A 72,089-nucleotide genomic window follows, 5' to 3' on the forward strand; every position below is an offset into this window, starting at 1 on the left:
GTCAGAGGATGGTAAGGAGGAGGCAAAGCGTTTGGCAGCAGATGAGGAAGCAACTCTCTCAGGGGGATATTTGTCCAATGTAGGATTCAGTACAGTATTTGAGTCTCCCGCCAGGAGAAGGGTGCCCTTGGCATGGGACATGAGAAGGGAGCAGACATGGGACAGGAAGGGGCCTGGATTAGAATTAGGAGCATAATAGCTCATAATGGTCACTTCAGTGTCCTGAAGGAGGCCCTGAAGCAAGAGGTATCTACCGCCAGGGTCCGCTATTTGCTTATCACAACGAAAAGGAACAGCTTTGCGAAACGCGATCAGTATCTCCCGCTGCTTAGTTGGGCCGTTAGCTAGAAACACTTGCTGATATTGAGCATCAAAATATTTGGGGTGCGAGGAGGAAGAAAAATGGGTTTCCTGGAGACATGCTATATCTATATGCTTTTGACGTAAAAACCGAAAGACTTTAACTCTCTTTTGGGCAGAGTTCAGACCTTGTACATTCAAGGACAACCAATAAGCGTCATTTAAAAAGGAAATACAAGAAAGAGTAACTTACCCCGAGACACCAGCCCCACAGGACCTGGGAAAAAAAGGAGACAAGGCAAAGAGAAAAGGAGGAGGGCCAAGAAAAAGGAGACAGAGACAAAAAAGGAAACAGAAAGACATAAAAAACATAGCAAAATCACAGAAATGGTAACGCATAAATGCATCTAGGTGTGGGCCCGAAGGACCACAAATGCATCGGGGATTGGCCAGGACCATGATCCTGGACAAAAACCGACGCAACAGGGGGGCGGTGGTCCACCAGACCCTTCCGACCAATATAGAAAAATAAAAGCAGGCACCGGGGTGAGCACAAAAGCACCCAACCCCCAAGTGCCGCAAAAACTGTAGAAAAAATAGCACTGCAGCGACGACTGCACGGTGGGATCAAAAAAGAGGAAATAGCATGCAAACAGTATAAGACACAGGAAAAGTGCAAAAATAACCGTAAAAATGGTTTCACAGCATCACAGTATAGCAATAAGGTAATCGAGACACAACAACAAGAACAAATGGGAGTCCCAACCAGTTAGTGCAAAATGACAGCATCATAAAAATAGAAGTGAAACAGTAAAAAAAAACAAATGTGCAACTGGAGGCAGGACGTCAGCCCTCATCCCCTCACAACCAGGAGGGTGTTACAGAGGGTGCATCCGACCCAATGGTATATCACAGGGTCCCCTGCAAAGTCATCCAACTGTGGGGTGCACCTGGAAGACAAAAGAAAAAGGGCAAAAAGGAACCCAAAAATGGAGTCCGGCGGAGATCACTTGACAGGGACATCATGGAAATGTTGAGCCTGGAGAGAACTGAGGGCCTGGGAACCATGGTGGGATCCTTGGGATTGTGGCTTGGAGGGGGAGGATGATGTAGATGGTCTTGCCCTGGAAGCTGAAGATGACGATGAGGACGGGGGGGCCGTCTGAGAGGAGGGGAGATCCAAGTTCAATTCCTGGAAGTGGCTGTGCAGGTCTGCCAGGGAAGTAGCATGAAATTGGCGGCCCTGAACTGTGAATGAGATCTTGAAGGGGAAACCCCAGCGATATTTGATTTTGAGGGTCTGCAAGATTTTTAAATAGGATTTCAGAGATCTCCGTCGGGCTATGGTAGCCGGGGAAAAATCCGCAAACAGTTGAAGTGAATAGTTCTGAAAGGAGAGGTCAGAGTGCTCCCTGGCTGCTTGCATGAGTCTTTCCTTAGTGCGGTAGTAGTGAAATTTAACCACTTCCATACCGAGTCATGTAAAATGATGTCGGCAAAGTGGTTGTCTAGATCCGGGCCGCCGTCATATGACGTTGGCCCGTTCTAGCTGCTACTGCGCGCCCCCGGCGGCGCGCAGCGACGCGATCAGGGATGAGGCTCGTCCCTCGGACATAGCCCATCCCTGATCAAGGAAAACAGCCAATAGAAATTGGCTGTTTACCACGTGATCGGCTGTGTCAATCACAGCCGATCACATGAGCGGCTCCAGCACGAGCCGCTCGTTCTCTCTGCAATGCGCGCCCCCGGGGGCGCGCAGAGCAGCGATCGGGGACGAGGCTCGTCCCTCAGACAGAGTCGATCCCCGATCTAGGTGAAGAGCCAATGAAATTGGCTCTTTACCACGTGACCGGCTGTGTCCAATCACAGCCGGTCACAAATGTCAACAGAGAACACAGTAACTAGCTGTCACCATGTTCTCCTCCTCACACACTGATCCTGTGTGAGGAGGAGATTGTGGTAACAGCTAGTTACCAACTACAGTGCACCCTAAACACACTGATTGCCCCCCCCCCCAATAAAGAGCACCTGTCACTAGCCCATCAAAGTACCCGAGTACCTGTCACCAGCCCATCAGGTACTCAGATGACAGGTACTTGGGTACTCTGATGGGCTGGTGACAGGTATTCGGGTACTCTGATGACAGGTACTCGGGTACTCTGATGACAGGTACTCTGATGACAGGTACCCGGGTACTCTGATGACAGGTACTCGGGTACTCTGATGACAGGTACTCGGGTACTCTGATGACGGGTACTCAGGTACTCTGATGACGGGTACTCTGATGACGGGTACTCGGGTACTCTGATGACAGGTACTCGGGTACTCTGATGACGGGTACTCGGGTACTCTGATGACGGGTACTCGGGTACTCTGATGACGGGTACTCGAGTACTCTGATGACGGGTACTCGAGTACTCTGATGACGGGTACTCGGGTACTCTGATGACGGGTACTCGGGTACTCTGACAGGTACTCGGGTACTCTGATGACAGGTACTCGGGTACTCTGATGACGGGTAATCGGGTACTCTGATGACAGGTACTCGGGTACTTTGAGTACCTGTCAACGGAGTACCCGTCATCAGAGTACCTGAGTACCTGTCACCTACCCATCAGAGTACCCGAGTACCTTCCACCTGCTCATCAGAGTACCTGACGCCTGAAGTACCCAAGTACTTGCCGCCTGCTCATCAGTACCCATCACTACTCATCAGTACTCATCAGTACCTATCACGTATCAGTACTGATCATCAGTACCCATCAGTACAGTATCACCTATCAGTCAGTGAGTACTACTCATCAGTACCTATCACCTGCCTGTCACCTGCCCATCAGAGTACCCGAGTACCTGTCACCTGCCTATCGGAGTACCCGAGTACCTGCCACCTGCTCATCAGTACCAGAGTACCTGTCACCTGCCCAACAAAGTACCCGAGTACCTGTCACCCTTCATACAGCCACCATGTCCAAGTCCAAAAAGGTTTATATACGTCCTCCGTTTAAACCTAAATACCGGTGTTATGGCAGCAGATAGCTGCCATAACCCTGGTATTTTTTTAAACGGTGGACGGTTGGCTTTCCGATAAGGGTGGTCCCAGCGGCGGATTCGCCGTGGGATCACCCTTCCGGGATGGCGGAAGAGGCGCCCCCCCCCCTCCAGACGCGTTCCGGTCCTTTTCCCCGCTTACCGGACCCGCCGGCAGCGGGGAAAACGATCCGGTCCCGAATCCTCACAGACAGGATGTCGAGTGAGGGCAAGCTTGCCCTCACTTGACTCTATGGTCTTGGAGGACCGGAGCTACGGAAAATGTTGTTGCCTAGGTCCTTTTTTTTTTTTTTTTTCATTTTATATTATAATTATTTATTTTTTTTTTTTTTCTATCTTTTAGTGTACTTGTGAGATCTGAGGACTTTTTGACCCCAGATCTCACAAAAAAGAGGTCCTGTCGTGCCTATTTCTATTACGAGGAATATTTACATTTCTTTTCATAGAAATAAAAATGATCAATTTTTTTTTTTTTTAAACGGTGTAAAAATAAAAAATAATAAATAAAATAAATAGTAAAAAAAAAAAAAAAAAATTAAAGCGCCCTGTCCCCGTTAGCTCGCGCGCAGAAGCGAATGCATACAGAAACCCCGCCCACATATGTAAACGGTGTTCAAACCACACATGTGAGGTATCGCCGCGATCGTTAGAGCAAGGGGAATAATTTGAGCCCTAGACCTCCTCTGTAACTCAAAGATGGCAACCTGTAGAAATTTTTAAATTGTCGCCTATGGGGATTTTTAAGTACCAAAGTTTGTCACCATTCCGTGAGCGTGCGCAATTTTGAAACATGGCATGTTGGGTATCTATTTACTCGGCGTAACATTATCTTTCACATTATGGAAAAAAATTGGGCTAACTTTACTGGTTTCTTATTTTTTAATTTAAAAAAGTGAATTTTTTCCAAAAAAATTGCGTTTGGAAGACCGCTACGCAAATACGGTGTGATAAAAAATATTGCAATAATCTCCATTTTATTCTCTAGGGTCTCTGCTAAAAAAAAATATATAATGTTTGGGGGTTCTAAGCAGTTTTCTAGCAAAACAACTGATTTTAGCTTTTAAACACCAAATGTCAAAAATAGGCCTAGGCAAGTGGCTAGGATGCATGATGATGCTCCTTGGATGTTAGGCCCCTCTATATGGCTAGGCTGTGAAAAAGTCTCACACATGTGGTATTGCCATACTCAGGAGGAGTGGCAGAATGTATTTTGGGGTGTCATTTTTGTTGTGTACATGCTATGTGTTAGGAATATCCTATAAATTGACAACTTTGTGTAAAAAAAAAAAAGTTTTCATTTTTTTCCCACATTTTCCAAAAACCTGTGGAAAAAAATGATATGTTCAAACGACCCATAATGCCTCATAGAATATACGTTGGAGTGTTTGCTTTCCAAAATGGGGTCATTTTGTGGACTTTTCCATTGTATTGGTGCTCTAGGGCCTTGAAAAGTGTGATAGGTAGTAAGAAAGTTTTATGTGTATTTATGCTCCTAGAACGCCTGAATGTGCTTCTTGGACGTGGAGTCTCTTTTTGTGGCCAGGCTGTGTAAAAGTCTCACACATGTGGTATCGCCATACTCGGAAGGAGTAGCAGAATGTATTTTTGGGTGTAATTTTTGCTGTGTACATGCTATGTGTTAGAAATAGCTTATAAATTGACAACTTTGTGGGAAAAAAAAGAAAAAAAAATTTTTCTTCATTTTCCCAAGAATTGTGGGAAAAAATTACAACTTCAAAAAACTCACCATGCCTCCTACTAAATACCTTGGACTGTCTACTTTACAAAAAGGGGTAATTTGGTCGGTATTTGTACTGTCCTGACATTTCAGGGCCTCAAGAAAGGAGATAGGCAGTCAGTACATCTGGTGTGATCAATTTTCAGTAATTGGTACCATAGCTTCTAGACTCAATAACTTTCACACAGACTAAATAATATACACTAATTTGGGTTAATTTTACCAGAGACATGTAGCAGTATACATTTTGGCCCAAATGTATGAAGAAAAATTTATTTTTTGCAAAATTTCATAATTGAAACTAAAAAAAGTGTTTTTTTTTCAAAATTTTTGCTCTTTTTTTGCATATATCACGAAAAAAAAAAACCCCAGTTGTGATCAAATACCACCAAAAGAAAGCTCTATTTGTGTGAAAAAAATGATAAAAATTTTGTTTGGTTACAGTGTAGCATGACTGAGCAATTGTCATTCAAAGTGTGAGAGTGCTGAAAGCTGAAAATTGGTCTGGGCAGGAAGGGTGTCAAACTGCTCTGTATGGAAGCGGTTAATAATGACATCTTGAGGGGGGCCATCCATCGGTTTAGGAGCTAGGGATCTGTGAATCCTATCAAATTCCAGGCGTTCCAAGGGGATGTCAGGAGCCAGTTCTTGAAAAAAAGCAGTGGCTGTGCCCTGAAGATCAGTGACAGTCTTCGGGAATCCCCGTATACGGAGATTATCCCTGCGGGCCCTATTCCCAGCATCCTCCAGCTTATCACGGAGTATATTAAGTTTCCCAGTAAGCCTGCCCACCTCATCCTCATGTCCCTCCAAAACAGTGGTGGTCAAGTCCATTCTGTGTTCCAATTGGTTAGTGCAGCCCCCAAGCTCTTTGAGGCCCTGCATGAGGTCTGAGGAAAGCTTGCGGGAAGCTGTGGCTATCTCATTCCTGACAATAGCCCTGAATTTAGTTAGCATGGCATCAGAGTCCGGGGGAGCTGGGCTTACCAAGTCCACGGGGAATTGCTGTAGGCTGTCTGCCAGAGAGGAAGAGGAGAGCCGCGTGGAGTCATCAGGCTCCGGAGGTTCGGGCGCCATCTTGCCCCTCCCGGCCGGAGCTGTCTTCATCTGGGACTGCTTCCTCTGATTATATTTGGGCGCTCGGCGCATACCCCTGTGTGCCCGGTGGTGTCAGCAAGCCGAGGAGACTGAGGAGTCGTCGCTGGAACGGAGCAGTGCTTTATGCGTCGGAAGGTGAGTGTCCGGTGGCGCGGAGCACGGAAGCTAAGAGCCCATCTTCCGCGACCTCGCGCATGCGCCCTGGATCCCCATGATTTTTAATAGTGGCCCTGCCTGCATGTGCTGGCCTTTATTATGCTTAGTCTGGTATAGCTTTTTAATTGTTTTCAATATGTAAAGTTCTGTGTAAACTGCCAGGGCTATATAAGTATTTGTAATAAATAACATCAATAAAAACATTATTGCTAAGATTTGCTATCTCATTTACTTTCTGTAGCCCCTCCCACATCTAATTGTTCACACATACAGTTTCACACTTGCATGTGTGAACAATGTGATCATCATCTATGCTCTGGGATACAATACCTTGAGTTTTTTTTTTTTTCTCTGTCCATTTATCTGTTTGTGAAACTATGAACTAAAAACTTTGATAAAACAAAGTTAGTGGGCTTCATACACTAAATCCCACAGATAAAGAAAGTGAGCGCTGGTGAAACCAAATGTAGCAACAGCAGCTACCACACAAAGGTGAATATATAACCCTCAGAAAGACATGTAAAGAAAAAGTGCAGTGATAAAAAGTCAAAAATTATAATGAGTGTCCAAATCAGTGCTATAACGAAATATAAATATAATGAGACCAATAGCCACATATCAAACTATGATGAGGCTAATCTCCATCTGCTAAGGATCAAGTCAAAGAAATTGTAAGTCCTTGAAGAAGCCTGTCATTCAAACGCTATGGTGAATATGGGGAGAAGATCTTCTTGTTATATAGGTTAAATGAAAAGCCACTAGTGCACTTCTTATATATAAAGTCAACCCAAATAGTGCTCCCCTCTACCGTGCCTATACACTCACCAGATGTCTGGTGTATATACACCTTGAGTCCTATTTAACAGGAACTGTTATCGCACCCGGGATCGTTCCCGCAGTCAGAACCTGGTGTCCTTTACCCTCTCGCATCCACTGCTATTCAGGGTGAACAGGATAGCTGGCGGATCCACTCAAATCGTGCCCAGAGTTCAAAACAGGCTGCATGGAATGCTCACAAAATCAAAGCCAAAAAAGGTGCTAATATAGTGTAGTATTTATTGTAAAGGTTAAATGTACTTGTAAAATAATAAAAAAAACTCACATATGAAGACCGCCGTTCCTACAGCATAAGGACACGGCGGCCAAGACGCCAGTGTGTAGGCCGCTAATGCGTTTCATGTACATACACGTGTTCACAGGGAAATGCCATCATACACAGCCCGGCCAAAAAAAAATAGATTCGCCACCTGGAATTACTAAGCAATGAGGTCAGCTGAGTACCTGAATATACTGAATGACCAGGTTATTCCATCAATGTATTTTTTTCTTTGCTGATGGCACGGGCATATTCCAAAATGACAATGCCAGGATTCATCGGGCTCAAACTGTGAAAAAGTGGTTCAGGGAGCATGAGACATCATTTTCACACATGGATTGGCCACCATAGAGTCCAGAACTTAACTCCATTGAGAATCTTTGGGATGTGCTGGAGAAGGCTTTGCGCAGTGGTCCGACTCTCCCATCATCAATACAAGATCTTGGTGAAAAATGAATGCAACACTGGACGGAAATAAATCTCGTGACATTGCAGAAGCTTATCGAAACATTTTTTTCAGCGAATGCGTGCCAACAAAATACTAGAGTGTGTGACCTTTTTTTTTTGGTGACAACTTTTTTTTTTTGGTCAGGCAGTGTATAACCTTTCTGACCTTTTTCTTTTTCAGAAACATGTAACTTTGAGCTGTATCTGTATTTGCAGCATTGTTTAGGACTTTCACTGTAGCTGGGCCTATAACCTGTTAAAAAGCTGCTGCAGATATTATTCTTACTAGTCAAGCTAGAAACATGGCAGAGCCATTCTTTCTTTTTTAGAAAATGACAGAAACACAGAGGCAGGAAATTACTTTGTTTCTATTTTATTCTATCCTATTCTTTTTTTTTATTCTATTCTTTTCTATTGTAGTCGACATTTGAAGTTATTGTATTTGAAATTTGAATTTCAGAAGATGGTTATATTCTTTCTCTAGTATTTCGTTGGCACGCATTCACTGAAAAAATTGTTTCAGCGAATAAAATAGAACGAATATGACCTTATTCCGAAATTCACATTTTTAATAGAATAAATTCAAATTTAAATAGAAAACTAACGAATATACTAGAAAAAAAATAGAATAGAATTGGCAATAGAAAAGAATAGACTAGAAAGAATATAACAATATAACAGTTTTCCAAAAATTTGAATTTCGAATAGATTTGAATTCAAATAGAATAGAATAGAATATAATACAAAAGAATAGAATAGAAAAAAATAGAATAGAATGGAATAGAAAGAATATAACCATCTTCAAAAATTTGAATTTCATATAGAATAAATTTGATTTGGAATATAATTTAATTTCAAATTAAATTCAATTAGAATGTAATTCAAATAGAATTAGATTCAAATTCGAATGCAGTTTGAATAGAATTTGAATCGATTCAAATTCGAATAAATAAATGAATTCCGAAAACAAATTAAACAAATTTAACTAAACTAATTTATTTAAATACCGAATCCAAATGAAACAAATGTTTTCATCTTGCAATTGTCTACAGAGAACCCCATTGATACTAATGCACTTAATGGCAATTTATTACATGAGGCTTTCAGTATATGAATAGCAATAGTGACCCTGCAGTGTGCATTCCATTATCTCCTTTGGGAGTGTTCCAGAATCCCCAGATTATTGGCAAATGGTAAAGGATTGAAATCTTTAAAAGGAATTTTCAAGTTTTTTATAAACTAACACTGACGCTAGGCTAGACAATTTCTTTCAAAGGAAGGTTCACGTTTTTTATAAACTAATACTGACAGAGGGTTTAACTCTTTAATATTTACTTATCTACAAAAAAAAAAAAGTTTGACTTAACCAATAAAGTTCCAATATACTGCACGATGATAGCACCTTTCTTTTTTATGAGCAATACCTGGAAGTTGTGAGCTGCAGAGTATCTTATAAGTCGATCGATTGGCGGTCCCTCGAGGCTATCACCATCAAGCATTATACTTAGAGCAGTTTTAAATTTGGCTTCTGGTGAGTAGGGGAGCACCTACACGTGAATATTGAGCACCGGCACTTTATATGAGCACGCAGCACTTCGAATTTTTGTTTGGCACAAAGACTGTCACTTTAATATCACTTGGTTGATTGAAGATTATATGAACTTTTATCACAAGAATTTGTTGTGGAAGATTATTTATTTAATTGTGGAAGATTATTTATTTAATTATTTAAATATATTTATTGATTTATTCACTTATTTATTATACAGGTTGTCACATAAGCAAATTATTTATGCACAATTTGTAAAATTTGTGTATTATTGGTTTATTTGATATCGTTTAGGCACTAGCACTTTGAGCACAATATTAATGATTAATTTGGTTTTTACACATATAATAATTATTTAGTAGATAAGCAGCGCAGGTACTCTAATATTTTACATATCAGGAATATGAAGTGTTGGGGTAACAAACGCTTCAAGTAAATACCACAATTATTTATACACTTCTCTACATTAGACCTAAAAGAGAGACAAATGTAGAGTAAAGGGGGACATGGGGATATGGTTTCAATGTAGAGATTTACTTTCAAAAAAAGATGGACAAGATATGTAAGGGTCTATAAGGAAGAGATTAATAATTGCATTTTCAATAATATTAATTTTCTGTTTAACCTAAAATAACTATTCAAATACATAAACACCACCATATTTCCTTAAAATGTGCAAACAATACTGTGCTGCCACGCAGCTTTAACTGTCTAGCAGTTGTTATTACATGTTATGTTATGCTATGATATTGGTATCTTCCTAGCACCCCTGCTGTTTCTGGCTAGATGGTTTCTCCCATCTCCATTTTCCTGCTGTAACTGCCATTTTGTTTAGTTGTTATGAGGAGACTGCAGAGTGTGGAAGCTGTGTAACTTCATTGTAAATTTACCTATGGAAAAGCCTCTATGTTTATGCCTTTGCTAACTTGAAGCATAAAGAAGCATTGGAGAACACCTCTGGAGTCTTTATTCATTGAGTAAACTATCTGTTAAAGCCATCATTCAACCTGCTGCACACACTTACAGACTGGGTATCTACAAGAGGGTCACAGGTACAATCGATGCTGAGACAGAACAGTAAATTTACAGGAGTACACAGCTTCAGAGAGTAAATTTACATGAAGAATTCATCACAGGTATCTCTGCAGCTTAAGAAAAGTAAATTTACAGGAGTACACAGCTTCAAAAAGTAAATTTCCAGGAATACACAGCTTCAGAGAGTACAGTTCCAAAAAGTATTTGAAGTAAATGTCCATGGTAATATACAGCTTCAGAACTGTAAGTACCAAACTTGTCTGTGAGTCACCAGAAGCATTACTCTGCATATGAAACCAGCCACCTATTACTGCTTCATTACTGTTACAGCCTTCTGAGGTGATCCAGTTTGAACTAGTTCCAGCCCTAGCTAGCTATTGTAACAACAAATACCTCAGCCCAGCCTGCTTACTAACAGAAGTTACTACTTACAGAGCTGAGCTCTGGCAGATTTCTAACAAGACACCAGAAATACAGTACTTATTATGTCTGACAGAGATCTCACAGAGTTACCTGCATTTAGTCAAGATAAAGCAGACTCCTTACTTCATTCTGCTCGTCCTGTCAGAGCCCCTCATCCATCCTTGAAGGCAAGGGAGGTTTATGAAGCAAGTAAGGAAGAAACCTCTAGTAACCTGACTGCATTATGGGAAAAGACTTTAAGTTGTATAACAGCCACTAATGTAACTAGCAACAATTCTGAGCAATTGAACACTGCTCTCTCAAGGGTTAAGAAGGCATTTGAGAATTATAAAAGACTTTCTGAGAAGTACTATTCCCTATTGTCACATTCCAACATAGAGGAAGCTGCATTGGAATTAAAGGACTTTACTTCTAATGACCAGCAGAGGCATAGCACATATCTTGAAGCAAAGGCACAGATAGAAGGGAGATTGGCACAGCTATATGAGACTATATCCTGTAACTCTGCTTCTTCAAGACACTCAGGAAAATCTTCTAGGTCTGCCCGCTCATATCATAAATATTCTTCTAAGTCATTGCAGTCCTGCTCTATAAGGTCAATACTGAGCGACCAAATACTCAAAGCTCGCCAAAAGGTTGCAGTAGCCCAGGTTCAAGCCGCCTGCTCTGAAAAAGAAGCAGCCATCAAGGCAGAAGCTAAATGCAAGGAAGAAGAAGCTAAATGCAAGGAAGCAGAAGCTAAACGCATTCAGGCAAGAATACAAGCAGAAACAGAGGCTCAGCTAGAAATTCTTCAGAAGAATAGAGAAAAGGAAGTAGCTTTAGCAGAGTTATCTGTCTTGGAACAAGCCCTATTGGAAGAAGAAGGAGCAGCTTGTACCAGCTTGGCTGCTTTTCAAGACCCTGTTGAAAGGACCCTACAGTTTGTCTTAACTCAGAACCACGACAATACAGTCCCACCTACAGTTGGAGATTCTTCTCATAATCATCCAGCAAGTGGATCAGAAGGCAATGTGTCGCCAAAGCAAGCTGGTCAACTAGACACACATACTAACAGAGACCCTCCACAACTACCGCACGTCACAAAATCAAGTGAATCAACCTACGCAGCTCATGTGCCACCACAACCCTATGTGCATAGAGATTACAAGGGCACAGCAGAAGACTACAGAATGAACTCTATACCCCCTTTGATACAGCTCTCTTTGACTTCAAATGCTCAGAGACCTTCAGTCGACAGACCCTTACCTAAATTAAACCCATCTGCAACACCTTTCTCTCTACCTACCAGCCAACATCAGATACCAACCATGGTCCAAGACGGCGCACCATCAGTAGACCCTGTGGCTATAAAAACTGAAAGCACTGACATTGCAGAGTTCAGCAAGTATATGATTCGACGAGAGTTGATTACAACTGGACTGTCTGGATTTGATGACCGCCCAGAGAACTACAGGAGTTGGAGATCTACATTTAAGGCGGTAACCAAGAACTTGGACATTGATCCTCAAGCAGAACTTGACTTACTAATAAAGTGGTTGGGGCGTCAATCTTCAGAACAAGTAAAGAGACTTAAATCTGTCTACATTTATAACTTTAAAGCAGGCCTTGATGCTGCCTGGGAACGTCTAGAACAAGACTATGGGAGCCCCGAAGTCATTGAATCTGCCTTATTCCAGAGACTTAACGACTTTCCTAAAATCTCTGTTAAGGACAATCCTAAGCTTAGAGAGTTAGGTGACCTCCTTCAAGAACTTGAAATTGCTAAGTTAGATCCTAGTTTACCAGGTCTTAGCTATTTAGACACTGCTCAGGGCGTAAATCCTATTGTAGCAAAGTTGCCTAGTTATCTTCAGGGAAAGTGGACTAGTGTAGGATCAAAGTATAAGTATGAGCATCGTGTTTCCTTCCCTCCCTTTTCTTATTTTTCAGAGTTCGTGCGGAAGGTTGCAAGATCCAAGAATGACCCAAGCTTCTTCTATCCAGATACAACCACCATTCCTTTAAGTACTTCAAGGGGTATTGCCACCAACGGTAAATTCAAGGATTTAAGGCATCCTATTGCAGTGGGGAAGACCGCGATAGCATCCAACGTCTTAGCTACAGACATCAAAGCTAGCAATCTTAATCAACAGTGTCCTATTCATAATGCGCCACACTCTCTCTCCAAATGTCGTGCATTTAAGGACAAGCCTATTGAAGAACGCAAGTCATTTCTCAAAGAGCATAATATCTGTTTTAAGTGTTGTGCATCCTCCGATCATTTAGCTAGAGACTGTAAGATTGCCATCAGATGTTCTCTCTGCAACAGTGACAAACATGTGGACGCTCTTCATTCAGATCTGTTCAAAAGGAAACCTTCACTCGGCAGCAACCACAAGACTACATCAGATGATGGCGGGGAGAGAACTGAGCAATATGCCGACCCCGTAACCACAAGGTGTACAGAGGTATGTGGAGAAGGGCTTCATAGCAAGTCTTGTAGCAAGATATGTCTTGTAAGAGTTTTTCCTGAAGGATGTCCACAAAAATCCATAAAAATGTATGCCATACTCGATGATCAGAGCAATCGCTCATTGGCCAGTACAGAATTCTTTGAACTATTCAACATTCAAGGAGAGACCTGGTCTTATACCTTGCAGACATGTGCAGGAAAGGTCAATACTTCTGGAAGAAGAGCCCATGGCTTCGTAGTTGCATCAGAATATGAGGACACAGAGTTTCCTCTTCCAACTCTAATCGAATGTGATCAGCTACCGAACAACAGAGAAGAAATCCCCACACCAGAGGTTGCACGTCATCACCCTCATTTGAGTCACATTGCTAACTACATTCCACCACTTAACAAGGATGTTAAGATTTTGATTCTACTAGGGAGAGACATTCCTAGAGTTCATAAAATAAGAGAGTTATGTAACGGTCCAGATGATGCTCCTCAGGCCCAGAAACTTGATCTTGGATGGGTGATAATAGGAGAAGTCTGTTTAGACCAATCTCACAAGCTCTTGGATGTAGCTTCCTACAAAACTAATGTTACCTGTCAATTGATGAAATGTCCATCGCACTATTATGTGAAGGAAAGACTTGATTTTAAGAACGAAGTTCCAGATCAAGCACTCCAAAGCATTAACTGCAAGCTCACTTCTCAAAAGGACTTTGGTGATTCAGTGTACCAGACTACTTGTGATGACAACAAGATTGCCCCTTCAGTCGAAGACAAGGAGTTCATCAAGGTTTTGGATGAAGAGTTCTTCAAGGACAATTCCAACAGACCCAAGTTTTTAATGGACCAGTCTTCTACAAACTCAGAAGAAGACATCGATTTCCACCTGAAGGATCCAGATACTGATCCGGAAATCCGGCCTGAAGTTGTAGCATTGAGTTCCAACATCTGCTCAAGAAGTAATTTGGAGGATGAAGATGACTCCACAGATATGGGGGATGGAGCTGATAAATGGATGCAGGCCAAGACTCTGGTTAAGCCTCCGGACCAGCTGGAACTCAGCGAGGCTGAACTTAAGGAGGAATTCACTCGTATCCTGACTGCAAACAACCCTCATGCCCCCCAGAACATTGTGAGGTACAGTTTTAAGGAACTGGCCTACAAACCCATTAGCATCGTGGACCAGCTGGCCGTACACTTCTCCCTGGATGGAAACATGTTAAACGAAGACTCTGATAAAGCGCGGCGACAGATGGCGAAGTTGGGAGTCATTGAAGAGACTCAGACCAACGACTCCACAGAGCCGGGAGACAAAGATACAGATGGGAAGTCTGACGCTCAGGCTAGGGAAGAATGGACAGAAGGTGAGGAAATACAATCCAGGAACAAGAAGGAGAGAACTGACCAACCAGTTCAATTATAGCGAGAGAGCGTCCCAGAGCATTAACAAACCCCTGCGGGAGCGAGCTTCTCAGACAGAGCCACCTCCAAGGGCCACCTTCTCCGCCACTGCAAACCAGTGGAAATTCAACCCACCACACGCTTCACACATGGGCGGAGCATGGGAACGTATGATTGGGATGGCAAGGCGCATACTGGATTCTATGTTGCTTGATGTGAGTTCTTCACGTCTTACCCATGAAGTACTTACTACATTCCTTGCTGAGGTCGCAGCAATAATCAACTCAAGACCGCTGACAGCTGTATCCACAGACCCAGAATGTCCAACTGTTTTAACTCCAGCTGCATTATTGAGCCGGAAAATTGGACAGATCCCAGCGCCAAAGAGCATCTTTGATGAAAAGGACATATATAAACGTCAATGGAGATATGCTCAATACCTTGCAGATTGTTTCTGGGACAGATGGAGGAGGGAATACCTCACACTTCTTCAAGGACGTAAAAAGTGGCAAACCCAGAAGCCTAACTTAAAGGAAGGGGACCTGGTTCTTCTAAAAGAAAAGCAAACCAATCGGATCCAGTGGCCAGTTGGAGTTATTTTAAAGGCCATTGCTAGTGATGATGGAAAGGTCCGAAGTGTGGAAGTCAGGATTGTAAAGGACGGGAGCCCAAAAACCTTCCTGAGACCAGTCACTGAGACAGTCCTAATTATGCCTGCTTCCAAAAATTCTGATTCAGTGTTATGTGAAGGAGTCACTTAGATCTCTAGCATAGTTAGCTTAGAGGAGAGGGCTACATAGCATTCTACTGTATGCAATGTTAATTGTATGTTTATGGAAAATAATTGTGTAGTGGTATCTCACGATACCAGGCGGGGAGTGTGCTGCCACGCAGCTTTAACTGTCTAGCAGTTGTTATTACATGTTATGTTATGCTATGATATTGGTATCTTCCTAGCACCCCTGCTGTTTCTGGCTAGATGGTTTCTCCCATCTCCATTTTCCTGCTGTAACTGCCATTTTGTTTAGTTGTTATGAGGAGACTGCAGAGTGTGGAAGCTGTGTAACTTCATTGTAAATTTACCTATGGAAAAGCCTCTATGTTTATGCCTTTGCTAACTTGAAGCATAAAGAAGCATTGGAGAACACCTCTGGAGTCTTTATTCATTGAGTAAACTATCTGTTAAAGCCATCATTCAACCTGCTGCACACACTTACAGACTGGGTATCTACAAGAGGGTCACAGGTACAATCGATGCTGAGACAGAACAAATACATATATTTTCCACCACTCGATCCAGCTAGTCCATACAGAAGTATAATTATAAACTGTTTTTAAGATTTGATTGAAAGCAAAGGTTTTTGTTACATATACACTTTATTGTCAAAAGTATTGGAACACGCACATGAAATTTAATGGCATCCCAGTCTTGGTCTGTAGGGTTCAATATTGATTTGGACCACCCTTTGCAGCTATAACAGCTTCAATTTCTGGGAAGACTGACCACAAGGTTTAGGAGTGTGTCAGTTTGAGGTCAGGACCCTGTACAGGCCAGTCAAGTTCCTCCACCCCAAACTCGCTAATTCAAGTCTTTATGGACCTTGCGTTGTGCACTGATCCAAATCATTTGGTGGTGTTATGGTATAGGTTGTTTTTCAGACATTGGGCTTGGCCCCTTAGTTCCACTGAAGGGAACTATGTATACTAAGACATTTTGGACAATTTTATGCTCCCAACTTTGTTGGAACAGTTTAGGGATGGCCACTTCCCATTCCAACATGACTGCCCACCAGTGCACAAAGCAAGATCCATAAAGACATCGATGAGTGCGTTTGGGGTGGAGGAACTTGACTGGCCTCCACAGAGTCCTGACCTCAACCCGATAGAACACCTTTGGGATGAATTATAGCAGAAATTGCGAGCCAGGCCTTGTCATCCAACATCTGTGCCTGACCTCATAAATGCGCTTCTGGAAGAATGGTCAAACATTCCCATAGACACACTCCTAAACCTTGTGGACAGCCTTCCCAGAAGAGTTGAAGCTGTTATAGCTGCAAGGGTGAGCCAACTCAATATTGAACCCTAAAGACTAAGACTGGGAAGCCATTAAAGTTCATGTACGTATAAAGGCAGGCGCCCCAATACTTTTGGTAATATAGTATACAGTGGGTACGGAAAGTATTCAGACCCCGTTAAATTTTTCACTCTTTGTTATATTGCAGCCATTTGCTAAAATCATTTAAGTTCATTCTTCTTCCTCATGAATGTACACACAGCACCCCATACTGACAGAAAAACACAGAATTGTTGACATTGTTGCAGATTTATTAAAAAAGAAAAACTGAAATATCACATGGTCCTAAGTATTCAGACCCTTTGCTGTGACACTCATTTATTTAACTCAGGTGCTTTCCATTTCTTCTGATCATCCTTAAGATGGTTCTACACCTTCATTTGAGTCCAGCTGTGTTTGATTATACTGATTGGACTTGATTAGGAAAGCCACACACCTGTCTATATAAGACCTTCCAGATCACAATGCATGTCAGAGCAAATGAGAATCATGAGGTCAAAGGAACTGCCTGAAGAGCTCAGAGACAGAATTGTGGCAAGGCACAGATCTGGCCAAGGTTACAAAAAGATTTCTGCTGCACTTAAGGTTCCTAAGAGCACAGTGGCCTCCATAATCCTCAAATGGAAGACGTTTGGGACGACCAGAACCCTTCCTAGAGCTGGCCGTCCGGCCAAACTGAGCTATCGGGGGAGAAGAGCCTTGGTGAGAGAGGTAAAGAAGAACCCAAAGATCACTGTGGCTGAGCTCCAGAGATGCAGTCAGGAGATGGGAGAAAGTTGTAGAAAGTCAACCATCACTGCAGCCCTCCACCAGTCGGGGCTTTATGGCAGAGTGGCCCGACAGAAGCCTCTCCTCAGTGTAAGACACATGAAAGCCCGCATGGAGTTTGCTAAAAAACACCTGAAGGACTCCAAGATGGTGAGAAATAAGATTCTCTGGTCTGATGAGACCAAAATAGAACTTTTTGGCCTTAATTCTAAGCGGTATGTGTGGAGAAAACCAGGCACTGCTCATCACCTGTCCAATACAGTCCCAACAGTGAAGCATGGTGGTGGCAGCATCATGCTGTGGGGGTGTTTTTCAGCTGCAGGGACAGGATGACTGGTTGCAATCGAGGGAAAGATGAATGCGGCCAAGTACAGGGATATCCTGGACAAAAACCTTCTCCAGAGTGCTCTGGACCTCAGACTGGGCCGAAGGTTTACCTTCCAACAAGACAATGACCCTAAGCACACAGCTAAAATAACGAAGGAGTGGCTTCACAACAACTCCGTGACTGTTCTTGAATGGCCCAGCCAGAGCCCTGACTTAAACCCAATTGAGCATCTCTGGAGAGACCTAAAAATGGCTGTCCACCAATGTTTACCATCCAACCTGACAGAACTGGAGAGGATCTGCAAGGAGGAATGGCAGAGGATCCCCAAATCCAGGTGTGAAAGACTTGTTGCATCTTTCCCAAAAAGACTCCTGGCTGTATTAGATCAAAAGGGGGCTACTACTAAATACTGAGCAAAGGGTCTGAATACTTAGGACCATGTGATATTTCAGTTTTTCTTTTTTAATAAATCTGCAACAATGTCAACAATTCTGTGTTTTTCTGTCAGTATGGGGTGCTATGTGTACATTCATGAGGAAGAAGAATTAAATGATTTTAGCAAATGGCTGCAATATAACAAAGAGTGAAAAATTTAAGGGGGTCTGAATACTTTCCGTACCCACTGTATATGAACACCCAAACTGGAGAATATACTTTATATAGAAATAGTTACATTCAGAGTAGGCTTACCCTGGAGCCCCAACTCTCTTACAGGTAGAGCAATTTATCAGGCTTCTTAAAGGCAGCTGAAGACCCCCAGTTAGTGTTGGCACTAATAACAACAAACTAAGGGCTCGTTTACACTATCAATGCCCTCTAAAAAGCATTCTGCTGTAGATTGCTTTGAAGAGGGAATTGAACAGGCAGTAAGGAAGCATTATTTCACCTTCCAGTTTCCTGGTTTAACCTCCTAAAATTCTCACCACTGTGATTCCATTTAGTTGAATGGGTTGCATTTCACAGACAGCAAAGTTCAGTAGCATGTGTACACCCCTATCCGCTGCCTTTTGCAGTGTAAAGCTGAGTGGTTGTGGGGGCGGCACAAATGTGACTCAACCACGTGCTTTTATTGTTCCCCGACTGCAAGTTTAAACCTAACCTAAAAAGAATTAATCTGAAATCAATTTATATTTGGCTTGGAAGGAAGCATGTGGGTGGAACAAGACTCACAGCAACACAAAATATCCCCAAAACTTGATCCAGCTAGTCAGTACAGAAAACCTAATTATACGCTGTTTTATGCTTTTACATTTAAATTGTTTTTTTTTTTGCATACATTTGCAAACATATGTGTAAACATATGTATGAAGCCACACTGATGCACCAAAAAAGTACTTATAAGGTCCTCCTGGTTGAGCATTGTTGCAGCTATTCATTTTTCTCAAAGGTATTTCCCTGCTGCTTTCATCGTTATTTAAGTTTTATTTCTGTTTGCTTTGCAGCAGCTGCTACATGGGTGAGAAAGAAAGCAAAATGGGAGAGAGAACTTCCACCGTTCCAAAAGACACACAAGCCTACAGGTGCTTAGGCTGTGTTTCAGGTGAAAGCAGTCAGTTTTGTATACTCTCCTGTTTTAGTTTCAGGTTATCTTTACAAATTAATTTTGGACGGAATATGTTATAAACAAACATTAATCCTTGATTTCTTGTTCACTTTATTGCAAGTTTAATGCTATGTCATTTATGTTTTAAAGGCTGTAGTCTATTTTTGGACTAGGGTTACAGGCATAATATTTAACCAGTTCAATACCGGGCACTTTTACTGCCTTCCTGCCCATGCCAATGTTCAGCGCTGTCACGATTTGAAAGACAATTGCGCGGTCATGCAACACACGGTCATGCAACACTGTACCCATATGACATATTTTATTTTTCACACAAACAGAGCTTTCTTTAGGTGGTAATTTATCATCACTGGGTTTTTTTATTTTTTGATAAATGAATAAAAAAAAGACTGAACATTTTGGAAAAAAAATGTGTTTTTCTTTGTTTCTGTTATAAAGTTTTGCAAATAAATATTTTTTCTTTACAAATGTATTCTGCTACATTTTTTGGTAGAAATAGAAAATAAAAACAGCAGCGCTCAAAAAATTGCAACATAAACAGAGTCCTCCAATGAAATATGATGAACACTGTGGAAAAAACTTCAGAAGATCCACCATAAGAAAGGAGCCAAAAAGAGCAGCCTCTTACCAGATGAAAATAATAAACCAGCCGTCCAAATAAAGAGCTTGTTGATATGGATTAGCAGTTCTGGGATCCCACTGACTCCAACAATATGATGTATTTAGAAATAAAAAACAACGATCATTGCGCAAATATCTTGAACATGTCTTTGTAAAAGACAAGAGATGATGTATAAAGCATAGACACAATCCCTAAGTGAAAAAGGATTAAAACACTGTGAAGTGAGGATTAGTAGGTCCACCACCAAGGGGAAACAAACACACAGCCTCTTACCAGAAGTGTATTAAACAGACATCAAGGCTTGTGTGCTGCTGTTGTCCGGTCAATGAATCCAGCGATATTCATCATACTTATTCCAAATATTCCCAAAAAAATATAAGGAGGTGATTATTGCGCAAAGATCGTATACAAGTTTATTAAAAAATATAAAAGGCAAAGGGGGTACTCACATTTTACCCTTAAAACATAAGCATGTCACAATATGGCATAGGCTTGTTTCCAACTGACAAAATGGCCGACCTCCAGTAGTGTATGGCACTTGCATCAGGCAGCTAACTTCCTCCCAACATGTTTTGTTATAATTAACATTATCAGGGGCGTGGCTACATGACGCATGCCCACTTCATATATAGGCTGTGCACCGGAAGTGGGTGGAGGTCGAAGGTCAGAAACATTAGAGATAAAATAAAATAAAAGCAGGGCCACAAAGGTGGATAATGCGCCTCTCACAATTGGACACTAAATAGAGTATTCCTGTCATAGAAGTAAGGAAAGCAAAGCAGCGGAGACACCGCTCGCATAATGGTAGAAATAGCCTAAATCAGTTAGGTTATATTATTATTATCAGTTATATTATTCAGCCTGTAGGAAAGGTATAGAGTTCACAAATTATGATACAATATGTATCTGAAAATCAATCAATCCTGATGTACTGACATTTCTGGAGACCTGAAAACACCAGGACAGTACAAATACCCCCCAAATGACCCCTTTTTAAAAGTAAACAGTCCAAGGTATTTAGTAAGAGGCATTGCGAGTTTATTGAAGTTGTAATTTTTTTGTCACAACTTTTTGGAAAATTCCAAAAATTTAAAATATAAAACAAATATTTTTTTTTTTACATACTGCCACTAGTGCAGTACAACATTATCATATAACAGGTGTAGCAGTGAATAAGGACACTGACTGGTGACAGTATGTGAATACATAAATAAATAATTATTTCTTTTTTATTACTTTTTTTTCTTTTTTTATAATTGTAGCACAATTCCCAGCCATTTTGCTGGATATGGGTCCCTCTGGGTCACCGGGTGCAACAAAAGTACCTTTGTGCATGTTTCTCAAAGTGTGAGCACTGAGACAATGGCCAGTCCAGTATCTTGGGGTTTTTGTATTTATTTGTAACTTGTATAGGAGAAGGGATGAATGGGATACTTCTTTGTCTCAACTATGTACAACTTGGCAGAGACACTTGAAAAATGCTGATTGGCGCTGACTGGATGCTGGCAGGATGTCGGTCAGCGCTGTTTAACGCTGGTTAACGCTGGCCTGATGCCTGTTAACGCTGAATTGACTTGTGACTGCTTTTCTACATAAAGAAGTCCTCTCTAAGCTCCCTTAAGCACTCCTTGCTGAGGTAGCTATCTGTATACACTGCTGCACTGCTGAACCCTTCAGGGCCCACACTGGCGCCTTCTTTCTCTCACTTCTCTTCAAAGTTTAGACACAGGCACCCACTTTCTCTAAACCTCTCTACTGGTTAGCTGGCTCCCGGATTCCTTTGACCTTCTGGAGTGGTCCCCTATCCTAGGCAGACCCCTGGGCAGTTTCGAGTACTCATGACACTGTTTTTTCTGGAAACTTCTGCCCAGCAGGTCCACTCGGTCCACAGCACTCTGGACCCCCTCCTGCAGCCCAGTTCAACCTCTGGTCCTCTAGGCCAGCCGCCCAGGGCACACTTGCTTCCTCTGACAGGAGGATTGACAGCCGTCAGCCTCCTCCTGGGACTCTGCTTCCCACCAAAGATCCTCTGTCATGTGCTCCCCTCAGACTTATGCCAGGGTGCATTGCGGCAGACTCCGCCCTCTGGGGTAGATACAAGCCCTGGTTTGCTATTGGCTAGTTTTCCTCCACTGTTCAATACCCTCATTGGACATGGTGGGGAAACTCCCCAGACTCAACAGACATACCTGGAAACACATGACATCCTAGCTGAATGATCAGGCCCCCCTGATAAGAAGATAGGGCCACAATATACTTTTCCTAGCATCTACCTAGGAGGGTGCTACATATGTTTTTTTTTTTTACACACAGTGGTTAGAGAAAAACAGTGTTACTATAACAGTGTAGTACTCTGGGGAAGTAATCAGGATTTTTTTTTTTTTATACTGGTGAATTTTTACAGCAAACATTTTTACTAAATGAAACTTATTCATTCAGTGTGTTTTGTTGTGATTAGCTGTGATTGACCACAGCTAATCACATGGTACAAATGGGCTGTGATTGGCCCTGCCTGTACCATGTGATCACTGGGACCAATCACAGCTAGCAACACAATTGTAACTTCGTTGAATAGAATGACTAATGTTTATTTGTTTGTAGTTTTAACTTTTATGAAATGTAAAATTATATGTACTGATATCATACTGTATATAATTAAATAAATGAGCTTAAATAATGATTCTACATTCTTGTTTATAGCATAGATTGTGTAATGCTTCATTTTCTTTCATGTCATAGGGGAATTTGGATACGTCATCGATCTGGTGTGTGGTGGAATCATGTCCTAACCAGCTGGACATATGAATGGTGCAAGAATTTTAGGATGAAGAGGACCACATTCATACAGCTATGTGATATCCTTAGGCCACATCTTTAACCACTTGCCTACTGTGCACTTAAACACCCTTCCTATCCAGGCCAATTTTCAGCTTTCAGCGCTCGCACACTTTGAATGACAATTGCACGGTCATGCTACACTGTAACCATATGAAATTTTTATCATTTTTTTCACACAAATAGAGCTTTCTTTTGGTGGTATTTAATCACCTCTGGGTTTTTTATTTTTTACAAAAAAAAAAGAAAAAAGACAGAAAATTTTGAAAAAAAAAAAAAGTTTTTCTTATTTTCTGCGAGTAAATTTTGAAAATAAATTTTTCTCCCTCACTGATGTGCGCTGATGAGGCGGCACTGATGGGCACTGATAGGCTGCACTGATGGGCACTGATAGGCTGCACTGATGGGCACTGATGAGGTGGCACTTATGGGCACTGATGAGGTGGCACTAATATGCCGCACTGATGAGCACTGATAGGCGGCACTGATAGGCGGCACTGATGAGCACTGATAGGCGGCACTGCTGGGCACTGAGAGGTGGCACTGAGAGGTGGCACTGCTGGGCACTGAGAGGCGGCACTGATGGGCGGCACTGATGGGCACCGATAGGCGGCACTGATGGGCACTGGCGGATGGCACTGATGGACACTGACGGGTGGCACTGATGAGCACTGATGGGCGGCACTGATGAGCACTGATGGGCAGCACCATCAGTGCCCACACTCAGTGCCCATAGTGCTGCCAGTCAGTGCTCATCAGTGCCTAGATGAGCAGGCACTGATGGGCACTGATTGGCAGCACTATGGGCACTGATTGTGGGCATTGATGGGGGCACTGATGGCGGGCACTGTGGGCACTGATGGGGGGGCAATGTGTGTGGTTTTTTTATCTTTAGTAATCAGGGCACTGGTGATCAGTGCCCTGATTACATTTCTCTGTGTCCCCAGCGGCTGTCGGCTCCCCCTCCTTCCTTACACTGCAGTGTCTGTGTGAGGAAGGAGCGCCGGCGATGAGAGATGATCTCATATGTTTACATATGAGATCATCTCTCATTGGACGGCTTGATCACGTGGTGAATGGCCGCTGTGATTGGCCATTCACCACGATCTGTGATCGGCCCTGTCCAAGGGACACGGCCAACACAGATTCTCCCCGATGCGCGCTCGCGGGCGCGCGGGGAGAGTCTTTCTGGGAGGCCGTTTAAAAACGGCCTCCCGAAAATTCAAGTCCGCGCTGCAGCCGTATATAGGCTGTAGCGCGGATGGGAAGCAGTTAAAGACCATCACCAGATTTAGAAGACCATTGTCTGTGTAACAGCAAGTTGCAATATGTATCTGGAGACTGGCTAGAAACCTGGAATTCAGCTCAATTTCAAATTTATTTGGGATTGGATTGTCCACTGCTTGTATGGTAACAAAATATGTAACATCAGTCATTGTACAGGAATTGCTCCAAGTGTACATCTAAACACCTTCTGAAGATGAATTCAAGGTTTTCGTGACCATTGGGGTTTCCCATAATGTGGTGGGGCTATTGATGGTACCCACATTGGTATTTTATGTCCACCAGACAGCCCAGTGGACTATTATAACCGTAAAGGCTTTTATGCAGTCATTCTACAAGTAGTGTTAGACCATCAAATGAGGTTCTGGGACATCAATGTAGGCTGGCAAGGCAAAGTTCACGATGCCAGAGTTTTTGGAAATTCATCACTTTATCAGAGGGGCCACAGTGGTACACTGTTCCCTAAAAGCACAGAGAGATTTCAAGATGTTGATGTGCCAATAATGATATTAGGGGATGCAGCGTATCCTCTACCAAAATGGTTAATGAAACCATACCCAGAAAACAGAGGAACAACACCGGCACAGGCTGTCTTCAACCACAGGCTAAGCAAAGCATGGATGACTGTCGAGAGGGCTTTTGGTCGTCTCAAGGGAAGATGGCAGTGCTTGATAAAAAGGTACGACTGTAACATCAAAAACATTAATACTACCATCACAGCGTGTTGTGTGCTTCACAATTTTTGTGAAATTCATAATGAGGACTATGATGAAGAAAATGATGCAGTAAATGAGTCCAGCGAATCAAATGCCCCTGAGTCAAACAACACTGCCAACTCAATTAGAGATGTTCTTGTTTTTCAAGTTTTTAATTCAATAGTTAACAACTGGAAATGGTGGCAAAAAATGAACCAAGACATATTTTATCTGTTGCGTTATAAAGACATTATCCAAAAAATATTGACGTTGATGAAAAAAAAACCCACATTACGTGTCTTGCTACTCAATATACAGATGAATGCTGAATTGCTTATAATATTAGCAATAATAACATAAACCATGGGTTAAAGAAATATACTCACTGCTTGATAGCTCATTTGTCGTTTCGGATGATGGCTGGGAAACTGCAGAATGATTGTGTTGCTCATTGGGAGTTGCATAGAAGGATAAAGGTGTAGGTCCTTCTCTTCTGTTGATCTTCCAGTCTTTCGTAGAAAGTCACGTATTTTCAGATATTGCTGTGGCAGTTTCTTTACCTTCACACGACATTGATCTGCCGTTCTTGTAAATCCCCTTGTTTTCAGGTGCTCGCTGAACATTTTATAAATTTCTGCGTTTTTATGTGTATTTTCTAGTTGGGTTTTTATGTTTTTGTGAGCCCATACCTCTAACAAGGTTTTGATTTCTTCTGCTGACCACAGCAAACCCTTTCCGCTCATCCTGACGCTTGTTATTGACGATGGTTCCGTCAACCACATTAGACGTCATTACTAACATCGGTTCACTTCCGCGATTTGGTACGCTTGCGTTCTCATCAGAAGCGAACCGTACTGGAGTTCACATGAACCGTACCCCAGACCAACCTTTTTAGCGTACTCGGGTACAGTTCGCGGGTGCTCACCCAAGTTCTAAGTGTTCACATCATCAAAAAGAACCGAATTCTGACGTCAATCGAACCCGGGTGCGCACCAAAAGTGCTAGTGTGAAAACGCCCTAATTCACTTGAGGACTCTTGGACCAGAGGGACTAGGCTTAGCCTAGAGAGTATGACACACTTCGCTCAAACCGGTTCTGCCACCATATAGGCCACAAAATCTGAACAGTTCTGAATGTTAGCTTCTGCTGGTTCAGGTGGGGCCCTTAACCAGGCATGCATTGGCAGGCAAGTTCAGGGACATATAGTTGACAAGTTATCCTTAGCATGTGGGTGTGCCCCTTTAGGAGTGGCAGAGTGATGTAGATTCATGCATGTAGTTGGGAATGTACAGTAAACAGGGGATTTGAAGGAGTTTATTTAGGTTTCTGTGCAGCATTTCCAGTGTGGAAAGGGGTATAGAGATAGTCATCAGTCTGAGATAACAACAGTGGAAATTGTCTTTGGCATCGGGGTCTCCTGCTGTCAATGGGAAAGGGCAGCAATAGAGTACTTTGTTTCATTTTTAGTCGAACTGGACAATTGTTCAAAGTAGATGCCTCCGAGTCTGATTTGCAAAAGGGGGTCACTAGTTACTTTAAGCTGTAAAATGGGTTCAAGGCCCTCTCACCCAGTCCTAAAGGGCAATGTCTGGATGTTGAAGTGCTTATTCTGCACTGCGGGGGGAGCCCTTTAGCTGGTATGGCAGCAGTCTGGACAGGTGTAGCTGATGGCAGTTCTGGAAAGACCACACCACCTTAGATCCTCTCAGCAGCTTGACTATCACTTAACAGTCTGTCCTTAGCTCTCCGGTTTGACCCTGTTGGATGTGGTCCAGCCTGGCCTGGTCAACACAGCTCTCCCATCCACCTTTAGGGCTGTTGCATCTCTCCCCAACTGCCTAGCTTCTTCCCAACTTCTTGCCCAACGCGGCACATCGATGAGGGACTGGCAGGTTGCATGCAGCCTGTGTGTGGGGCTCCAGGGCTCTGCATGTTGCAGCCTAACCTCTTTGTCCTGCAAAACTTGCTTGCCCCTTACTTCCTCTCTGTGCAGGGTATTGCCCTAATATAAAAGCAGCCAAGGCCATAGCAGAGATAAATATGTGGTGCATTGGTGCAAACTACAGTGCCATGCAAGTTTGCTGTGATGTGTTGCAAACAGTGGGCAGATTTGTATGTGTCGTCAACACATGTACACTCTGCTGTTACCATAAACTGTCTCACCCCCCCCCCCCCCCCACACACACACACACACACACTCACACACAAACAAAAACAGACACTTTTATGACATTGTAGCATCATTTCCTCCCCTTCCCTTCCTAATTGAGTTTTGTTGCTTGCATGTCAATGTTACATCTAGGGGCCCTCATGTTAAACCAAATGCCAATTATAGATTTGTGAGTAATTTTACTAAGCTAACTAGCTAGTAGTTGGACATATATTATATATGCCCAAGATATATGCAATGCTTACCTCTTACACATTGTCTATTCTAGCTTGGTCCTCCTGTAGTCACAAGGATGCCCCCTCCCCTCTGGGTGTGGACTGTGCGGTAGCCTCACATGGGTGGTATCTCGGGTAAGCTTGGAATGGTTAGGACAGAATGAATGTGAATAAATAAATATAAACATGCATAACTGTAAAGATATGTATTATACTATACTATGTATTTACATATAATAATTGATTATGCTACACATGCTTTTTGTGTTTTTTCTGTAGTCAGTTGACTAATAGTGGTTCTCAAATCCCCTGAAGAAGCCAACATCGGCGAAACATGTCAGGATAAAACAATATACCATAACCCAGCCCTCAAATTTACCACTCGCCTGCTCGAATTTTGCGAGTGGAAAATTATTGAGGGCGAGAGGAGAGGAAGAGGAAAGGCGGCCGGATAATCAGAGCGGGGATCGCTGCACTGTAACATCTTTCATTTGAATTTCCGGGCCCTCAGCTTCACACCCACCCGGCTCCTGGCTCGGCTCCTTTGATAGACAAAACACTGTCGGTATGTGCAGGGGTGGGCGGTGTCCATGTCTGTGATGAAGGGGGGGAGGGGGGGTGGAATGGAGCTTCTGCCTTCTCCTGCCTGACAGGAGTGAATGTCATTCTCCCTCTTGTTATTGCACAATTGCATGATTTCTGGACTCCTCCGTTCCAGCCACTTATCTCTCCTGCAGCCGTTAATCACTTCTTTTCTTCCAAGCGCCCCTCCCCCTGTTGGTTTGTTCTCCTTCCCGGCCAGGTAACTTGAGTTGGCCACTTTCACTTTGTCCTTCTCCTCGCACGTGTCTTTATCTTTCCTGCACAATCGTAAGTCAGCAGCGATTCTTGTGCTCCTCTCTCGTGTTCACATTAACCCTTCACCTAATTCTATCTTTCAGCTGTTCCCTCCAGAAATCTGTACTGTATGTCCTGCAGCCTCTGGTCCCAGCTCTGAGCATTCCAAGCAGCCATTTAGCTGACCCTGTCCTGTCCCAAAATACAGCCTTAGCACTTTCTCTACAGTCCTTCACTCTGCTCTTCATTAACATATATTCTTACAACCCAGACCCCCCCCCCCCCCATTCACTCTCTTATCCCTAATAACTGGTGAACTGTGGTTTGGCCAGTGTGATTGTATGTGCGTTTTACCTGGATTTTAGGTGCATTTCTATTGAATTTCTATTACAAAGTGCGTTCTCCTGAAAGTGCTTTAAAGTCCTGCATGCTGCATCTTTGATGCGGCTTCAGAAAATGCACTGTGTAATAGAATTCAATAGAAGTGCACCTAAAATCCAGAAAAAACGCACATACAATCACACTGTTGTTATTAAAGTGGAGTTCCACCCTTAAAAGACACTTTGCCCCATCTGCTTGCTCTGTGTCACCTGAAAAATAAATGGATAATCATGATTTTTTTTTCTTTACTTACCTTGTTTTAGAAGAATTCAAAAAAAGGGGGGATATGTGGGACTTTAAATGAGGCAATGACTGGGTAGGGTCATATGCCTCCATCCCTGGTTCAGATAAAAGAGGAGGGAGGTTTGGGACTTTGAATAAAGCACACAGCTATAACATGATGTAGAAAATCAATGTATAAAATGTTTATTGGTACATATACACATATTGAGTCGTTTCAAAATACAATGAATAAATAGTATTGCTCATTAATCGCACATAGTACATATATATATACACTAAGACATATCGCCACACCATCGTGTTGTGGGTGTTATAAATAGACCTAGACTTCGCTGTCAAGATGCATTGATGAATAATTGGTTGTATGAACAAGTAATATATCAGATAGTGGTAATTGCGTAGCATCGAAAAGGGCTCTACGCATTTCGTGGGTTCTTTCCACTCATCAGGAGCCAATGCAGGGTAAATAGGCTTGTACCTGCAATAAAGTATATTTGTAGCCTAGTATTAAATGCAAAAAAAAAAAAAAGGGGGGGGGGGGAGAAAAGTAAAAAGGGGGAGAGAGGAGCCTCCCCTGGTTACTCACAGGTCAGCTAAAGGTTCCAAATGAGGGGTGGAAGCCCGAAGACATGGTGGGGGACTCATCTCCGGGAGCTGTGGCAGTGGCCAGCGGCATGAGACCAACACAAACAAGGGTGGATAGACTGCCATGGGAGTGGGGTCCCCATTAAAAATCAAAAATGGTGCTGAATGTGCCTGAAAGGACATTCTGTGGAGAGTAATACAATATATATATATATCAATGTAAATAATGCACATCTGATGATATATAGTGAGGACTGAAGCCCAAAAGCAAGGTGTCAGTAGGAGTAGAACCAGGTGAGAAATAAAAGTAGATAGTGACATGAAATGGAAACATATAGCTCTCACCAAATGAAGGAATGATATGAGAAAACCACCAACAGACCAGTGAAAACAAAACAGCCAGAGTGAACAATGTAATCAAGTGATACCTGAATCCTGGGTGAGAGAGCATGATCCAAACAGGTGTGTAGTATAGCAGACAGCAAGAAACCTGGAAGTGATATTTGTAGTGAGGTCATGCCACTAAACCACTCCCAACGCCACACTATTGGTGTGCTTGGCAAGGGGGGCGGGAACAGTTCCCAAGCAGCCTTCTTGGCTCGGCACCGAGGAGCGCTCCCCCCCTCCCCCCACACTACACAACACAGCACGCAGATGGCAAACAGTACGCCAGCGCCAAAAGTGGCGCCATTCGCACAGGGTGAAGGCGTGACATCGATGCACATCGAGAGCCCACCAATCCCCCCGCGCAAAAGTAAAGCGGAGGGGGGAAAAGGATGGCCCCTGGTGGGCATTGCAGCTCCCGGATGTATGCGAAAACCCCAAAGTCTCCAGCAATCAGTCTCACTTGGAAGAAACAGCCATTGCAAGCAACCTAAATGGATATTGGCGATTTATGTCAAAAGCACATATTAAAATCAAAAATTTTGAATGTGACCATTTTTGATTTTTAATGGGGACCCCATGGGGACCCCATATGTCTTCGGTTTCCACCCCTCATTAGGAACCTTTAGCTGACCTGTGAGTAACCAGGGGAGGCTCCTCTCTCCCCCTTTTTACTTCCCCCCCTTTTTTTTTGCATTTAATACTAGACTACAAATATACTTTATTGCAGGTACAAGCCTATTTACCCTGCATCGGCTCCTGATGAGTGGAAAGAACCCACGAAACGCATAGAGCCCTTTTCGATGCTAAGCAATTACCACTATCTGATATATTACTTGTTCATACAACCATTATTCATCAATGCATCTTGACAGCGAAGTCTAGGTCTATTTATAACACCCACAACACGATGGTGTAGCAATATGTCTTAGTGTATATATATATATATATATATGTACTATGTGCGATTAATGAGCAATACTATCTATTCATTGTATTTTGAAACGACTCAATATGTGTATATGTACCAATAAACATTTTATACATTGATTTTCTACATCACGTTATAGCTGTGTGCTTCATTCAAAGTCCCAAACCTCCCCCCTCTTTTATTTGTTTTAGAAGAAAATATACTCACCTTACTTCCTCTCTCTGCGGCCGTGGAAGTCGTCACTTCCTGCTTGCATTGATTCCTGGGAGCTGAGCGCCATCGCTCCCAGGAATCAATGCGCCTGCAGCGGCCCCGCTCGTCATGTCCGGTGCAGGCGCGTCATTCCCTGCTAAACAGCTTCTGGGCATGTCCAGAAGCTGTGCAGGAATGACGTGCCTGCACCGGACATGACGAGCAGGGCCGGTGCAGGGCATTCTGGGACGAAGAGGACACAGAAGAGGATGCCGAAGAGGACGCGCTGGCTTCAGCTGCCCACACCTGACATGGCAGCGCTGGACAAGACATTTTCAAGGTGAGTATTTCTTCTAAAAGGTAAGTGCGACCTGGGACAGTTCAGAGGCTATCCATTGTGGAATGCACTAGCCCTGACTGTCCCGGGGGTATTTTTAGTGAAAAAAACCTTTCCGAGGGTGGAACTTCGCTTTAATATTTATTTGTGCAACTTCTGCATTCATGCAAAAACATTTAACAGTGTCATTTTATAAAATAATTTTTTGAGGGCGCATTTAGGGGCAGGGCAGGGTAGGGGTTAGGTGGGGCAACTGGTGGCGAGTAACCCTTAAGGCCTGGCTAGTAGCTCAGGACTTGAAATTTTGAGCCCTGCCATAACCATTTATGCAACATGTACAGTAATTGTGACTATTTAATTGGCATGTGTGAACAATTTCCTTGCAACGATTTGATTTTTTAACCATGAACTAAATAAAATATGTAAATTTTAACTGTTTTGCTTTCTATATATTTTTTGGCACAGCTATAATCCCATCACATACCCGTTTCCTTGTACATTATATACAGCATCTCACAAAAGTAAGTACACTCCTCAATTTTTTGTAAATACAGTAAAACCTTGGATTGCGAGCATAATTCGTTCCGGAAACATGCTTGTAATCCAAAGCACTCTTATATCAAAGCAAATTTCCCCATAAGAAATAATGGAAACTCAGATGATTCGTTCCACAACCATTTATTCATAAATCCTTCAGTTTATAGTCCATATAAAAAGATTATAGCATTGTGATAGGTTGTGTAACCATAAAATGTCCATCCACAATGGGATTCCATAAGGGGATTAGAAGCAAAATCCAGCAGGAGCTACAGAGTATAAAAGAGAAGAGAGGCGCCTCTAAGTGTAGCAATATGGTTCCATTTAATGAAGGTACAACATTTAGCACCTCACATGGTTGATGAATAAAACAGGCACATCTAAGTATGCAGGCATCAGGGGTAAAGCTGTCCACATAGACCATCTTCTGCACCACCGGTGCCAGTCTGTAATCCTGACCACCCTGCAGTAAAGCGATCTGAAAGCGAGGGACAGCATGGAAGGGATGACGTAGATGTCGGTGCAGAAGATGGTCTATGTGGACAGCTTTACCCCGGATGCCTGCATCCTGTTCCATTCATCAACCATGTGAATTGCTAAATGTTGAACCTTCATTAAATTTAACCATATTGCTACACTTAGAGGCGCCTCTCTTCTATTTTATACTTAGCTGTGACTTGAGGCTACTTGTATATCAAGACATCGCTTGTATATCAAGTCAAAATTTATTTGAAAATTTTGTCTTGCAAAGCGCTCTTAAACCAAGTTACTCTCAAACCAAGGTTTTACTGTATTTTATTATAGCTTTTCATGTGAGAAACACTGAAGAATTTACACTTTTCTACAATGTAAAGTAGTGAGTGTACAGCTTGTATAACAGTGTAAATTTGCTGTCCCCTCAAAGTAACTCAACACACGGCCATTAATGTTCAAATCACTGGCAACAAAAGTGAGTACACCCCAAGTGAAATGTCCAAACTGGGCCCAATTAGCCATTTTGCCTCCCCAGTGTCATGTGACTCGTTAGTGTTACAAGGTCTCAGATGTGAATGGGGAGCAGGTGTGTTACATTTGGTGTTATCACTCTCACTCTCTCATACTTGTCACTGGAATTTCAACATGGCACCTCATGGCAAAGAACTCTCTGAGGATCTGAAAAAAAAAAGAACTGTTGCTCTACATAAGATGGCCCAGGCTAAAAGAAGATTGCCAAGACCCTGAAACTGAGCTGAAACATGGTGGCCAAGACCATACAGCAGTTTAACAGGACAGGTTCCACTCAGAACAGGCCTTGCCATGGTTGACCAGAGGTTGTCTTTGGGAAATAGACGTATGAGTGCTGCCAGCATTGCTGCCGATGTTGAAGGGTTTGGGGGACAGCCTGTCATTGCTCAGACCATACGCTGCATACTGCATCAAATTGGTCTGCATGGCTGTCATCCCAGAAGGAAGCATCTTCTAAAGATGATGCACAAGAAAGACCGCAAATAGTTTGCTGAAGACAAGCAGACTAAGGACATGGATTATTGAAACCATGTCCTGTGGTCTGATGAGACCAAGATAAACATATTTGGTTCAGATGGTGTCAAGCATGTGTGGCAGCAACCAAGTGTGTCTTGCCTACAGTCAAGTATAGGGAAAGGGAGTGTCACGGTCTTGGGCTGCATGAGTGCTGCCGGCACTGGGGAGCCACAGTTCATTGAGGGAACCATGAATGCCAACATGTACTGTGACATACTAAAGCAGAGCAGATCCCCTCCCTTCCAAGACTGGGCCACCGGGCAGTATTCCAAGATGATAATGACCCCAAACTCTACTCCCAGATGCTAAAGAAGCTGAAGGTAAAGGTGATGGACTGGCCAAGCATGTCTCCAGACCTAAACCCTATTGAGCAACTGTGGGGCATCCTCAAATGAAAGGTGGAGGAGCGCAAGGTCTCTAACATCTACAAGCTCTGTGATGTCATCATGGAGGAGTGGAAGAGGACTCCAGTGGCAACCTGTGAAGCCCTGGTGAACTCCATGCCCAAGAGGGTTAAGGCAGTGCTGGAAAATAATGATGGCCACACAAAATTTTGACACTTTTCTGTACAATTTGGACAGTTTGACTTGCGGGTGTACTCACTTTTGTTGCCAGGGGTTTAGACATTAATGGCTGTGTGTTCAGTTATTTTGAGAGGACAGCAAATTAATATGTTACATTGTAGCAAAGTGTCATTTCTTCAGAGTTGTCACAAAAAAAGATATAATAAAATATTTACAAAAATGTGAGGGGTGTACTCACGTTTGTGAGATACTTTATAGATACAGTTCTGATAATAAACTCTTGATCATCAGCTTAGGCATGTGCAAGGATTTTGCCAGGTGTGCCTGGGGTTGGCAACTCATCAATCGTTACCTGTATTTTCCTCCTGCAGCAGCTGAAAGTAGGCCTCTCCTCCTTTCTCTCTTGCCGAAATTCAGCTGTCGCAGGAGGAAAATACATGGGATCGGTACCAATATATGCCAGCCCCGCAACCTCTCCTGTCCCTGCTCCTTTTCTTTCTACTGCCTGGGTCCACTTGCTCTCCCCTCCCACAATTGTTTCAGGATGGAGATCAGGGAAGAGGCCAATAAATATGTCACACACGCATATGTGTGAGCTTTGAGGTGCACACCCTAATGCAATAGGCTGTGCACACCTATGACCCCCAGTATTAAAATGCTCAAACCATCAAATAGTGAAGCTGTCAGGGCTCCTAAAGCATATCAATAATAGGCTACCCTGCCCCCCCCCCATCAATCTCATGGTCCATATGGATTTAGTTCTTTCCATAAATGTTCTATTGCATTCAAGTCAGGTGATTGGCTGCTATTATTTTCTTTCTTTGAAACCAATTGAGAGTTTCCTTGGCTTTGTGTTTGGGATCATTGTCTTCCTGAAATGTCTACTATCGTTTCATCTTCATTATCCTAGCATTTTGGCAATGACATTCGTGCAGTAGTTTACCAAATGCAAATTTTCAGGAAAAAATACACGTGTGTGGGACCTACATGCCATTCGCATTTGTGCTTCCCCGTGGGGGGGGGGGGGGGGGGGGCAGAGACGCTTTCAAATGTTTTTACTAGAAAATGACTTATAACCCCCAAATATTATTATCTATCTGATCTATCTGAAAGCAAAAGCTCTGGAGAAAAAATGGTGGCTGTTACAATTTTTTACGTTACATAATATTTGTGCAAAAGTTTATCAAACACAAATTTCCAGGAATTCAGATTCAGACTACTTTATTAATCCCAAAGGGAAATTATTAGGATACAATTATACTCAACAAAGAACAAAACAAAACTAAAACACAATAACAAACATAACCTATTTTACCACTAACAACAAATTAATATATACAGTGGGTACGGAAAGTATTCAGACCCCCTTAAATTTTTCACTCTTTGTTATATTGCAGCCATTTGCTAAAATCATTTAAGTTCATTCTTCTTCCTCATGAATGTACACATAGCACCCCATACTGACAGAAAAACACAGAATTGTTGAAATTGTTGCAGATTTATTAAAAAAGAAAAACTGAAATATCACATGGTCTTAAGTATTCAGACCCTTTGCTCAGTATTTTAGAAGCCCCCTTTTGATCTAATACAGCCAGGAGTCTTTTTGGGAAAGATGCAACAAGTCTTTCACACCTGGATTTGGGGATCCTCTGCCATTCCTCCTTGCAGATCCTCTCCAGTTCTGTCAGCTTGGATGGTAAACGTTGGTGGACAGCCATTTTTAGGTCTCTCCATAGTTACATAGTTACATAGTAGGTGAGGTTGAATAAAGACAATAGTCCATCCAGTTCAACCTGTGTAGGTGTGTGTGACTGTAATCATCTAACATAGCCTTTAATCTCCTGATCCTTGAGATGCAAGTCTAAGAGTCTTTTGAAAGTCACCATACTACCCGCAGAAACCACCTCTTGTGGTAGACAATTCCACAATCTTGTAGCCCTAACAGTAAAGAACCCCCTACGTTGCCTGAGGTTAAAACGCTTCTCCTCTAATCGCATTCTATGTCCTTGAGTCCTCATGCAATTCCTTCGAATGAACAGCTTTTTTTCTAAGCTGAGATCCCCATTAAGATATTTATAAATTGCTATCATGTCCCCTCTCAGGCGTCTCTTCTCCAGGGAGAATAAATCGAGCGATTGCAGCCGCTCTTCATAGTTAAGGTCCTCCAACCCCCTAATCAGTTTAGTTGCCCTTCTCTGGACTTTCTCCAGCTCCAACACATCCCTCCTGAGGACTGGCGACCATAACTGGACAGAATACTCCAGATGCGGTCGGACCAGAGTTTTATAAAGTGGAAGGATTATAGTCTTATCTCTGGAATACATCCCTTTCTTTATGCATGCTAATATTCTGTTGGCTTTGGAAGCTGCCGCTTGACATTGCATGCTGTTGCCTAATCTATCATCAACCAAGACTCCCAGATCTTTCTCCATTTTTGATTCCCCCAAGGGTTCCCCTCCTAACGTGTATTGTTTTTTTATGTTTTTAGTCCCCAAGTGCAAAACCTTACACTTCTCCACGTTAAACCTCATTTGCCATGTCGTTGCCCACTCCGTAATTTTGTCCAGGTCATTCTGTAGGATATCTGCTTCATGCTGTGTAGTTATTGCCCTGGCCAATTTTGTGTCATCTGCAAAAACTGATAACGAACTACTGATCCCGTCCTCAATGCTGTTTATGAATAAATTGAACAAGGTTGGTCCCAAGACTGAGCCTTGGGGGACCCCGCTTACCACCTCAGACCAGTCTGAGTATTCGCTGTTTATTACCACCCTTTGGACACGGCCTTTTAGCCAGTTCCGTATCCAAGAGCAAACCCTGCTGTCGATACCTGCAGACCTTATTTTATAAATTAAGCGCTTGTGGGGAACTGTATCAAACGCCTTAGCGAAATCCAAGTACACCACACCCACTGGTCTGCCCCTATCTAGCTCACAGCTCACCTCCTCGTAGAATGCTAAGAGATTGGTTTGACAAGAACGCCCATTTGTAAACCCGTGCTGGTTACTACTGATGATGTTGTTGTCTTTAGCATATTCTACGATATAGTCCCTTATCATCCCCTCCAAAAGTTTACAAATTATTGATGTCAAGCTGACAGGCCTATAATTTCCCGGGATATGCCTCTGGCACTTTTTGAATATCGGAATCACGTTAGCCTTCCTCCAATCCCCTGGTACATCTCCTGTCCTAATACTGTCAGCAAAGATCAGGAACAGTGGTCTAGATATAACCATACTGAGTTCCTTGAGCACTCTCGGATGTACGCCATCCGGGCCTGGTGATTTGTTTGTGTTAAGTTTATCCAGTCTTTCCCTGATTTCACCCTCTGTTAGCCATAGAGGCAAGTCCTGTGTATTACTACTAACCAAACAGTCGTGATCAGTGTACCCTCCTTTTCCTGCATAAAGACTGACGAGAAAAAAGCATTCAGCACGGTTGCTTTTTCAGTGTCCTCTGTAACCATCCTCCCGTCATCGTTAATTATGTGTGCAATATGCTCTGCCCTAGTTTTTTTGCTGTTGATATATTTAAAGAATTTCTTTGGGTTTTTTTTACTATCCTCCGCTATTTGTCTCTCAAAGTTGATTTTAGCCATCTTGATTTCGTGTTTACACTTCTTATTTGCCTCCTTGTATTGCTGGAAGGCCGATACTGTGCCCTCTGATTTATATTTCTTGAAGGCCAATTTTTTTCCCCTAATAAGTTTTTTTAATGCTACGGTTTAGCCAGCCAGGTTTGGCTCTGTCTCTTCTAAATTTATTCCCCATAGGAATGCACTGCAAGATGCCTTTGCTTAATATGTTCCTAAAGCATTCCCATTTTTCCTCTGTGGTCAGGGATCCCAGGGTTTGGACGCAGTTTACCCTTTCCATCAATGAGTACAATTTTGGAAAGTTTGCCCGTCTGAAGTTTAGGGTTCTTATGTTCCCCACTTACCTTTTTATATTGTTATTTATACTAAATGTGATCATCCTGTGATGCTCAATTGGGTTTAAGTCAGGGCTCTGGCTGGGCCATTCAAGAACAGTCGCGGAGTTGTTGTGAAGCCACTCCTTCATTATTTTAGCTGTGTGCTTAGGGTCATTGTCTTGTTGGAAGGTAAACCTTCGGCCCAGTCTGAGGTCCAGAGCACTCTGGAGAAGGTTTTTGTCCAGGATATTCCTGTACTTGGCCGCATTAATCTTTCCCTCGATTGCAACCAGTCGTCCTGTCCCTGCAGCTGAAAAACACCCCCACAGCATGATGCTGCCACCACCATGCTTCACTGTTGGGACTGTATTGGACAGGTGATGAGCAATGCCTGGTTTTCTCCACACATATGTAATGTTCTGGTACCTTTGGGTCCCCTAATTACTCTTTCATAAGTGTATGCGCCCCACCATTCTCTTTTGGGGAGCTACCTATTTTTCAAAATTGGACCTGAAAGGAGCATACAATCTCATTCGAATCCGTGATGGACACGAGTGGAAGACTGCATTCAGAACCAGATACGGATTGTTCGAATATCTTGTAATGCCATTCGGGCTATGCAACGCCCCTGCAGTTTTTCAACGATTTATAAACAATATTTTCAGAGACTTACTAGATGTCTGTGTTGTGGTATATCTGGACGATATACTTATATATTCACGATCCCTGTCTGAACACATAAGACATGTAAGACTAGTATTATCGAGATTGCTTGCACACAACCTTTATGTGAAACTGAAAAAATGCTTGTTTCATAAAGAAGAGGTACTGTTTCTAGGCTACATCATATCCAAAACAGGAATCGAGATGGACATGAGTAAGATATCCTGCATTCAGGATTGGCCTACACCAACCACACGCAAGGCGCTACAGCGATTCCTTGGATTTTCGAATTTCTACAGGAAGTTCATTAGAAACTTCTCTGCCATTGTGAGACCCCTCACACAGCTCACTAGCATTAAAAATGGTCAGATGAAGCAAATAAAGCTTTTCACCTGTTAAAGACAAGGTTTACTTCTGCTCCCATACTACGCCATCCAGACCCATCCCTCCAATACATTCTGGAAGTAGATGCGTCAAACATGGCAGTAGGAGCAATACTCTCCCAACGACCAACTCACACTTCACCACTTCATCCAGTCGCCTTTTTTTCTAAATCCCTAAGCAGTCCAGAGATAAATTACCCCGTGGGTGAAAAGGAACTGCTTGCTATAAAATTGGCTCTGGAGAATTGGCGACATCTACTCGAAGGCACCCAATTACCAACACTTATATACACGGACCATAAAAATCTCCAATATCTTCAGACTAACAAAACTCTCTCGCACCGACAGGTACGATGGTCACTATTCTTTCTAAGGTTTAACTTCCTAGTGACCTACACACCTGCAGATAAGAACAAAAAGTGGATGCACTATCACGACTAACTGAAGAAAACTACTTCAAAATCCCTTCCGTTCCTATAATACCTCACAAACGCATTATTGGAGTTGTCCGTTCCTTGAAGGAAGAGGTTTTGCATGGTATAAGTTTGGATTCACCCCCACCACAACTAAATACTGATGCAGAAGGCTTCCTCTACTACAACGACAAACTTAACATACCACCTACCATACGCACCAAGATCTTGGAATTATCGCATGATGTGCCTATGGCAGGACATATGGGTATGACAAAGACTCTTAATCTGATTACCAGGCAATTCTGGTGGCCTGACATGAAAACATCTATACAAAAATTCGTCTCTTCATGCAATGTCTGTGCCAGGTCCAAAATTGACACTACGAGACCATCCGGTCTACTATGCAGTCTACCAATACCCCAAACTCCATGGGAAGTTGTGTCCTTGGACTTTATAGTGGAATTGCCTCCTTCCAAAGGATTTAATACCATCTTAGTGTCAGTGGACCATCTGACAAAAATGGCACATTTCATTGCTATTCGCAGACTACCTTCGTCCAAACAAACGGCAGAACTCCTGATGAAACATGTCTTTAAGTTACATGGTATCCCAAAAACTCTTCTGTCTGACCGTGGATCACAATTTATTTCCAAGTTCTGGCAAGAACTATGTCACATACTACGGATCGAGCGGAAGCTCACTTCTCCTTACCATCCGCAGACCAACGGACAGACTGAAAGAGTCAACCAATGCATCGAGCAATATTTACGTTGTTACACTTCTTACCAACAGGATGATTGGGTGGATCTTCTCCCTCTGGCAGAATTTGCCTACAACAACGCAACCCACAGTACGACCAAGCAGAGTCCGTTCTACTTGAACTATGGGTTTCATCCCTCTATTCTTCCACCACGCATCCTTCCTTCAAATAACCCAGTAGCTTCAGACTATCTTACCCAAATAAAGGACTCTCTGGGTTTGCTTAATACTACCATTGCACACGCTCATAGTCAACAAAAGAAGTACTATGATCTTCGCAGAAGACCTTCTCCTCAGTACGCTATCGGGGACCTCGTTTGGCTCTCAACAAAAAATTTAAGACTGAAAATCCCTAGCAAAAAGCTTGGACCTCTGTTCTTGGGACCTTTCCCAATCAAGAAACTTATTGGAAAAGCTGCAGTACAGCTTACATTGCCAATAGACCTCAAAATACATCCCATTTTCCATGTGTCGCTACTGAAGCCCCATGTTCCTGACCAAGGAATAAGGCCTACTATCCCACCTCCTCCTCCTGTACAAGTTGAAGGTGGAGAAGAATATGAGATAAAAGAGATTCTGGATTCTCGTATCCACAGAGGAAGACTTCAGTACTTGGTTCGATGGAAGAACTATGGGCCCCAAGACGACACCTGGCTAAACACCTCTGACATACATGCCTCTAGATTAATCCGCAATTTTCATGCGAAGTACCCAGACAAACCAGCTCCAGAGGCCTTCAGGAGCCGGCCTTAAGGGGGGGGTACTGTAATGTTCTGGTACCTTTGGGTACCCTAATTACTCTTTCATAAGTGTATGCGCCCCACCATTCTCTTTTGGTAAGGTGCGCATACACCTTTAAGACTGATGCTGTCATCACTGAGCGCCGGACTGGATGGCTATTTAGATCGCCGGCTCTCACTCACATGTGTTCGTTCAAACTGCTTTGTGCCTTGATGCTAACCTGTCTTGAAGCTCTCATGCTTGCAAGCATACCTCGCTGTCGGAACCACGCTGCGCTGATCCCTGTATCCCGCTACCGGATCATCCGCTCTTGCCGAACCTCTCCTCTGCTACATTGCTATTAGTGATAAGTACCCCACAGGGGAAACCTCTATAACTTTCATACTAAAGCTTACACTATCTAGCTCTGCATACTAAGGACTATTACTACATCAACATTATCTAAGATTGCTAGCTCTTGAGCCTACTACCACCTGTTCTTGCACTGGGTTGATCTCTCTTGTATGTCCACCTGCTACTCTGTCATCTGCTACCATACATGATTGCTAAACCTATCTGCATCCCATCTGCTACTATCTTACTTTCAAGAACATTTCCTTTCAAGTGTCTGTCATCTACCATCTCTACCCAACCTGTCTCTTCAGCCTATCATCACTGTGTTACTATATACATAAGTCACTCTAGGAAACATCTTATTGAGTGTGTGTATTTACTTGCTGAATTGAGATCATCCACACATGATGAGTCATTGAGAGTTGGGATTGGTGTCTCAGCGTTTCTCTACATGACTACTGAAGTGGAATATTTCTGCAGCTGAAAATCCACATCATACATAAAACGCAGGAGTGTTACAACATACCGCTTAGAATTAAGGCCAAAAAGTTCTATTTTGGTCTCATCAGACCAGAGAATCTTATTTCTCACCATCTTGGAGTCCTTCAGGTGTTTTTTTAGCAAACTCCATGCGGACTTTCATGTGTCTTACACTGAGGAGAGGCTTCCGTCGGGCGACTCTGCCATAAAGCCCCGACTGGTGGAGGGCTGCAGTGATGGTTGACTTTCTACAACTTTCTCCCATCTCCTGACTGCATCTCTGGAGCTCAGCCACAGTGATCTTTGGGTTCTTCTTTATCTCTCTCACCAAGGCTCTTCTCCCCCGATAGCTCAGTTTGGCCAGACGGCCAGCTCTAGGAAGGGTTCTGGTCGTCCCAAATGTCTTCCATTTGAGGATTATGGAGGCCACTGTGCTCTTAGGAACCTTAAGCGCAGCAGAAATCTTTTTGTAACCTTGGCCAGATCTGTGCCTTGCCACAATTCTGTCTCTGAGCTCTTCAGGCAGTTCCTTTGACCTCATGATTCTCATTTGCTCTGACATGCATTGTGATCTGGAAGGTCTTATATAGACAGGTGTGTGGCTTTCCTAATCAAGTCCAATCAGTATAATCAAACACAGCTGGACTCAAATGAAGGTGTAGAACCATCTCAAGGATGATCAGAAGAAATGGAAATCACCTGAGTTAAATATATGAGTGTCACAGCAAAGGGTCTGAATACTTAGGGCCATGTGATATTTCAGTTTTTCTTTTTTAATAAATCTGCAACAATGTCAACAATTCTGTGTTTTTCTTTCAGTATGGGGTGCTATGTGTACATTCGTGAGGAAGAAGAATGAACTTAAATGATTTTAGCAAATGGCTGCAATACAACAAAGAGTGAAAAATTTAAGGGGGTCTGAATACTTTCCGTACCCACTGTATATATAATAGCATGAATTCAACTAAAACACTAAATTAAACTCTATACCATAATAATGATACCTGTGGGCAGGGCCTACTCATCCTGCATGCGGGAGTACATTTTGTGTGGAGCATGCTTATTAAAGGCGGAGACTGTGGTCATGAGTAAAATCTACCTTTAAGGCAGTTTTTTTACTGTGTTCAGTAAAAATGCAGAATGAATCTAGCAAAGTTCTGTCCTAAGTCACTACACACTTTAACTTGTATGTTGCATTAGGGGGGATGTGCTGAGCCTGCGCCCACTCCACCAGTGCAGCGTTCCTCTGTTACATCACTCCCAGTAACAGGATGGGGTACCGCCGCGCACCTAGCACGAACCTCACAAGTGCACTTATTACTCTTGACTTCCCGTACCTCATGACCAGGCAATAGACCTCCGTTATGGAGGAGGTGAAGGAGAAAAGACGCAAGCAACCAATTGTTTAAAAAGGTTTATTAGGTGTACATAAATTTACATACTGACAGGTTCAACTCACAGGATTTATACAGGGAGACAGTCTGTGCCTGGATGGGCTGTGTGTAAGATCCCTCGCGGGATCGTGAAGTAGTCCTTACCGCAGCAGCAGCAGCTCCGTGGAGACTGAAGGGAGATAGCTGGAACCACGAGCTGCACGAAGCCTGTTGACAGCTGTCAAGACCTGGATTGGAACTGACTAATTGGGAATGCGCTTCAGAGGCTATTCACGCCTCCTTCCTCAACCGATAGATCGCCATAACGCAGGTTCGGATGTAGTTGCTTTTGGATACTGACCAATAGGGAGAGAGACAGAACACAGACTTCCTCACTGCCGGAGGACATGTCACCTTACCGAGTACCACGCCTAATGACTGGTTGCTTTGTGTCTTGAACTTGTACTTGGTTACTTTTAGTAACTACACTCCCCCTCTGCTTGTCATGCCGAGTTACCTCTTAATAGCGGTGTTACTTCATACATTGCAGTGCTTTACAGACCGTGCTTCATTAGAAACGCTAGAACCAACACACACCTCTTTGAATAACTTTAGACAGGAGTCAGAAAGGTTAATGTAAATTTACTGAACAAGTGTAGCATAGCAGTTTAATATGAGCATCGTCCATTTTCTATCCCTAACTACAGTAGTTTGCCTGCCCGTGCATACCTCCATTAGGTGAGAGTCCATCTTGGCATTTTCCATCACTTGGATGTCTCCAAAGGTTCCAGTGTCTTCAGCAGACTGCAAAGGAGCAGCAGTCCTGATACTACAAGTGGAACAGAACCAACCAACTTGGCTAAAAAGGGAACTTGACCTCAGCCTTCCCCCTTTTTTTAGTACAGGTGAGCTGGCTAGGACCAATATTTTGAGCTAAAATAGGTAACCCTTTTCCCCCGCATAGGCCAGCTGCTAACTCACTAGAATCAAGATTTTTCAACCTGACTTCATGCCATCCTATTAAAAAACTGCATTGAATAAATAACACTGGTTAAAAAACAAAAAAACCTAATACTAACAAAATACACTTAAAAATCTGGGTCATAAATCCAGGTTAAAACATTGCATCCAGCATTCACAGAGAAGAATTATATAATTTGATGGCCACAGGCAAAAATGATTTCCTCCGTCACTGTGTGCTGCATCGTGGTTGTAACAATCTGTCACTAAAGGTACTCCTCAGACCGATCAGCGTATTGTAGAGTGGGTGGGAGAGTCAAACTCCAATCCAACAATATCACTAGCCTTACGTATCAGCTTATTTAGTCTGTTAATGGTGGCCACCTTAAGCCTGCTTCCCCAGCATCCCACTGCATACAGGAGAGACCTGGCCACCATAGACCACTCACAAAACATCTTCAGCATCATCCAGATTTTAAAAGACCTCAGCCTCCTCAAAAAAAAGAGGCAGCTCTGGCCATTTCTATACAACACTTCAGTGCTCCTACTTCAGACCATTTTATTATCCCCAAATGGAGACAGGGGTCACCAATGCCTTCCTCCTTCTCAAATCCACAACAATCTCCTTTGTTTTAGTCACATTTAGATAAAGATGATTATCCTTACACCATGTGACCAAGTTCTCCATCATAGTCCTATACCCAGTCTCTTCCACATCCCTGATACATCCCACTGCCATCTGGTAGCTGAAATCAGGGGTATAGACAGTCCTGCAAACGCAGATACTGTGGTCTTCCATTCAGGTAGCAACAATCCCTGACACCGCATTTGCGCATGAGCACAGGGGATGGAGGCACTTTAATGTTTTTATTTTAATTATTTATTTTGTTTAAACTTATTTTTTTTAACACTGTCTCTTTATTTATTTTTTTGATTGGACTTTATTGATATAATATCACAAGGCATAAATAACATTCCTTGTGATAACATGGGCCTTGACGGGTCCTCTTTATGGAGAGATCTGGGGTCTAATATACTCTTCACTGCCCTTCAAAGCATCTGATCAAAACAATTCTGGTTTTCTCAGATGCTTTACAAGCCTGTCATGGCTGTAAACAAAGAAACTGAAACCGTGTCACTTCCAGATTCTGACATGAAGGTGGAGGAACATCAGAAATTTCACTCTTTCTGTTTGATGCATCTGACGCAACAGGTCATATCATTATTGGGCTCCCTGGTGGCAGGCGGTGCGGGATTAGGGAGACCCATTCTGCCAACTGTAAAAGTGTTCAGAGCTGATTACTTTTTTTGCCTGCTGAAAAGAAAATCTGGATTATGGCTGTTACCCAGATAGCCACAGAACCGGTTACTAAATATTTGGAAGTTCGCAGAACCGCCTTGTGACCATCTGTATATCATCCGCTGACCGCTCTGCTGCTCTCTCTGTCCTCTGTCCCTGCTTGTGGCGGCGGCGGCGGCGCTCTCTCTCTGCAGGGAGGCGGCTGGAGCCCACACACTGCTAGCCTATTGCTAGGCTAGAGCCATTTAGCGTCAAGCAACCAGTGACGTCACCCCTTTCTCCTCCAGGCCACCATGCCGCCGACTCCCAGACAGTCCCCTCCTATTACAATTTGGCTCTAGTAGGCTTCAGGAAAGGGTGGACCCGGGGCGCAGAGCAGTGCGCCTCGAGCCCACCCATTGTGTGACAATAGCGAACGAAAATTCGCTATTGTCACACGGATCCTCCTCCTGGCCAATCAGGAAGCTGGTCTGAGACCCACCTCCTGATTGGCCGAAAGGCAAACCCCATGCCATTGGCCGAGAAGGAGGCAGGCGGACTCGAGGAGACGCGGGAACTGAAGAGAAGAAGCCGCCGCTACAACAGGAAAGTCAAGTGCACTGGTCTCGGGAGGGGGCTTGGCAAGTTGGCATGCTGTTCACTCTGCATTGAAGAAGGCACGCTGGTCTCTGCATTGAAGGGGGCATGCTGGTCTCTGCATTGAAGGGGGCATGCTGGTCTCTGCATTGAAGGGGGCACGAATTATGATCTCTGCATTGAAGGGGGCACGCTGGTCTCTACATTGAAAGGGGCACAAATGATGATCTCTGCATTAAAGGGGGAACGCCGCATGCTGGCCTCTGCATTGAAGGGGGCATGCCGCACGCTGGTCTCTGCATTGAAAGGGGGCACAATGATCTCTGCATTGAAAGGGGGCACAATGATCTCTGCATTGAAAGGGGGCACGCTGGTCTCTGCATTGAAAGGGGGCATGATTATCTCTGCATTGAAAGAGGGCACGCTGGTCACTGTGCATTGAAAGGGGGCACGCTGGTCACTGTGCATTGAAAGGGGGCACACTGGTCTCTGCATTGAAGGGGGCACGCCGCACTCTGGTCTCTGCATTGAAAGGGGGCACGATGATCTCTGCATTGAAAGGGGGCACGATGATCTCTGCATTGAAAGGGGGCACGATGATCTCTGCATTGAAAGGGGGCACGCAGCACGCTGGTCTCTACATCGAAAGGGGACACGCTGGTCACTGTGCATTGAAATGGGGGAACACTGGTCACTGTGTATTGAAAGGGGGCACGCTGGTCACTGCATTGAACCGCCTTGTGACCATCTGTATATCATCCGCTGACCGCTCTGCTGCTCTCTCTGTCCTCTGTCCCTGCTTATGGCGGCGGCGGTGGCGCTCTCTCTCTGCAGGGAGGCGGCCGGAGCCCACACACTGCACTTATTGCTAGGCTAGAGCCATTTAGCATCAAGCAACCAGTGACGTCACCCCTTTCTCCTCCAGGCCACCGTGCCGCCGACTCCCAGACAGTCCCCTCCTATTACAATTTGGCTCTAGTAGGCTTCAGGAAAGGGTGGACCCGGGGCGCAGAGCAGTGCGCCTCGAGCCCACCCATTGTGTGACAATAGCGAACGAAAATTCGCTATTGTCACATGGATCCTCCTCCTGGCCAATCCGGAAGCTGGTCTGAGACCCACCTCCTGATTGGCCGAAAGGCAAACCCCATGCCATTGGCCGAGAAGGAGGCAGGAGGACTCGAGGAGACGCGGGAACTGAAGAGAAGAAGCCGCCGCTACAACAGGTAAGTCAAGTGCACTGGTCTTGGGAGGGGGCTTGGCAAGTTGGCACGCTGTTCACTCTGCATTGAAGAGGGCACGCTGGTCTCTGAATTGAAGGGGGCATGCTGGTCTCTGCATTGAAGGGGGCACGAATGATGATCTCTGCATTGAAGGGGGCACGTTGGTCGCTACATTGAAAGGGGCACGAATGATGATCTCTGCATTAAAGGGGGCACGCCGCATGCTGGCCTCTGCATTGAAGGGGGCATGCCGCACGCTGGTCTCTGCATTGAAAGGGGGCACGATGATCTCTGCATTGAAAGGGGGCATGCTGGTCTCTGCATCGAAAGGGGGCATGATTATCTCTGCATTGAAAGAGGGCACGCTGGTCACTGTTCATTGAAAGGGGGCACGCTGGTCACTGTGCATTTAAAGGGGGCACGCTGGTCTCTGCATTGAAGGGGGCACGCTGGTCATTGCATTGAAGGGGGCACGCTGGCTCTGCATTGAAGGGGGCACGCCGCACGCTGGTCACTGCATTGAAGGGGGCACGCTGGTCACTGCATTGAAAGGGGCACGCTGGTCTCTGCATTGAAGGGGGCACGCTGGTCATTGCAATGAAGGGGGCACGCTGGTCACTGCATTGAAGGGGGCACGCTTATCACTGTTTTTAAGGGGGCACGCTGGCAACATCCGGATGCCCATCTGCAACATCTTCTCAGGATGAAAAAAAGTTTGTATTAGCTTTGTAGCATGAAGGTTAGCTTCTGGTTCCCATGAATTTTCCTCTGGGCCATAGCCCTTCCATTTAATCAGGTACTGGACAGTACCTCCTCTCTTCCTACAGTCCACAATTGTTTCAACCTCGTACTCTTCATTGCCCCCAATTATTTCAAGTGGAGGCGGATCCGACTCACGGTCAGGGAATGGATTAAGTCTTGTAGGCTTTAGCAGGGATACATAGAAGACAGGGTGAATCTTGTATGTTTCCGGAAGTAAAAGTTCATAGGCTACTGGATTGATTTGTCTCTTAACAGAGAATGGACCAATATATCTAGGCCCTAGTTTCTTGGATGGGCACGACAGCTTCAGATTAGTGGTGGATAGCCAAACCTTGTCTCCTTGTTTGAGGTTTAAATCTCCTCTTCTCTTTCTATCAAACATTTTTTTATTGTCTTGTTGTGCCTTGACATTGGCATCTTGCAATAATTTGTTGTTGGTTTGAAGAAATGTGGTTCTTTCCTGGACTGCAGGAACCAAGGAATCGGGCATCACATCAGGTAAAAAGGCTGGGAAGTACCCATAGTTTGCAAAAAATGGGGCTTGACCTGTAGCTGAATGCACTGCGTAATTATATGCAAACTCTGCCAGAGGTAAAAGCGATGCCCAGTCATCTTGTGAAAATGATGAAAAACACCGGAGATACTGCTCCAGGGTTTGGTTTGTTCGCTCCGTTTGACCATTCGTTTGTGGATGATAGGCTGAAGAAAAGTAGGTTTCGATTTCCAATGTTCTGCAAAAGTCTTTCACAAAATCTGGAAGTAAATTGCACCCCCCGATCTGAGGTGATGTTGCTAGGTACCCCGTGGAGCCGAACCACTTCCTTGATGAAGATACAGGCCGTTTCCATTGCTGAGGGGGTTCCCGACATAGGGATATAGTGGGCAATCTTCGTTAATCTGTCGACCACCACAAAGATGGTTGTGAATCCTTCAGAAGGAGGGAGCTCGACGATAAAATCCATATTGATCCTCTCCTAAGGCCTCTTGGGAATGGGCAAGGACCTTAGTAGACCCCAGGCTTTGGTCTTGTCATTCTTGTTCCGGATGCAGATTCCACAGGTTCTGACATAATTCCGGCAGTCGGACCTTGGACCAGGCCACCAAAAGGAACGTTGTACCAGATCGGTCTTCTTGGATATCCCAAAGCGCCCTGCCAAGGGATGATCGTGGCAATGGCCAAGGATTTTGGCACGTAGACTCGGAGGTACAAACACCTTTTGGTTAAAGAAAAACAGTCCCTCTTGTTCTTGAAGGCACATACCTGATGGTAGAACATTCCTTATGGATGCCTGCTTCAGCTGGGTTATCAAATCTGTTTGCAGAAGTAGAAAACTTTGGGCCGGCAGGATTGTGTCTACTTGGCGACATTCCTCATCTTCTGGGTACATGCGGGATAGCGCATCAGGTTTGCCATTCTTGGAGCCTGGTCTGTAGGTGATGTGAAAGGTAACGCGAGAAAAGAACAGTGCCCATCTGGCTTGGCATGATTTTAGTCTTTTAGCAGTTCTGAGGTACTCCAGATTTTTGTTATCAGTAAAGATCAGGATAGGATGAGATGCCCCTTCTAATAGGTAGCGCCATTCCTCCAAGGCCATCTTAAGGCTCCGTTCACATCTAGGCGTTTTGGGGCGTTTTTGGGGCGTTTTTCTGCTCTAGGATCAGCTCTCAAAACGCCCAACAAGACAAATCCTATTCATTTCAATGGCCCCTGTTCACATCTGAGCGTTTTGAAGCTGTATACAAAACGCCCAACGCTCAAAAAAGTACATGAGCTTCTTTTTGGGCAGATTACAGGCGTTTTCCATTGATCTCTATTCAATCTAAAAACGCCTGCACAAAAATCGCGGTAAAAATCGCGGTAAAAACGCCGCAAAAATCGCGGTAAAATCGCGGTAAAAAACGTGCGAAAAACGCTACGCTCAGGTGTGAATGTAGCCTTATAGCCAGTAGTTCCCAGTCCCCTACGTCATACAGTAGTTCCTTTCTGCTGAACTGAGTTTCCTGGAAAAGAAGGCAACAGGATGAAGAAGGGACTTCGTACCTAAACGCTGTGACAGGATGGCACTTACGGCATTCTCTGAGGCATCTACCCCAAGAACATAGGGCAATGCAGGATTTGGGTGTCGTAAAATAGGGGCTGTGGTGAATAGGGTTTTCAACTGTGCGTTTTTCAGCTTGTGCTGCCGGTGTCCATTGGAAACGGGTACCTTGCCTCGTTAGCTGGGTGACTGGAAGGATAATGGCAGAGAAATTCTTAATAAACTTGCGGTAGAAGTTAGCAAATCCAATGAACCTCTGTGTGCTCTTCCTGTCTGTGGGAGTGGGCCATTTGAGGATCGATTAAACTTTCTGGGGATCCATGGAGATCCCAGAAGTGGAAATGACAAGTCCCAAGAATTGGATTGTTTCCCTTTTAAACTCACATTTCTCGGCCTTCGCGTACAATCCATGGTCTCTTAGGCGGCCGAGAACCTTTTTGACATGTTCATGGTGCAATTCGATGGATCCTGAAAAGATAAGAATGTCGTCAAGGTAGACAATCATAAACAGATCAAGAAAGTCTCTGAAAATATTATTCACAAAATGCTGAAAGGTGGCTGGAGCATTGCAAAATCCAAAGGGCATGACAAGGTACTCAAAGTGGCCAAATCTTGTGCGAAAGGCGGTCTTCCACTCGTCGCCCTCACGGATCAGTACTAGATTGTATGCTCCTCGTAGGTCAAGTTTTGTGAATGTGACCGTGGCTGCCCTGAAACGTTGAAAAAGTTCAGGAACTAAGGGCAGAGGATTTTGTTTAACTCCCGATAATCAACACAGGGACGTGGAGAATGATCTTTCTTTTCGACAAAGAAGATACCAGCCCCTGCAGGGGACGTAGAGGGCCGGATGAAGCCTTTTTTCAGATTTTCCTCAATGTAAAGGCGTAATGTTTCGAGTTCCAGTTCAGAGAGAGGGAAGATACGCCCAAACAGTATCTCAGCACCTGATAAAAGTTCAATTAGGCAGTCATATGGCCGGTGAGGTGGCAGGATGTCTGCTTTATTTTTATCGAAGACCTCCAAGAACTCATGGTATGCTGAGGGCACAAGCTGGGATGCATGGAGATCAGGTTGTAGACCCAGAAGGGATGCAGGTTTCACAGGACTGGGCTGGAAGCAGTTTTGTTGGCAATAGGTGGATGGAAATACCACTTCTCCTGACTTCCAGTTTATCTGAGGGTTGTGTGCTTGTAACCATGGAATGCCCAAAATGACAGGGAACAGAGGAGATGGGATAATGTCCAAACACAAGTATTCTCGGTGGTCATTACTAGATATAGCCAGTAGTTGACAGGTTTCTTGGGTTATAGGTCCAGACTTGAGATGGGATCCGTCAGCTAGATGGATATATAACTGGCAGGTCTTTGCTTGCAGAGGGATTTGATGACGCTGAGCAAAGTCACTGTCCATGAAGCAGCTGCAAGCGCCGGAGTCAATAATGACTGAGACTTGGATGTTCTTTTCGAGAATCTGTAGTGAGAGAGGTAGAGTAATGTGAGTGGATAGGTCTCTCCTAAAATTGTTAGCGAGGTAAGAAGGGAAGGCAAACTGAGACTTACTAGGCCTTACACGGCAGGTCTGAAGGTACAGTGCTTTGCGAAAATATTCGGCCCCCTTGAACTTTTCGACCTTTTGCCACATTTCAGGCTTCAAACATAAAGATATAAAACTGTAATTTTTTGTGAAGAATCAACAACAAGTGGGACACAATCATGAAGTGGAACGAAATTTATTGGATATTTCAAACTTTGTTAACAAATAAAAAACTGAAAAATTGGGCCTGCAAAATTATTCAGCCCCCTTAAGTTAATACTTTGTAGCGCCACCTTTTGCTGCGATTACAGCTGTAAGTCGCTTGGGGTATGTCTCTATCAGTTTTGCACATCGAGAGACTGAAATTTTTGCCCATTCCTCCTTGCAAAACAGCTCGAGCTCAGTGAGGTTGGATGGAGAGCGTTTGTGAACAGCAGTTTTCAGTTCTTTCCACAGATTCTCGATTGGATTCAGGTCTGGACTTTGACTTGGCCATTCTAACACCTGGATATGTTTATTTGTGAACCATTCCATTGTAGATTTTGCTTTATGTTTTGGATCATTGTCTTGTTGGAAGACAAATCTCCGTCCCAGTCTCAGGTCTTTTGCAGACTCCATCAGGTTTTCTTCCAGAATGGTCCTGTATTTGGCTCCATCCACCTTCCCATCAATTTTAACCATCTTCCCTGTCCCTGCTGAAGAAAAGCAGGCCCAAACCATGATGCTGCCACCACCATGTTTGACAGTGGGGATGGTGTGTTCAGGGTGATGAGCTGTGTTGCTTTTACGCCAAACATAACGTTTTGCATTGTTGCCAAAAAGTTCGATTTTGGTTTCATCTGACCAGAGCACCTTCTTCCACATGTTTAGTGTGTCTCCCAGGTGGCTTGTGGCAAACTTTAAACAACACTTTTTATGGATATCTTTAAGAAACGGCTTTCTTCTTGCCACGCTTCCATAAAGGCCAGATTTGTGCAGTATACGACTGATTGTTGTCCTATGGACAGAGTCTCCCACCTCAGCTGTAGATCTCTGCAGTTCATCCAGAGTGATCATGGGCCTCTTGGCTGCATCTCTGATCAGTCTTCTCCTTGTATTAGCTGAAATTTTAGAGGGACGGCCAGGTCTTTGTAGATTTGCAGTGGTCTGATACTCCTTCCATTTCAATATTGTTGCTTGCACAGTGCTCCTTGGGATGTTTAAAGCTTGGGAAATCTTTTTGTATCCAAATCCGGCTTTAAACTTCTCCACAACAGTATCTCGGACCTGCCTGGGGTGTTCCTTGTTCTTCATGATGCTCTCTGCGCTTTAAACGGAACTCTGAGTCTATCACAGTGCAGGTGCATTTATACAGAGACTTGATTACACACAGGTGGATTCTATTTATCATCATTAGTCATTTAGGTCAACATTGGATCATTTAGAGATCCTCACTGAACTTCTGGAGAGAGTTTGCTGCACTGAAAGTAAAGGGGCTGAATAATTTTGCACGCCCAATTTTTCAGTTTTTTATTTGTTAACAAAGTTTGAAATATCTAATAAATTTCGTTCCACTTCATGATTGTGTCCCACTTGTTGATTCTTCACAAAAAATTACAGTTTTATATCTTTATGTTTGAAGCCTGAAATGTGGCAAAAGGTCGCAAAGTTCAAGGGGGCAGAATAATTTGGCAAGGAACTGTAATGTCCTGCTTCCCCACAATAGAGGCATAGGTTGTTCCGGCGTCTTCGTAATCTCTCCTCAGTGGTCAGTGGGGAGCGTAAGAGCCCCAGTTGCATGAGTTTCACCCCGGAGGCTGCTGGGGAAGTTACAGGTGGACGAAATGCCGGAGGTGACGGAACTTGAGGCAACATCCAGGTAGGTCTGGAACTTCCGGCTGTTTCCACTCTCCTCTCCCTGAGCCTGCGATCAAGCTGGATAGCAAGACTAATAAGGTTGTCAAGGGAACCAGGCGTACCTACTCTGGCAAGTTCGTCCTCCGATAGGCCGAGACGGAATTGGTGCCGTAAGGCTGCATCATTCCAGCCTGTATCGGAGGCCCATCTACGGAATTCTGTGACATTGTCTTCAGCAGAACGGCGGCCTTGTTGTAGTGTATGTAGGGTTGCTTCGGCAGTAACAGATCACTGGGAATCGTCATAAAGCTGTGCCATTGCTTCGAAGAATGATGAGATTGTGTGCAGGGCTGTACTATTTTGTTCCAGGAGACGGTGGGCCCAGGATTGCGGCTCTTCGAGAAGTAGAGAGATTTTGGTGGATTCAAGTGAGAAAGTCCGTGGTTGCAGGGCAAGTACAGCTCACAAGAATTCCTGAAAGCCCGCAATTTGTGCCGGTCACCAGAGAATCGTTCTGGAGCAGGTTCCCGAGGTTCTGGTGGTGGCAAAAACACTGCAGGTATTTATAAGGCCCGTTCAGGCAAGGAAGACCAAGGTGCTGGGGTTGCTGGGGTGGAGGCCATGGATTGGATGCGACCCTCTAGCTGGAAGTAGCCCTCTTGCAGGGATTTAACTGCTTGGGTAAGCGAGGCAAGTTGCTGGCATAATGTCTCTAGAGGTGCAGCCCCTCTGTAGGTCTCTGATATCTGGCCGAGTGGTGCTCTCATGTACCTGGTGGAGACCAAGCTGTAGAGAGGACTTCTCTTGCACCTCCTGTCCAACACCCCTGGTAGAGATGACAGGCGGTGTAGGACACAGAGTGGCACGAGGGCCGGTATAGCAGGTGGTGTCTTGACAGGAGACTGATGGCTGTAGATCACTGGATGAGCAACTGGAACTGAAACTCAGTGATGCTGGATGAGAAGGCAGGAGTGAAACCAGGACACAAGCAAAAGAGTCGTCAACAGCCGGACAGCACGGGTACAGGAACGTGAGACAGGAGAGGAGTCAGTCTGGCAGCGAGGTACAAAAGCATAAGGCAAGAGCAGGGTCAGACACAAGCCGAGGTCACAGGTAGGCAGGCAGGAATCCGGAGTAGAGTCAGGGGCAAGCCAGGTCGGTATAACAGGTAATCCAAAAGCAGGTCAGGGCACAGGTAAACAGGAACAAGCTGAAAGACCACTCAGAATTATGCTCCTGTCACTGCTCAGTATAAATAGGCCGTTTGGCGCCAATTATGTGCGCACGTTGCGTACGCGCATGCGCATACGCACATTCCTTCCTGTGTGCCTGGGCATGCGCACAAACATCTCTTTGGGTCCAGCTTAGCGTCTCTTACACCCTGGCTGCTCCTGCCATCTACCAGCTTTATCCCCAAACGAGAGAGGGACACTCAGCTAAGCTCCACCCATTATTTATATTATCCTTGATCCTACCATTTGGAAATTCAGTTATATTGCTTCCTGGAAGGATTTTAAAGGAGCAACAATTTTAAAGGAGCAACATAGAGTCCCCCTTCATCTTTACTAAGCTTACTGAGAATTTTTTTTAATTCATCACACCTTACATAAGCTCTTTCCTTTCTGCATTTATAATCTTTTCCTAATAAGCCAGCTTTACCCTATCCTTTTTTCAAAGTCCAGTGCACACATTGCCAAAACGTTTTGTAAACTACCCACACTAATTTCTTTTCAAAACTTTTTATTGAATTTTTGGTAAACGCAAACATGTGAGTAACAACTGGTGAACCACACTAATTTCTGTTAAAATGTTTCTGCTGTTTAAACTTGTAAAACAAACATATGTGGTTCCTGTAAACTGATATTCCAAACGAATACAGTAACTACTGAAGTAGGGAACAGACACAAAGATATACACTCAACATCTTTCTAAATAACTGTTTTGCTTATTTGGCACATTTGAAGTTTTTTCTATAAACATGCTTATTTAACCACTTTAGCCTCGCTCACATGGAGGCTACTGCGGCAAAGTGCCACGATCCCGTCCAGCGACGTAGACCTACGTCGCTGGACTCCGCCCCTTGTGGGCGGCGCTCGCGCACCGCCGGAGGCTCGCTCCCGCTGTGTTCATTCACAGCGGGAGTCGGGCCAGGGGAGGAGCAGCGGCGATTGCCGTTGCTCTGCCCCGATTGTCTGGGATCGAGTCTGGAGATCCGCCCGCTGTGTGTAAACACAGCGGGCGGATCTCCATAGTGACAGGGACTGACAGATCGGATTGTTCAGCATAGCTGGACATCCGATCTGTCCTTCTGTCACACAGTCACCTCCACCCCCACACGTCAGTAAGCACCAGGCATACATTAACCCCTCCCTCTCCAATAAAATTAACCCCTTCCCTGCCAGTGTCATTTTTACAGTAACAGTGCATATATATAGCACTGATTATTGTAGAAATGTCACTGGTACCCCCAATAGTGTCAAAAATGTCAGTCAAGGGTCCGATCTGTCCGCCGCAATGTCGCAGTCCCGCAAAAAAAATCGCAGATCACCGCCATTACGCGTTAAAAAAAAAACACCAAAAATGACAGAAATCTTTCCCTTAGTTAGTAAACGCAATAACTTTTGCGCAAACCAATCAAAATACGCTTATTGCGATTTTTTTTACTAAACATAGGTAGCATAAAACAAATTGGCCAAAAATTTAAAAAAAAATAGATTTTTACATTTTTTTGGGGGGGAATTTCATATAAAAAAATGTGAAAAATATTGTTATTTTTTCAAAATAAACGCTCTTTTTTTGTTTATAGCGCAAAAAGTAAAAATCGCACAGGTGATCAAATACCACCAAAAGAAAGCTCTGTTTGTGGGAAAAAAAGGACGTAAATTTTGTTTGGGTAAAGCGTCGCACGACCGCCCAATTGTCAGTTAAAGTCGCACAGCGCCGAATCGCAAAAAGTGGCCTGGACGGAAGACAGCAAAATCCTCCGGTGGTAAAGTGGTTAAGTATTATTATTACAATTGCATTTTTAAGGTAAAAAGGGGTGTTACACAGAAAGGCTATTTTCTTATCAGAGTCTAAAAGGATGTGAATAAAATAATCAAACCAGTATTGCAAACGTGAGCACCATATGAGTGTAGTGTGCAATACATAAGCAAAGCGTACAAAATTGAATACGTTTTATACAGAGTTTAACATTTCTTTCAATAGATATCTTGCATCTACTTACAGACAGACAAGGGGTAAAGGTGCACCCTGTGCACGCAACACCACAGCCAGCAGCCTGTAAATGTGTATGATAACTGAAAGTTGCTGTGGGTGGACAAGGCTGAACAGCATACTGAGCAATACTCACGTTTAGGGCAGGGCCATCTTTCCGAATGGGCACACTGGGCAGTTGCCAGGGGGTCCCACTTGCCAAGGGGCCCCATGCAGGGTGGAAATTTACCCCAATCTGCCCCCCCGTTTAATTACCTGGTGGCCTATTCCCCCCCCCCACCCCCCAGACCAGTTTGTTCCTCCAACGGGCGCCGGCTGCTTCAGTTTCCGGCTCTGCGCTACACTGGTTGCTAGAATGCTAGCCGACTGGAGACTAGTCTTGATTTTTTCTCTCTCTCTCTCTCTCTCTCCTGTGTAATTTAGTTGTAGTCCTTCTGCAGCTGGAGGAACCCAGGTGGACCAATAGCAATACAGCTCTGAATCCGGCGGGGAGGGGAGATATGTGTGTGGCCTCTATTATGTGTCCAGAATTCACTATATTCTTTTATAATTTGATATATACTGTGTATGTATATATAATTAGAGATCGGGTGGAGGGGAGAGGGTGCTATGTGTACAAAGTTTCCAGGCCTGTGGCCTGATGTGGGTCTGCCATTGTTACCGGTTACCTCTCCAGCCCATGTGAGCTGCAACCCTGGGTGTGAGAACTAAGGCATTGACAACTCCGGCATCTTTGTTTTGTGGTTTTATTGTAGATAAGGGGATGGGAGAAGGGAATGAGTGGGATACCCCTTAGGCTCAACTAAATACACTTGGGACTTTATCCAGGTAAAATGTCTGTTAACGCTGCCTTGACGCCAGCCGACGCTAGCCAACGTTCACTGACTCTCAGAACACACTGTAACTTGATAGAAGTGCTGAATCCTCGACTTTAAGTCCAGAAGATCTAGGATTGTGGGTTATAGAACTACTGACACTGCGGCACTGCAAAGTCGCTGACTACTCCCCCCCCCCCCAACCATGCACTGGCTTGAGGTAGTTTGCTGTAAGTTCCTGTATGGCTGAAACTCTCAACTGACACTCTGTACAATTCAGGGTCCAAACTGCAGATGCCCCCTTTAGCCTTGAACTCTTCAGGGTTCACTGACTCTGTACCCCCTCAGTAACTTCAGGGTCCTCAACCTAAGTACCCCCTTTCCTCAGCTAGCTGGCACTGGATCCTAGAACCTCTTCCAGAGTGGTCCCCTCTGGTTCTAGGCAGACCCCCAGGGGCAATCCTCAGTACTCACGACCTGTGTAGGCTTTCCTGGGACTGGACCCCTCTTGCTCTCCGCAGGCTCTCGGGACACCGGATCCCCTCAGCTCAACTCAGCACTCTCTGAAATCCCAGGCGACACCCGAGACATCCACTTCCTCAGACAGGAGGAGAGACAGCCGTTCTCTCACTCCTGGGACTCTGCTCCCGCTAAAGACACCGTATCACGCACTTTCCCCAAACTTATATCCACTCCCAGAACCCTTTGCGGCATAATCTGCCTCCTGGGGTAGCTACAAGCTTGAATGTGTCCCCTGATTGGGCTTCCTCCTCTACCCTATGAGAAGCCTCTCATAGGAGCCAGTGGGAAGACTTCCCAGTCAGCAAACACACCTGGAACCCATGACACCCTAACTAACGGAAATCACAGCCCTGCTGTTAGGCAGGCAAGGCCCACTATACATTTACCTAGCACCTACCTGTAGGGTGCTACACCCACCCCACACCAAAATTAGTCAGGTCCCTCTGACTCTGAGGCACCCGCCTCCTATCAAAATTCTGCCCAAAAATCAGGAGTATCCCACAAACCTGGAAAAAGGGGAAAAGGGAAAACAAATTTACAAATAAATTAGATTGAAAAAATATATCTCTACACTCTGCTGTACATGTATGATACACAGTTTAATGTGCATGGTAACTGATGCAGCCCCCACCAAATGAACTCCCTTGGTGGAGAACAACAAAGAAAAATATGATGCAAATATCCTGACTGTCTACCTCTAAGGTGGTCCCACCTATATAGAGAAAAAGGAAGCAAAAGTTAGTCAACTACATCACATATGAAATACAAGCCTAACTATCTGAACAGTTGAATGGAAAGACCCTCCTTCATTGAATGCAAGGATGACCTTTTCATTCCCTCCCTGACTGCCTCTGCCAACCAGTGTCTTGATACCCGGGGTCCTCCTTTATCTGGAAGAGCTTGTCCCCTAACACTAACTGTCTAGACAGTTCTTTTTGTTGAAGTGAAGTACAGCACCCTCTGCTGTCCTTCCAAGCACTTCAGTAAGGAAACAGGGCAGGTCACAGTCTCTCATGACCTACAGTCCTGCTGAGTCAGGGAAAAATCACAGGGGTCCGGCAGGGCACCCCCCACCAAAGTTCTCGGACATTTGAATTCTGTAGCAACATCTACATCTGTAAAGACTGAGGATGAAGTACCGGATCTGAGTTTTTCCTACACCCACACAGCCATTTGTAATCCACAAAAGGTCCTGGCCAGATGGCCCAAGGGACCTAGCACACAAAAATAATTCCCCAGAAGACCCGGACCCGATGGTCCCAAAAGGTCTGACATAACAGCACTTGACTTTTCCAAAGACCCTGGCCCGATGGCTCAAGGGGTCAATTTTAAACTTCAAACACTCGTAAATTTGAATTCAGTATCACATCACTTTAAAAGTTTCCTTGGTCAGTTTTGGTAGCCAGCCAGCCACACAAATTTTTCTGCTCCTGAATCTCCTCCTATTTTGGATGGGTTGACAATCCTCAGATGTAGTACTCAGGGTGGGGCACTTGGACATACTCCCCTTGTTCATTTTTAAGTCGGATGGACCAAGCATGTCTTGACTTATCTGGGAGGCGGATCTCCACCCTATCTATGTACATGGAGCGCCCGTAATACCATTGGACTTTTACTTTATTGAACTTCTACTTTAGTCTCTCTTCCACAGAGTCCCGATAGGGCTTTGGGACAAATAGAAAGTCCCAGACTAGTTCATCACACCAGAAATCCTGGAATTTTTCTACCAGAAACATTACCTCCCTGGGGGCATAGGGGTAATCATAGCTGTACTCCAGTGCAACTTTCTTCTGCATCCACTGTTGCATCCTGGACAACCGGGGGAGGGTCCTCCTGTTTCCTCTCCCTGGTGGAGAAAATTGGGTACATATCCTCTGTATCATTTCCTCGTACGCTGTGTTCTGGTCTCTGGCCCTGGCAATGTTCCCCAGTGAGGTCTGGGACTCTTGCAACATAGGCGTTGCAGAACCCCAATTTCTGGTCCAGTTTCCCCCTCTCAATAGCCTCTTTGGCTTCCTGATCTACGGGCACAGTCACTTCGGTACCTGGGAGCTGCTCCCAGCCTCTGACCCCCATATCCCACTCAGTCTCATCAATCGATCCCCACTCATCCATGCCGTCTTCAAATGATCCATACTTCATATAGAATGATGGGGAATCGACTCTAACAGGGCATCTCCCACCCTCACTGCTGGTGCTAGAAGAGGACACCTGGGTGACTTCTGTCTTGACAGGCTGTAGGACATTATTAGGGGCGGATCCCGTTAGGGCCTTTGTAGGTATCTCTGGCCACTCTCCTACAGTTTGGATGGACACGGACCCCTCCCTATGGAGCTTTGCGACTGAACTCCCTTCCTGCAGACTGTAGGCCCACCGACTGCTGGCAGGGCCTCCAGCTGCATCATCAGCCTGAACATGCCCCTTCCTGCTCCGCGGAGGATTTTTGACTCGTTCCCCGTCACCTCCTGGGTGAGGCCGGTCTCCCACATAACAGCAAGCTTCCTGGGACGTCCCTCGCCCCTTCTCTGCCCTGAGCAGCAGATCACCACATTGCCCAAATTGAACCCATGCCTGCAATTTCAGAGAAATGGTGGCACACTGGGGACATACCACTCCAAGGAACTCTTGACTTCCTCCGGTGCACAACGTGAGTCCGCTGTCCAGCACCTTGCGGATACCGGTATTCCAGACTAGGGGGGGATCGGGCTGTAGGATCTGCTCCGGGCTCTGCTCTGCAGGGTTTTCACCCATGGTGGCAGTAATAGCGGGAACACTCTTCGCTCCTCTGATGAACGACATGCCTCCTTCTCCTACACGTGTCTCCCGCACGGCCGCACCCGAAGGAGGGTATATTAATAGAGTCCCCTGGATCACTTCTGATTGGCCGGAGGTTCCCGCTATCTCCACCCTTTCGCCATATTGGGCGGTTACTCCTCCCACTGGGCAGACCTGCACGTGGCGTGCTTTCCCACGTGGTACTGTAACTCTTCCCCTGCCATGCTGCTTCACTACAATCCTTTGGGAAGTAGCTGCAAAGCGGACTGTGTCATTTGCTAGACACACATCCGCCCATCTCATTTGCATTAGGGCCTCCACTGTGCTTTTCCTGACTGAAGCCAGCTGTCCCTTCTTGCTCAGCAAGAGTAGCATCCCGCTGCTGGTTGCACGGCCGATACTCCTCTTCCTTGCCACACACGTGCAATCCTCATCTTCCATACTGGCCCCGGGACTAGCCCCACTGCCTTTCTCGGCATGGCCGACTACCATCCCCACAGTATGTGTGCAGCAACTATAAAGAATAAATGTCCCGCTGTCAAATGCATGGTCAACATCCTTCCACATAGCATGCACAATCACCAGGCCCCTGGCGCCTCTCTTCCCGTGCCCCTGGCCTCCATCTTCACCGTCCACACTAGGACCTCCGGCGTCCACTTCTCTGTCCTCCCCAGGATCCTTGACCCCATCTTCACTGCCCACCCTGGGACTTCTCACTGTTAAGAAGTTGCAGCATTCATACATTCGGACACACTTGCCTCCTGCTCTCCATTTTCTGATAGTAGAATACATTTCAAAGTTCATATGAAAAGTCTTGATCACATTACAATCCTTTTTGGAGCATTTTCGTTGCCACAAACATCCTTCTATGTGGGCTTTCTAACCTCATCCCACTCTCCCTGCTTCCTGCAGTTGTAATCTCACACCCGGCCGGGCGCTTGAATAGCAGTTCCGGACACAAAAATTGACTTTTTGGACGTTTCTTTTTGCCGTTGCCAACGGCAACTGGCCCTGTAACTAATGGCAAAGTCCCGGACAACCTCCCAAATGTAGCAAGGTTTCCAGGCCTGTGGCCTGATGTGGGTCTGCCATTGTTACCGGTTACCTCTCCAGCCCATGTGAGCTGCGACCCTGGGTGTGAGAACTAAGGCATTGACAACTCCGGCATCTTTGTTTTGTGGTTTTATTGTAGATAAGGGGATGGGAGAAGGGAATGAGTGGGATACCCCTTAGGCTCAACTAAATACACTTGGGACTTTATCCAGGAATAATGTCTGTTAACGCTGCCTTGACGCCAGCCGACGCTAGCCAACGTTCACTGACTCTCAGAACACACTGTAACTTGATAGAAGTGCTGAATTAAAGTCCAGAAGATCCAGGACTGTGGGTTATAGAACTACTGACACTGCAGCACTGCAAAGTCACTGACTACTCCCCCCCCTGCCCCCGCCCCCAGCCTTGCACTGGCTTGAGGTAGTTTGCTGTAAGTTCCTGTATGGCTGAAACTCTCAACTGACACTCTGCACAATTCAGGGCCCAAACTGCAAGTGCCCCCTTTAACCTTGAACTCTTCGGGGTTCACTGACTCTGTACCCCCTCAGTAACTTCAGGGTCCTCAACCTAGGTACCCCCTTTTCCTCAGCTAGCTGGCACTGGATCCTAGAATCTCTTCCAGAGTGGTCCCCTCTGACTCTAGGCAGACCCCCAGGGGCAATCCTCAGTACTCAGTACTCACGACCTGTGTAGGCTTTCCTGGGAATGGACCCCTCTCGCTCTCCGCAGGCTCTTGGCACACCAGATCCCTTCAGCTCAAGTCAGCACTCTCTGGACTCCCAGGCAACACCCCGAGACATCCACTTCCTCAGACCGGAGGAGAGACAGCCGTTCTCTCCCTCCTGGGACTCTGCTCCAGCCAAAGACACCATGTCACGCACTTTCCCCAAATTTATATCCACGCCCAGAATCCCTTGCGGAATAATCTGCCTCCTGGGGTAGCTACAAGCTTGAATGTGTACTCTGATTGGGCTTCCTCCACTACCCTATGAGATGCCTCTCATAGGAGCCAGTGGGGAGACTTCCCCCTCAGCAAACACATCTGGAACCCATGACACCCTAACTAACAGAAATCAAGGCCCTGCTGTTAGGCAGGCAAGGCCCACTATACATTTACCTAGCACCTACCTGTAGGGTGCTACATATAAAATATATAGTGAGTATATGTTTATAGTTTAACAGATCTGCATATGTGTTCTCTCTCTCTCTCGCTCTCTCTCTCTTACCTGCTTTCACCTTATAATACAGATGGCCCTGTGTCATTTATTACTGATGATTTATCGGTGGTAAAAAAAAAATTAAATGGGGTCACTGTCCAAGGAAGCATTTTGCTGAAGTATATACAATTTACATCACTTACCATTCCTGGTTTCCTTTTCCCACTTAACAGTTCTTTGTCATCTCTCCCTCCCCTCTCTCCAGATCCCCCTGCTTCCATTCTGCCCCCTCCCAACTTCTCTCTCTCTCTCTCTCTCTCTCTCTCTCTCTCCCTCTCTCTCCCCCTATCTCTCTTTCTCTCCCCCAATCTCTCCCCCCCTATCCCCCCCCCCAATCTCCCTCTATCTCTCTCTCTCTCTCTCTCTCTCTCTCTTTGTCCTTCTTTTACCTGCTTTCACATTTTAATACGGATGGCCCTGTTTAATTTATTACTGATAATTGATTTATCGGTGGTAAAAAAAAAATTAAATGGGGTCACTGTCCAAGGAAGCATTTTGCTGCAAAAAGACATTGCACAGATAATTCTTTTACCTGCTTTCACTTTTTAATACACATGGCCCTGTGTAATTTATTAGCCAGGTTCAGTTTCAGACATCAGGCTATTGGTGGTAAAAAAAATTAAATGATGTCACTGTCCAAGAAAATATTTTGGTGCAAAAAGACTGGAGCTAAAAGATTTGATTGTAGGACATAACTCAGCACTAGCTAACTGGGAGTTTATGAAGCACTTAATGTGAAACTACAAATTACAGCACAGTCTGCTACTTATTCTGTCATCTCAATGTGCTGAAGTATATACAATTTACATCACTTACCATCCCTGGTTTCCTTTTCCCACTTAACAGTTCTTTGTCATCTCTCCCTCCCCTCTCTCCAGATCCCCCTGCTTCCATTCTGCCCCCTCCCAACTTCTCTCTCTCTCTCTCCCTCTCTCTCCCACTATCTCTCTCTTTCTTTCCCCCCATCTCTCTCCCCCCCATCCCCCCCTATCTCTGTCTCCACCTATCTCTCTCTATCTCTCTCTCCTCCTATCGCGCCCTCTCTCTCTCCCCTATCTCTCTCTCCTCCTATCTCTATCTCCCCCTATCTCTTTCTCTCTCTCTCTCTCTCTCTCTCTCTCTCTCTCTCTCTCGTAATGTCCATGCTAAACTATTGCTAAGTTGTATGGAGGTTAACATATCATCTGCTATCCTCATCTTCAGACTGCACAACATAAAATCATAACACTAGACTCTTGAGCTGTGGCTATATTGTTCTCTCCCTCCAGCCCTCTTTCTTCATCCCTTTTTTTTCTCTGTCTCTCGATCCCTGTTTCTTTCTCTCTCTCTCCCTCCACCCCTCTTTCTTTTTCTCTCCCTCCATCCCTCTCTCTGTTTCTCTCCCTCCATCCATTTTTCTCTCCCTCCATTCCTTTTTCTTTCTCTCTCTCCATCACTCATTCTCTCCTTCCCTCTTTCTTTCTCTCGCCCTCCATCCCTCTTTATTTTTCTCTCCCTCCATCCCTCTTTTGTTCTCTCTCTCTCCCCTCTCTTTCCCTCTCCCTCCATCCCACTTCCATACTCCATTTCTCTTTCTTTTTATCTCCCTCCATCCCTCTTCGTTCATCAGTTTTTTCTCTCAATCTCCCCCCATCCCTCTTTTTTTGTCTCCCTCCATCCCTCTTTCTGTTTTCTCTCCCTCCATCCCTCTTTCTTTATCTCTCCATCCATCCCTCTTTTTGTTCCTTCTTTCATTCTTCTTTTCTCCATCCCTCCTTCTCTATTACTCTATTTCCCTCTCCCTCCATCCCTCTTTCTCTCTCTTGCTTTCCATCCCTCTTTCTTTTTCTCTCCCTCCATCCCTCTTTCTCTCTCTTGCTTTCCATCCCTCTTTCTTTTTCTCTCCCTCCATCCTTCTCCCTCCATCTGTCTATCTCCTTCCCTCTTTCTTTTTCTTTCTTGCCCTTCATCCATCTTTCTTTTTCTCTGCCTCCATTCCCCTTTCTTTTTCTGTCCCTCCATCCCTCTTTCATTTTCTCTCTCTCTCTCTCCCCATTTATCCCTCTTTTTCTCTCCCTCCACCCCTCTCACTAAATCCCTCTTTCTTTCTTTCTTTCTTTCTTTCTTTCTTTCTTTCTTTCTTTCTTTCTTTCTTTCTTTCTTTCTTTCTTTCTTTCTTTCTTTCTTTCTTTCTTTTTTCTTTCTTTCTTTCTTTCTTTCCTTCCATTTCTTTATAAGGCCAGACAGAGACGGATTTAAATCCTGCCAGTTAAGCAGGAGATGGGCAAATTTCAATCCATTTATGGGCAAACTGGTTGTACTGAAGTCGATCGACACTGTTGACTATAGCTCCCAGCAGTGATCATTGTATTCTAATGGCGTGGAAACCTCCCACTCTCAGAACACAGTAGCTTCAGCATGGGGTGGGGGTTTGAAAGTGGCAGAGAAAAAGAAGAGTGGGAGGGGGGCCGAGTTGCTGCACCATGGGCCTCTAGGTTGTACTTGGCCCCTGGGCCAAAAGTTGCCAGTCAGCCCCTGGGCTCCACCTACCCAGCCGAAGCAAAGCATTAGTCCCGACTACCATGTGCATCCTGCCGCCAAACATAACAGGTGGCAAGCGCCTGTTGGCCCTGCGCTGCTGTCCGGCCACTTGGGTAATGAAGGGGGAGCCCACAAATGCAGGAATTCCTGTCTGCCTCCACGGAAACAGGCACACACATGACAATTGAGTCTGACAGTCTGACTCCCATCCGTGTGTGTGTTTACCGGACCCAGCCATCGAAGTTGGAAGCTGTCATTAGCCTGGCACTGCTGTCAGGCTAATCAGGCCATGGAGAGGTGCCCACAACAGCAGGAGTGCCTGCCTGCTTCCAAGGTCCGTCGAGAGATAGGCATACACCAGGACAAGCTCAGCGCAAGCCACAAGGGCGAGGACACTGCTATAGAAGCCTAAAGTAAAGACAGAAAGGGTAAGTACTAACTTTTTTTATGTGCAGAAATTAATATTGTCTTTGTATGTTCAGAAAGCCAAAACATCTGCATGTCATTTTCATTTTGTATACAATTGATGCCCAATTTAATAAAGATATCAGTTCCTTTTTTTTTTTTGCTTTTTTAAAAACTATTTATTATTTTTTTTTTTTAGCCCTTTTTTAAAATGATTTATTATTTATTAATTTATCAATTTTTTTAGCCTTTTTTAAGTTATTGATAATTTATTAATGTAATATTTATTTTTAGCCTAAAATCACAAAGTGCAGGAACAGAATATAACTGTTTTTATTTATACAGTAAAATCCTTGTGATACTTTTTAATACAGTAAAATATACCTTACTTGGCATTAAGAGATCCTTTAGTGCCAGGAAAATAAACCTGTTTCCCTGGCACTATATGGTTAAAACCCCTTCAGGCACTTACCTGAATCCAGCACCAATATCCCTCGGCGCTGGGTCAGGCTCCGCCTAGGCTCCTCCCCCCGCCATCAGCCGGCGGGGAGACCTAATGTGCATGCGTGGCAATGGCGATGCGTGCATTGGAACCTCCCTATAGGAAAGTATTATTCATGGCTTTCCTATGGGGAAAATCTAACGCTGGTGGTCTGTGACCAAAAGTCATTTTAGATTCCGGAAGCGCCCCAGTGGCTGTCTGGTAGACAGCCACTGGGGGCAGAGTTAGAGCTGTGATATAAACATTACAGTTCTCTGGAACTGCAATGTTTTACATTGCAGCACTAGGTGCAAAAGGATCACAGCACCCAGACTACTTCAATTAACTGGTCTGGGTGCCTACAGTGTCCCTTTAGGCTTCAAAAGTATGTCATTATGCTTATTCATTGAAATATAAAATGTTGTTTTTTGGAATCACGAAAGAGTTATTTTTTTCACCAGATTTGGTGTGTTTCATTAAATTTGAAAAACTTGCAGTTTCATTTAAATCCCTGTTAGTCTAAGAAATTAACAACCTATTTCTGAGACAGGTATCCTACAAATTAGGCCTTTTGTATGTGTGTGTATTTTTGTATTAGGCTGTTTGTGTGTATGCGTAAGTTTGTATTAGGCAGTTTGTGTGTGTGTGTGTGTATGCAGAGGCAAAGAGAAGAGGGGACAGATGGAGACAAATGTGTACCAGCAGCACCTTGTGGAAAGTGTCTGTTTTGCCAATATGCTGCTGAGCGTGCAATGAGGGATCCCTTTGCACTGCCTGCACAGCATCCTCACGCACTGTGTACTGATACCAGGAGTTTGAATGAGATGTCAATCCAGTATCAGAATGGAGATGCAGGAATCTGTGCATTAAGTGCACAACAAAATTCCAAATGTTATAGTACATAGCAAATCCCTTGAACTTGATACAATTGTGTTATACAGGTGCAACGGTCCAAACAGTGGAAGAAGAAGCTTCACTGATGAATCTTCTCCTGCCATTGTTTGAATTTCGCTTTTTGAAAAGCTGAAGTTTTTTTTGAAACTAAAGCAAACACCAGTGCTTTTTGAATACCATTTTACCCTGATTTGTAAACTATAGATATGGCTGTTGCCTTGTCAGAATACTTTTGTGTGTACATTTATATATATTTATTTCGTTTTTAGCTTTTTTTATGTAGCTTTTAGTGCCCCCCCCCCCACAAGTTTTGACTGTATTATCTTATATGTCCCCCTTATATATCGCTCTTAGAGTTGCCACTAGTTTGGGGAAGTGTAAGAAAGGTGAGGAAAAAGAAACTGTAGTTTTATTACGTGTTGGTGAAAATAACCTTTAGAGCTGAAATGAAACGTAATGTTTTGAGTGGAGCACAGAAGAGAAAAAAAGCTGCAGAGGAGAAAAAGAAAATGTGCAAACTTCCAAAATTAACATCTTGGCTCATTTCAGGTGTAAAGTCAGCCAGTAGTACTGCTCCTCCAGATGTAGCATCCATATCTACATGCACTCCAATTTCAGTGGACATACCAATGGTATCATTACCTGATCCTGATGCTGGGGAAAATCCATAAGAGGAAATGCCCATATCTGAATCATTAAGGGAGTTTGCGACCCAAAACACTGATCCGGGGCTATGGGATATTAACAATACTAGTACAGTGGATTACTGGATTCGTAGTGGGCCGAAAGCATGCCAGAATCATGACAGCAACCTTTTAAACTCAAGCAGACTGTATAAAGGAACTGGAGGAGAAAATACGCAGACAAGGTATTTGTCAAGGAATGTGTTTAATGTGAATTGCGGAATGGTGAGTGTGTAAAGCATGAATGGCTACTCTATTCAGCATCTCAAGGTCGTTTGTACTGCTTTGCATGTCGCATGTCGTAAGGTTATTGGTGAACATGAAAATGGAGAAGAACATCGCAAGTGCATGACGGCACATTAAAATCGCCATAAAGAAACTGGAAATGTCGATACACTATTACTTCAACAACTTCACTCAGAGCAGGAGTATTGGCATAAAGTGTTGACACAAGTGGTTTCTGTAATTCGCTTTCTTGCCTCCAGAGGTCTGCCATTTCGTGGAGAAAACCAAATAATTGGGTCTGCCAAAAATGGAAACTATTTAGGTATTCTAGAGCTGTTAAGTGAATTTGACCCTGGAAGAACATCTCAAATTGAATGGGAATCCAGGAAAGGGGAACCCATCATATTTATCGGCAAATATTTGTGAGGAATTTATTGAAATATGGGACAACATGTTCTTTCTGCTGTAAAAAAACAGGGAAGTGGGGGCTGGTGCAAGTGTGTTAGGGTAAGTAATGATAGTCAGTAAGGTGACGGTGCGTACAAAATATATGAGGGTATGTAGACCTCAAGAAAAGTGTCTCAATAGACACAAAGTGTATATAAGGGTATGTAAACCTTAAGTAACTTGTCTCAATAGACACAAGGTGTATGAGGGTATATTAACCTCAAAAAAATAATTATACACAAATAAATAATTTCATGGCATACATACATATATCATAAACGGTAGTGATGGGTGGTGTGAAACAATGCATAAATAAATATATAAGGATAAGGTGATTCAGTGTTAAGGGTAAATAATGGTAATCAATAAAGTGACAATGTGCACAAAGTATATGAGGGTGTATTAACCTCAAGACAAGTGTCTCAATAGACACAGGGTGTATGAGGGTGTGTTAACCTCAAAACCGGATTATAACATACAAAATAAATCACAAATACATAACTTAATATAACATAGCATAATATATCATAGAAAGTGACAATGGGTGATGTGAAGCTGTGCATATATCAATATCTAAGGTGCTTAATAAATATGGTGACTTAAAAAGTCTGTATAAAATTGTTGAAGTGCCTAGAGTGCTGTCATAGGGTGAGTGAATCTTGTGCCAGGAAATATCAACGTTGATAGTGCCTTATGTGGGGATATTCACCCTGTGAGGAATATTGAAGATATGTGCTCACCAGAAGGGAGCAGGTTACACAGACCAAGCAGGCTCCTCAAACAAAGATCCTGGATGGATCACCCTCTTTACTCCTCTCCTAGCAGGATCGATGCACCAAATCCTTCATGGGGCAGGAAGGGGGGCAGGTGGCACAGACCTAACAGGCTCAGTATTCCTGTATGGACAACACGCTCCTCTCCTCTCCTCCTAGCAGAAAAAATCCACTGAATCCTCCAGGTTGCTCATGACAGGGTTAACACAGGAGACAAAGGTGCGGATATAGTGTAATATTGCCTTTATTAGATTGAAATCAGTAAAAAATAGGGGTGCTTACATATATAGTGCCGTCCTAGCACTGGAAGAAACACCAAAGAGAATGTGTCACGCAGTCCCATATGGAGCTAAGGATCCCCTGGATACTGGGTAGCGTGGCGGCGGCCGGCTTGCGTTCCACCGCTAACAGGAAGTGATGTCACAGGTTGTGTAATTTCCGGGCGATACTCAGACCACAATGCATTTTGCGGGATTGCGTCTTCAGAAAGTTCTTTCTGCTATTCTTAAAGAAATAAAATAATCAAAGTATTATTCAATAATCAAAAAAAGGAGCAAGTAGGCGGGGCACTACGAGGGACTATAAACACCTGCTCAACCGGCGCTAAAAAACAAGTACCTTAAAATCTATTATATAAAAGATATATGAATGTTTGATACAAACAGTATATGTAACAAAGCTGCTGCTATAAATGAAATGACATACAATAAAGGTGCATATATAATAATATCACAAACAGGATATACTACAACACACTAGCAGCGCTAAGAGCATAAAAAATATATATATAAATGCAGTCCACTGGGATAAAGTCCATGTGCTCATATGGTCATGCAGTGTGCCCAGAATATTCTCTCCTGACAATCCAAGGTCGTGAGTATGTTGGTGAATACACCGGACCCTCCACCTCACCAATGTGCTCCCCCAAATCAGAAACACTCACCAGAAATCTGGTCAACAAGCGCCTGTAACATCAGCCTATCACAGGCTTAGAAACGATCTCCTCAGGAATTAACCAGGAGCGCCGGCACTTGAACCGTCTCAATCAGATCAATTCTTGTGGTATACCCACAGAAGGTTCCAATCAAACAGGGGTGGTACATGTGGAGATAATAACTCACATAGGGCAATATTGCATGCTTAAAACACCGCTTTATTATCCAAAAGAATACCCCCAGTAGCTGATGCACTTACAAATTAACAGAACAAAGCAAGCTTGTCATAAAAGATGAGGCATAACCTGCGCGCAGAGGCCGGTCCCGGTAGTAGCAGTTCGCCGCTGGTACCAAGCGATGGCGAGCCTCGGGTGCAGCATCGGACGCCGGTCTGCCTCGTGACCGCGTGACCACGCCCTGACGCGTTTCGTTAGCAAGTAACTTCGACAGAGGGCGTGGTCACGCGTGTACGGTCTCCGCTATTTGACTGTACCAGAGGGGCGGAGGCACAATTCAGCCCAATGACGCTGGCTCTTCCAGCCTGTCGTCACTTCCGCCCACACAGGAAGTCATGTCATACAACACTGGCTTCCGCCCTTACAGAGCGTCACTGCCATCTCTGATCGAGGCTGTCCGATCCACACAGCGCCCCTAGGGACGAGCGGAACAAGCACTCGTCAGGTCATTAGCAGATCATATAGCCTGTATATACGTTTGTAGGCATATACAATACACAGTTCAATAGCGACATGTTACAAATATAATCATAATAAAAATTGCGATTACCATTAGATATATATAATCGCTAATAAACACATACAATGTTTAAATAGATAAAATATCCTAAAAACATTCATAAAAGAAAAAATGATTACAAATCAAAATTAAAATTGAAATCATAATGAATTACAAAAACAGGGAAAGATATAAGGTAAAAGACCAAATCCTAAGCTTCAAAAGAGAATTGCATATTAGAAAAAAGGGGAACATGATGTCAGTAGTCGCTTATGAAACAGTTGATATCTAAGTCAACGTTTAACCCTTTGGGGTGCAGAGAGTTGGTCAAAAATATCCAATGAGTCTCACGCTTGGATAACTCTCTTACTCTGTTTGAGCCCCTCCAAACAGGTTTGACATTTTCAATACCCCAAAATTTCAACTCACTAGGATCTTGATTGTGATGATTTTTAAAATGTAGGGAGACATTGTGGTCCTTATAACCATTTCGAATGTTTGCAATATGTTCTGAAATACGTATTGCAATAGTTCTTTTAGTTCTACCGATATAAATTAAGCCACAAGGGCATTCCAGGCCATAAACCACATGTGTGGTATGGCAAGTGATGAGATCCTTGATGTCAAAGGTCTCACCATTCGCGGAAGAACTAAAAGAAGAAAACCCCCGCAGGTGGGTCCGCACCTGTCTGCATGTCTTGCAGCGACGACAGGCATAAAAACCTGTCCTGTCATCCCAAAACATGCAAGGCTTGGTAGGGGGGTCAAGGACCTTACACACCAGTTGGTCCCCAAAAGTGCGTGCTTTTTTGTATACAAAAGTGGGTGTAGGCGGGATGACATTACCCAAGATCCTATCCACACTAAAAACTCCCCAATGCTTCTTAATGATATCTTCCACTTCTTTATATTGGGAATTGTATTGCGTAAGGAAACTCCACTCCTGCTTATTCTCGGTTGGTCTCACTGTATCTGCAAGGCATTCCTGCCGAGAAATACCCAAAACTTCAGTGATGGTACTATCAAGCTTCCGCCCATCATAACCCTTCTCCAGGAAACGATGCCGGAGAACTTGTGCCTGTGTCAGAAAGTCCGTATCTAAGGAGCAGTTCCTCCTCACACGTAGGAACTGCCCCTTAGGGATATTCTGTAACCACCGGGAGTGGTGACCACTGTAAATGGGTAAATACCCATTTCGGTCAGTAGGTTTAAAGTACGCACGAGTCTCCAGTGTTTGATTTCTTATCATTACCTCTACATCCAAAAAATGGATGGACTCACGACTCCAATTAAACTCCAATTTAACACCATTAGCATTGGAGTTAAGCGAGTCAGCAAAGTCTCGT

This window comes from Pelophylax lessonae, assembly GCF_965119305.1.
Source record: "Pelophylax lessonae genome assembly, chromosome: 8".
NCBI classification, from domain to species: Eukaryota; Metazoa; Chordata; class Amphibia; order Anura; family Ranidae; genus Pelophylax; species Pelophylax lessonae.